This window comes from Bos mutus, chromosome 2 (genome assembly GCF_027580195.1).
Source record: "Bos mutus isolate GX-2022 chromosome 2, NWIPB_WYAK_1.1, whole genome shotgun sequence".
NCBI classification, from domain to species: Eukaryota; Metazoa; Chordata; class Mammalia; order Artiodactyla; family Bovidae; genus Bos; species Bos mutus.
Window position 1 is genome coordinate 7,256,011 of NC_091618.1, and position 61,604 is coordinate 7,317,614.

Below are 61,604 nucleotides of genomic sequence, written 5' to 3' on the forward strand. Positions count from 1 at the left end.
GAGGCGGGGGACCCTAACCAAGGAGACTTGACAAAGAAAAAATTGTCCATATGCCGCACAGCAGGGACCAACTCCTGCTCCCAAATTGGCTCGTCACCAAATCAAGGAGCTCCCAACATTTCCTGTCTAACGATGCACTGCTTCTGAGCTGCTTCTTAGACTGCAAAGCCCACACCCCACCAACAGGGGGCGATCATACCATGTTTCAATCAGGGCCAACCGGAAGGTGCTCCTGTGGCAAGAACACGACAAATTGCTGTGGACACTTATAATGCCTCCTGCTTCCCCGTGGAGAAAATTTTTACCGTTCTGGACAGTGGGGCCAAGAAGCCACCTCCATTTATACACCTGTTCACTGATCTGCTCACTCAGCACTTCGGCGGTTCTCAGGGGTTTAGTGAGAACCACAGCAAGAGTTCACCTCTGGGCTCCCGACTCTGTGTTAAGGTGAAAGTGAAAGTTACCCAGTCATGTGCGAGTCTTTGCGATCCCATGGACTATACAGTCCATGGAATTCTCCAGGCCAGAATACTGGAGTGGGTAGCCTTTCCCTTCTCCAGGGGATCTTCCCAACTCAGGGATCGAACCCAGGTCTCCTGCATTACAGGCGATTCTTTAGCAGCTAAGCCACTCTTTGCGACCCCATGGACAGTAGCCTGTACCACGCTCCTCCGTCCATGGGATTTTCTAGGCAAGAGGATTTTCTAGGCAAGAGTACTGGAGTGGGTTTGCCCTTTCCTTCTCCAGGGAATCTTCCCTACCCAGGGATCGAACCCAGCTCTCCCGCATTGTAGACAAAGGCTTTACCTTCTGAGCTACCAGGGAAGTCCATAAGCCACAAGGGAAGCCCCTGGACTCTGTGTAGCCCTCTGCACGTGTAGCAGAGCAGAATGTCCTCCAAACCAGGACCCAGGGACTCTGGTTCTTGTCCTAACTCTGCCATGCACCACTTTGGTTCTCAACTGTCATGTCCGTAAAAATGGGGCCAATGATGATGTTCCATTGGATCTGATAAACACTGAGACACGAGAATGCTTCATAACCTTCCACGTGCTGTGCCTGTGAGATTTATTGTCGCCATTGCAGCGTCTGCCTGCCTGCCTCCCTGTGTTGGGGCGATGATCATATGAAGGAGAAGAGGAGGTGCTCTGTGTGAAGACGAAGAACCTATGTAAGCATATGTCAGGCCCCTCTGGTTTCAGGAATAAAGTGCATGGATTCTGTGCTTCCCAATTTCTTTGAAATTTGAAACATTTTTCATGGACAAATGAAAGAAGCCGAGTCTCTCCTCTGAGATTCCAAGTATGAGACTGGGAGAGTGAATGAGGGCAGGACCTTTTTCTTCATCCCATCGTTGTAAGAAGAGAAAAGCAAAGGAGAACCAGGTTCTGGGAAATAATCAAAATCTTAGCGCGGCTGAAAGAGCTTTCAAAAATGATCTTTCAGATTTGTTTTATGGATGAAAAATCAAGGCCCAGAGAAAGGGGGGAAAAATGGTCAAGATCACACAGAAAGATCTTGGCTTCAAGCCTGGCTGTGTTTGCCTCCAAGACCCTCTCAATTCTCCATATTGATTTCCAGCCAGGCATGGCAGGACCCCGGCCCCTTGCCCCCCACCACCATCACTGAACACCTGGCCTGAACTGCACCTGTAGCTGCTGGGGGTATAAGCTTCCCATCATGCCTTGATGCGCGTGTGGGTGGTAAATGCAGGAGTGATTCATTTTATCTTTAAATTCAGAAATCATTTCAGCAATCAGAGGTGGGTGTTATGTTCTGGTATTGAGAGTGTAGATGAGTTTTATTTTTCTCCTTCATCATTTTCAAGGTTATCCAAAATTTTACAACAAACATCTCTAACTTTATAAATGCCCTCCCCTCCCCATCTGATTTTAAACAAGGAGACCGGAGTGTGGTGAAATGCCCAGCTCTGTTCTGAGGTCGGGAAGCAAGGCCAACCAGTATGTGTCCTGCCAGGCAGAGGCCCTGAGCTGGGAGTCCTGAAGGTCTGAACTCTGCAACATGGTGTCCCAGGCCGCCTGGGTGGTATCACCTCCACGCCTCACCTTTGCTCTCACCAGCCCCTGCTCCCGAAATCTCCTCCCATGACCATCACCAAATCCCACTCATTTTTTAGGACCTAACAACCCATTCCGCTAGTTCCAGGAAGGTGTTTTAAAGCTCACCTTCCCTAGTTGGGACGAACACCTGCCTCCCTCCTCTGACCACCAGTGGGACTTTATCCGGACCTTTTAGAATTCCGATCATCTGACTTGTCCTGGAGTCATCTGCACCCAGGTCTGTCTCTTCTCCTGGGCTGAGGTGCCCTTGAGGGTGGGGCCTACATATTATGCATCTTTGTGCTCCCAGTGCCATCCACAAGCCTGGCATATGCTAGACTTCAAATGAATGTTTGCTGAACTTCATCGAAAATACAGTATCCTCGAAGAGGAGTATTGTGATACATCCATTTGTGGCTGGGCTCACCAGCCTCAGCACGGTTGTCATTTAAGGTTGAATTCTATGTGGCAGGGAGCTATTATATTTAGCAGCATTCCTGACTTCTATCTACCAGATGCCAGTGGACACCCCCAGTTGTGACAACCCCAAATTTGGACACTGCTGACTGTTTCCTAGGGGACAAAATTGCCTCCCATTGAGAACCAATGATACACGATTTCATAGAGTTTTCATAAAGAATCCCTAGGAGTAGGAATTCCCATTTGATAGATGAAAAAGGCAAGGCTCACGGAGAGTTTAGGGTTGAAACAGTTCAGCACGTAAATCCTCCAGTCCAAGTCCAGTCCTGATTCTGCAGTCCTGGAGGCCTCCCAGCACCCCATCTTTGCTCCTCCACTTGGGTGTGTCCACTCCACCCACTCCCATGCCCTGGGTTCTGCCCTGTTCCCTCCCCTCCAGTCTCATCCCTGTGGTGGGTTCTGCCTGTTCCCTCCCCTCCAGTCTCATCCCCGTGGCCTGTGCCAGGCTGTGACCCCCTGGTTGACCCTCCTAGTCCACACAGACTAGACCTCAGGCTGCGGTTGAATCCGACCGTCACATCTTCAGCACCTTTTCCTCCTCCCCATGCTTGAACACGCTGATGGTGACCTGGCCTGTCTCAGACCCGTACTTGTTCTTGACGAAGACACCGTAGCGCCCGCTGTCCTCACTGTTGACCCTCTCAATGGTGATGGTGACCTCTGTCCCCTTCACATCCATGTGGTAGCGGTCCAGGAAGGTGACAGGCTGGTCATTCTTCAGCCAATAGATTTCAGGGGCAGGATCTCCTGAGACGACGCAGGTCAGGCACAGGGTCTGTTTGAAAGGACAGGAAAGGAACAGTCAGTCTCACCCTCTGGGACTAACCCTTGGCATCACCTTCAGGCTCCCAGGGAGCTCCCAGTACAAGTTGCTCCTTGTGATAAGTTAATTATGTGTGCTTTATTGTAACCCATAAAGTAATAACACGAAAGGGAGACATTTTACTGCAGCCCCACATCCTCCATTCTCAACTTTATTCTAGAGCAATGCTTGCTAGAATTTCAGATCTTTATTACTTGAGCAGTGACCTGCCCTAGAGTGGCCTAGACTTTGCTTTATTGCTTTCTGTTGTACACTTCATTATCATTTTACCAGGCAAATAAGCCCGGATTGCTTTAACATAAAGATTTTAAGAACTGAGTTTGAAAATTCTCAGGAGAGCAGTTCTCAGTGCAGAGAACTGTAGGGTAAGGGGCAGATGCCCAGAGTGTGGAGCTGGGCTGTCTGGGTGTGACTCCCAGCTCTGTTCCTTTAAACCGTGTGACCTTAGGTACGTCTCTTAACCTCTCTGGGCCTCCGTTCCCTCAGCTGTAAACGGTGAAGTAATAACACACTGTTCCATGTGGTTGCCTCCATGGTTAGAAAAACGGAACAGTGCCTGATACAAGGTGAGCACCATGAAGACGTTAGCTGTTCTTTTCTAGAATAGTAGACTTGCATAATTTCAGTCCGGAAAAGGCTTTTTTGGGCTCATCGAGTCGAACTCCTGCGGAAACTGAAGTTCAGAGAGAGAAGCCCGTGACATCCAGGGCCCCCTGGAGAGATGGGGTGAAGCTGGGGACGGCACTCCCCCCAGGCCACACAGCATACGTGTGACCAACGAGGGGCGGCCGCTAAGCCGGACTCTGGCGGAACGAGCCCCTCCGGCTCTGGGATCCACAGCGCTCTGTGGTTTTGTGCTCTTTGATGGATGCGGGAGGGAGCCCAGGGTGGGACTGCTGGCTGTGGGCCGGGGGCCGTCGGTACCTTATCTTCCATGATTGTGGCCACGTCTGGGAGCCCCCTCACCACCTTGGCACGATCTGGAAGGGAAAAAAACGAGAGCCCCGCCCAGTGATGAACATTTACCTGGAGTTGTGGTTTATTTTTTAGCAATGCTTCTTTTCCTATTGGCATTGTTTGGGGTGGACATCTTTAAACTTGTATTACGTATTTCCTTGCCTTTACAAACAGAAGATAGAGGGCATAATGTTTCTGTCATTGCCTTGAGGTTAGTATCATGGTCGGTGGTACCTGGAGGCAACAGTGAGGTGCCCTTCCCCTTGAGAACTGGGAGAAGGTGAATAAGATTGCTCTGAGCCCTAAACTGGCAAAGTGCACACAGCAGGTGTGCCGATCCAGCTAAGGGAGGGAACAGGAAGGAAGCTTTTGGGACACTGATTCTGGTCAAGGGAGGGGACCTGGTGGCCCCGGGGGTTGGGCAGGAAGACAGAGTGGCTGTAAATCACTAAGCAGAAAGCCAACATATCCCTTATGCTGAAATCGAGGCTGTGGGAATGGCCCCTGGATCACGATCAGGGGTATGCAAAGAGCCTTGAAGCAGTTGGTGTCCGCAATGGATGTAGGTGAGAAGGACTCTGGATCAGGGTTGGGGGGAGGGGAGAGATGGACCTTCATGTGGGCTTAATGTTCACCAGGCGACAATCCACCACCCTAGACTCGACTTCACAAGTCCCGGCGACCACAAATGGTGAGTGCAGGCTCCTGCTGTTAGGGTCCTGGGGTGGGTGTTCTGTCCTGCGACTCGGAGTCCCAGGATGGGATGTGGGACGGAAGTAATTAGACAGAGATGTGATGGACTTAGTCGGGTCTTCAGCCTCTGGTCCTCTCACCAAGGTGGGCCGCCCCCTGTGAAGGCTCCTCACTGCCCTTAGACCTCAGATGACCGACCCCCTTCCAGATTTCAGTTACAAACAGCCTGCACTTCCTGCCAAGTGAGGACATTTGGGAACAAGAAGCCATATAGGGTTAATCCGTCCTCCTACACATGACCGCAAATGGTCGGTTTCCTTTCTCAGATTGTTCCGAGCTGCTTTGCTCTGCTGCCTGAAGTCTTTCCCTCTTGAAAAGTCCCATAGTGACTGCTGGGTCAGTGGGACCAGTAAGCCAGCCTCCTGGAACGGGGTGATTTAGCACTGGCTGTGGGGACCTGGTGAAGCTCCAGCGCATGGACTTGGTGGTGCCCCTGGGCAGCTCAGAGGCTGTGTCCTGGATTAGCTGAGACCCTAGTGCCCTGAGAGCTTTAAAGTCGTCCCCTCCCAGACCTTGATCAGAAAGACCAGCGCAGCCTCGGTCCTATCCACCCCTGCCTTCGGAGTCCCTCTGACATCAGCCGAGTGGATGCTGGGTGCATCCACGGTCTCAGGTATCCTCGGACTCCTTATCCACCTGTCTTCATGCTGCGGCTGCCACCCAGGTCTCCTGGCAGCTCTGTGACAGCCCAGAGCCACGCAGCCACACAGCCGGGCAACTGGGGCTCCAGCTGCCTTGCCAGGAGCTGTGAGCGGCTGGGAAGTCACCCCCAACTCAGAAAAGGAAACTGGGGAATATGGCTGGACTTACTCTTCTCGATGATGGCCAAGGCTCTGGAAAACAGAAAAGGGAAAAGGGCTTGGGGTTCCATCTATTAAAGGACAGTCCTGCCCGTGGCTGGGGGAGGGGTGGTAGGGGAAGGGCGGATCCAGCCAGCTGCACCTCCCAGGAAGGGTCCTGTGTGCCTGCACCCCAGGGACTTTGATCACGCTGGGAACTTACTTCAGTCTCTGGTGCTCAGCCATGGCATCCTCAAAAGCTATGAGAAGGAAAAGGGGAACAGCTGCGTCAGAGCGTCCCCCTCCCACCCCTCCACTCCATCCCCCTGACCTTTGCAACCCACAGGTGCAGAGCGCAGCTGTGACTGTTCCTCCTCTCTGTTCCAGCATTCTCTTGGGGGCAGTGCTAGGATTGGGTGGGAGATGGGAGTACCCCTCCCACCCCGCCACCAAAGACTATGGGGTTTTCTAAACAGGTTTCCCCCAAGGACAGACGGCTGGAGAGATCACCTTGCCCGGAGAGATCAGCCGAGAGCTGCCGGACTTCCTTCCCAGCCGTGATCTCCAGGATGTATTTGCCCTTGTCTGAGTCCTTGGGGTCCAGGATATGGAGCCAGATCTCATCCAGGGTGGTACCAGCCCTCACCCGATCGCCACTCTCCAGGCGTTTCTCTCTGAACGTGAGGGCAAGGCAATGGTTAACAGGGCTGTGCCCAGGACAGGATGGCTGCCTGCCCAGCTGTAGGCACCCCTGCCCCAGACTCCTCTCCTGGGATTTTGTTTCCCGACGTGTGGGCTGACCATCCATGAGACATTTGATAAGTATCTACCCACTCATCCATTCATCATTCATCAAAGCTTGTGCCCGAGCTGAGTCTCTATTTGCAACACGTCCTGCAGGCTGGGACCTTGAGAAAATGGTGCTCCAGGATCAGTGGCCACCTCCCCCTACCACACCCATGGGAGCCACTTCCTCACTTCATCCTTCTCATCTTAAAAAACCTCCCAGGAGCTCTTCCCACAATAACTGGCCCCAAGCTCTTACAAACTGTATACACTCCCTTCCTTCTTTACTTAAATTTCATACCTAAAGACACCTGGCCCATGCCCCCAGTGTCGTGCTGCAAAATGACACTTGTGGGCTTAGTCACGGGGCTCAGAGACTCTGGAGAAGGAGCTTTGCTGTTCTGAAATTCAACTTGGCCTCACATGACAAGTGTGAGTCAGTCAGTCTAGCCTCCTCCCTAGAATGGGTGCAATAATGTGTGCTCCACGAGGCTGAGGTGTGCCCGTAAGAAGCGCTGGGAAAACTCTGCTCCCAGACTCTGTGGGCTCACTTAGCTCCGGCTGAGTCCCTGATGCCTGATCCTGCCTTCAAGGCCTGGCCCTAAGTTAGCTGTCAGCCCCCAGGTCCCTCTGCCTGCCTGTCTCCCCTCAGCCTGGCTGCCTGAGTGTGCTAAGGCTGCGGAGACCCACAAAGGCACCATGACCCACGTGACCACCTGGTTTTCCTTCCTTCCTGAGTCCTTCCCTCCCTCAGTTCCCAGGTGCTGCTCTAAGACAATGGTCCTCCCGTGGCCATGGAGACACTGGGAAAATGTTCCCAGCACCAGGATGCCCACCTTCCCTGGGGAGCCTCCCTTCTGTGCCTCTGACAGCTGTTCCCTTCTCGGGCTCCCTCTGTGGACCGGGGGTGGGGGTGTGGGGGTGTGGTCTCTGCCAAACCCTTGGGACTGGGCTCGGGGCGGGTTCTGGCCCCCTCCCTCCTGGGACTCCAGGGCAAGGTCAACCTACTTGTGGAACCAGGTGGTCTTCATGTACTTCACGTTGTAGTACTTAACCTTGCTGAAGAGCCGGATCCCTTCCTCCGTCCCCTGGATTTTCAGTGGGGTTGCAGAGAGAGCTGGGGGTGGGGGGGTGGGGCAGAAGAGAAGGCTGAGTCTTCCCCAAGGCCCTTTGGGCCTCACATCTCGGGGGCAGCCAGCTCGCCCCTGCTCTGGGGTGCGGTGGGGGAAGGCAAGTGTGGTCATGAAGCAGGAACGCCCCCTCCCTCACACCCCGCGCCCAACAGTCTCTGAGGTTGGAGTCTAAACCCACCCCACCCTCACAGCCAAGGATGGCTGGAGGCCCCCCGGAGGCTCTGTGGCATCAGGACTGCTGCTGCTGCTAAGTCGCTTCAGTCGTGTCCTACTCTGTGTGACCCCATGGACTGCAGCCTACCAGGCTTCTCCATCCATGGGATTCTCCAGGCAAGAACCCTGGAGTGGGTTGCCATTTCCTTCTCCAGTGGCGTCAGGACAGGGCTGGGCAAAAGTGGGTGGGACTTGCTTACCACCGATCCTGCCCAGCTCAGTGAAGATGGCATCCAGGGCTGGAGGGAGAAGAGGGAACAGTCAGCTGATATGGGGGACTCCCCGAGGGACGTACCAGTGTGGGCTCTGCCTTGGAAAAGGCTGGTGGAGCTTATGAGCAGCTCTGAGGATGCAGGCGTAGGCGCAAGGAAGGGACCCAGGGCACTCCGTGATGGATGGGGTGGGGCCACGCAGATGGAGGACAGATGGGCTGACCTGATGATTTTCCTGCAGGCTGAGCCCGCCGGCCTGGTGAGGACCCTGGGGCCCATGTGGGGCAGAGCAGAGAACCCAGACTCCACATCACGAAGCCTGGGCTCACTGTGGGGCAGGGCAGTGAGCGTGGGCTCCAGCATCACACAGGCCGGGCCCGCCCTGGCCCTGACCTGCTGTGCAGCCATGGGTAGGTCACTTAACCCCCCTGGGCCTCAGTTGCCCCCAGTGACACGGGGATCACAGACTGTATCTCTTGGTTCAGCAAGAGACCCTCCTGGCTCGTCTCTGACATCGCCAGCTCCTACCTTCATCTCTGAGGTCCAGGATGGTATCGTCCTCCCCTCGATCGTCAGAAACCTGTGCTCTGTAAACGCCCTGGTCCTCTTTGGACAGCTGGAAGGAAGGAGGAGAGAAGGCGGTATTGGCATGGGTTCCAGAAAGAGCGATGGATAGCAAATCAGGAGGCCTGGGCTCCAGGCCTGCCCCTAACTCTCCTCCCTGGGCTCAGTTTAGCCCCCTGTGATGGGCCATCTCTGGCTCCTTCCAGCTCCAGAGCCCTTTGATTCCAAGCTCTCGGTTTGTCTGGGCCTGGAGGTGGGGCAGGGAGGCGGACCTGAGGGCAGAAACAGGTGCCCACTTCCCTTCTCCCCTCCCCCAGGGGGATTCTGAGTCAGCTGCTTTGAGCAAAGCAGAGCGTCCTCCTTGCAGAGCTGGGCTGAGCTGGGGGCACCCTCCACCAGAGCTGCCCTGCTTCTGGGGGGCCTGGGATGGAGGGGTCTCTCTGCATCTCTCAGAAGAGGTGTGCTTTCTTTTGCTCAGGACAAGTGGGTCCTTATTGGCACATGCTTGTCAATCTGGAGAAGCCTGGGTCAACACTCAGCAAAGCAAGAACTTGGGCTGTTCTTTGAAAGCAAGGTCAGAGGTCAACTGTGCCCTCTCATTACACATCATCTCCTCCAAGGGCTGGGTTAGGGGCAGGGGGCGGGACGATATCTGCCTCCCTGACCCGTCAAAGGGCCCCTTGCACCCATCTCCACATAGTGTGCTTTGAAGCAGGATCTGAGGCAGACACATTTCTCTAAAAAAAAATTATTTCTTTTTAGGTGGAGGACAGTTGCTTTACAATATTGTATTGGTTTCTGCCATACATCAACATGAATCAGCCACCGGTATACATACGCCCTCTTTCTCGTGAACCTCCCACCCATCCCAGCCCACTCCTCAAGAAGCATCTCTTAACCCGGAGATCAAAGGACTGAAAACCCAACAGTCCTCCCCTATGTTCCCTCCCTGCTCCTTCAGTGAAGGCTCCAAAGCCCCAGCCACATTCTGTGGAGGGTGTTTGGAGAGACTTTTGGGTCCACTCTTCAGCCTTGCATCTTGGTACTTAAACTCCCTGAGTCTCAGTTTACTCATCTGTAAAATGGTGGCATAAACATTGCCCTGACCACATGCTACAGTTTCCGATCAAGGGAGATAACTTTTCAGAAGCCAGAGAGTTCTCGCACCAACAGGCCAGACGATTATGACAAGACTCAGTAGCAATTAAGCCCCTCCTTGACGCCAAAGCCCAGTGGAAGGGCCTGCACTGTGATGACAAAGGCCAACTGGTCATTATTTTGGCTGAGATTTGGGCGAGGACCCTGAAATCATTAGTTCTTTCCTTGTCAGCAAACCTGCGTTTGCGCTGTGCTCCTTGGCACACGGGCCACAGAAATCAGTGGCAGGGCAGAAAAACATTGAATATTTAAGAACGAGCTTTCTATTTCTATCTTAACCAGGTCACACTCCTTTGAGGGCCCTGGGGAGGAAGTGGGTGGGAGAGGTGAGCTCCAGGCCTGCTTTGCTCTGCCCAGAACTGCCTCCCATGGAGACAGTCTTCCTGCCCCAATCTCAGGCCGCAGCAGCAGGAAGGAATCTCTGAGACAGCATCCTGCCTGACCCTCTCAGGTTACAGGTGAAAATTGAGGTCAGAGAGGGACAGTGACAAGCCCAAGGCCACACGGTTGGGGGCAGGGCCAGGACTGGAATTCAACAAAAAGGAAAAATCAGTATGACTGTGCCTGTCTTTATTTACAATTTTGGTATTGCTTTCCCCCATGGTCTTTTATTTTGGCATTAATTTGATTCTTACTATTGCCTAAAAAGGGCTTCCCTGGTGGCTCAGGCAGTAAAGCGTCTGCCTGCAATGCCGGAGACCTGAGTTGGATTCCCTGGGTCAGGAAGATCCCCTGGAGAAGGAAATGGCAACCCACTCCAGTACTCTTGCCTGGAAAATCCCATGGACAGAGGAGCCTAGTAGGCTACCGTCACGGGGTTGCAAAGAGTCGAACACGATTGAGCAACTTTATTTACTTACTTATTGCCTAAAATATTATTTATCTTGATTACTAAGCTTTTTTAGTGCCCCCTTAAAGTGCGTGCATGAAGTTAGTGCCTCACTCGCCTCGTCTTGGTCCTGACTCCCTGCCCAGTGCTCCTGGCACCGCAACTCCATGAGCTCTCAGGTCAGGGCTGCACTTACCTCTTCGATGCAGAGAAGCCCTGCTCCAGTCTGTGGGTCGTACTGACCAGCTGGGAACTCTCTCTTCTGGAAGAACCACTGGAAGCGGGTTTCTTTCTTGGTGTTGGTCACCTGAGGAAGGTCAGGAATGAGGAGACTCCTTCAGGCTTCCTCTTTTAAGTGAAGACCCAGTTCATCTGAACTTTCTTTTACAAAAATGACTTCCCCCTCCCCCGCTCCCACCTTGCTCTCCCCCTAAATCTCAGCCAACTCCTTCCTCACACAGTATGTCTTCTCTGATGGCTTCTGGACTTTGGACTTTTGCTAATGACGTTCCCTCTGCTTCTTGATCCCTTTCCTACCTTATTTTTCTTTGTAAATAGCTGTGTTACCTCCTCCAGGAAGCCTTCCTTTCTGCGCCCCAGAGTGTCCCCTATCATGAATAGTAAATTTCATGCATGTCTCCATCACAACACCAGGCATGCTGTTTGCACAGGCTCTTGCTTTGGACTGTGGGATGCTGGAGGCCTCAGGAGACCACCTCTTCGTTCTTGTAGGCCCAGGGCTTGCAGAGTGCTTAAGTTTGCTGAATGGATGCCCTTCTGGGATGCGCTGTCCCCTAGTTATCTAAAAGGCTGCAGGGTGCTGAGAAACAGCAGCACCAGCTCTGGAGTCAGACTTGGTTAAACCCCGGCTCCAGGCTCTGCCTCTTTCTCTGTGGTCTTGAGCTACTTCTCCACTTGTTTTTTCATCCTAAAGTGGGGATGCTAACGCCTCTCTCACAGATGGTTGTGAAGTAGATGAGATCAAATGATGCTATAAAACGCTGGGCACAGTGTCTGGCGGGACACAGGGACTCCCCCTTAATCTACAGCGAGCTCTCTTTCTTCCAGACTCCTGGCCTCCGGACTCTCCCCCAGGGCAGCTAGGAGACCTAGCTCAAGGCTGACCCAGCGCACTATAATTCACTCCAACTCTGTCTGTGTCTTGGGCTTTTGTTTTCTCGGTTAAAGGCAAAATGCCTGGGGCTACTTCCCCTGCTTGGGATCAGACTTAGCGCAGAGTATGGAGTTTCCGGGGAGTGGGGCAAGACCGACTCTTTGCGACCCCATGGACTGCAGCACGCCAGGCTTCCCTGTCCATCACCAACTCCCGAGTTTACTCAAACTCAGTGTCCATCGAGTCGGTGATGCCATCCAACCATCTCATCCTCTGTCGTCCCCTTCTCCTCCCGCCTTCAATCTTAAGACAGCCACTGGGCTTGGGGGAAACCACTGGTCTGGGCCCACGTGGCCCGGGGGCAGGGCTGGAGGCGGGGGCGAGGCTTTGCCTTGCAGGTCAGCAGCACTTGGCAGTCGTCCGTGACCTTCCACTGCAAAGGCTCCACGAAATACGGACCTGCAAGGGCACAACGACACGCCCGGCGGTCAGAGCGCCAGGATCGGCTCGCGCGCCACCTGGTGGCGAGACGGGGGAAGGCACCTGGGGCGGGGCGCCTGATGCCCAAAGGCCCCTCGGATTCCGGAATCCCGCCCCTACGCAGGAGGGGCCTGGGGTGAGGCGAGGGAGGCCCCTGGGGTGCAGAATTTAAGGAGGCGCTCACTCTAGGGGTTGGGCACGTTTTGGCACGAGGACGCCACTGGCTCAAACGGCAGTGGCCCTCCCTCGGGGCCCCAGCAGGACGGAGGCATCTATTAACCCACTTGTCTGGCGGTTCCCCAACGCTAGTGGCGAGGGCTTTGGACTTCGTCCCAGCAGCTCTTACCCTGTTTTCTCTTCCAGTCTCTTCTCTTAGCATCTGCCGCCCTTAGAAGTTTGTCGAACTCTGTGAACACAGGGGGTGGGGAGGAACTGGCGTGAGCCAGGAGGAGCGCAGGTCCGGGAGTGGACTAGGGGGGCGTCTGGATGGACCAGGAAGGACCCCAGGGCTGAGAGCTGAGGTCGGGGACCGGGGCACGGCTGACCGTCGTCCACCAGCGCCAGGGTGATCTGGTTCTTGGCTTTTCCGTCTTGGAGCTGGGCAGTGTACGACCCTTTGTCGTCCTCGGTCAAGTGCTGGATGATAACTTCCACCAGGCCCTTCTCTCGGACAAAATTGATTTTGCGGTTCTGGGGAGAACAAAACACGAGAGTCTGTTCTGGTTTCTTCCAATTATAGGGAATTTGTGTTGTGGTGGTGCAAATCGGGGTGTAGTTGGACTTGGGGTGGTAAAGTTAGAAGACTTCAGGTTTGGGGAAGGGGTCCTGGGTACCTCTCTTCATGTGTATAGACACACCCAGCTCCTGAGAACACCCTGGAGCCCAGCGGCCCAGGAGAGTCTTGTGTCCCTTTCAGTTCATAATAATCCCCCAATCTCCTACTGCGCCATACTTTTTTGGTTATTTTCTGCCACTTTTTTTTTTTTTTTTGCAGTTTAATAGGCAAAAGTTCCCCATAAAATTATAAAGGGTACTATAAAAATCCTGTGTGTCTGCTACCCAGAGTTAATACTTCTTTATATTTTGTCACATTCTAACAATTTTCAAAACGTTTTGTTTTCCACATTTAGGATCCTTTCCCCTCTGGCTTCACTTGTACTATGATTTGAGGGAACTCCTAGTTTTGTTTTGTATTTCTATAGTCTCAGTGCTGTGTGCTGAGTCCAGACTTTGTTACACTTCCTCTATCATGAGCCAAAGTCATGCAGGCTTCATCTTTATGCAAAACTTTCTCTATTTTCTCAGTTGTTCCTCCTGATCCTGGGGCAACCAACCCCATTGTACGGATGCAGAAACTGAGGCACAGAGAGGTGAAGAGACCCGTCCAGGGGCACGCGGCCCACAGGAGATGAACATGAACCTTCTGACATTTAGCCTCGAGTTCTTTTCTCCTCTGTCAGAACCAGCTCCTCTCTTGATAACACATATGTAATGACGGCCACTTGGCCATCTGGAGATGGAATTCACAAATAAGATCATTTTATGATTAAATCTCTTATGAGATTGAAATTGGCATCTTTGTAAGTAAAAACAGTTGAGTATGGGCAACTTACATGGTTCAATTAATACAACTTGCTGCACACAAAGATTTTAAAAAAGCAATGTAACACCACAACTATAATAGGAAGAGGAAATAAAAGTAATGCTTTTCAATACACAGATGCTCATATCACTCACTGGTGCTTCATGACTTACAGTGAATTCGTTTTAACTAAAGAGAAGTTAGGAAAGAAAACTATTCTGTATGGGGGAATTCCCTGGTGGTCTAGTGGCCCAGATTCAATCCCTGGTCAGGGAACTGAGATCTTGCAAGTCAAAGCAAACAAAAACTATTCTGTACAAGAACAGGAAAATGAATAAAAGAGCACAGGTAATGTGGCTAATAGAATAAGACTATCAGTGTATGTTAACATTGCAAAAAAGTTAAAAAAATTGTGTTTGTGTCTCAGAGTTAGGGTCTACGCTTGGATACTTACAAGCATGAATGTAGGTTTTTCATCTTACGGATGTTTGTCAGGATACTCAAAAATTGTGGGGGGCATGGGAAATTCTTTGTGGGAGTGTCCCTTGCATTGGCAAATGTCTAGCATCCCTGCCCCCCATCCCCCAGGTACTAAAATCCAGGTGTCCCCACCCCGACTCCTTCACTGTGACAGCTGAAGCAGGTGGCTATTTCTGAAATGTCTGCTAGGGGGAGGTTCTGGCTGGTAAAGACCACTGCCAGCGAGGCCACCTCCTGGGCCAGGGACCTCATTTAGGGATTCTGAGCCCCCAGTTACCGGTGAGCTGAAGATTTCCTTCTCATTGAAGATTAGATGCAGCTCAGCCGCCGGAGACAACTTTTCCACTTCCAGCCAAAGCCGCACCTCTCCTTGCTCGAGGATTTCAACGTTCCAGCCAGAGATCAGCTTGATCACTGGGAGGCAGAGGACAGGAAGGGGTGGGCAGGGCACCCTTCTCCCCTCCCCACTCCCGACAGCCCCACCTTGAGCACTGCATGGACATGCCATGTGCAAAGTGCTTCAGAGTCTGGTGGAGACATAACTAGGGTGAGGGTCTGGGGAGGGTTTCCCACATTCAGTCACCCTAGATAGAATTCATCTCAGGTCATTCACCCTCCTCCTATGGCTTTGAGGCTGTGCTTCTCACCCTGGCTGAACACCAGAAACATAAAGACTTTTAAAAAACATGTAATTTCATTTATTTCTCTTCATTTAGAAATCATTTGACTTGCAAAATGTTGCAAAACAGACAGAAAATTCCAGTATCCTGAACTTTCCCAAATCACTGTATGTATTTTTTAAACCAGGAAATGAATATTGATACTATTCTACAGATGTTGTTCAAATTTTGGCACTATTTACTAAGACGATTTTTTTTTTTTTTTCCTGGTGTGGGATTCAATACAGGATCCCACATTGCATCCATGAACTTTCAAAACACCAATATCTGGCTCCAGTTCCAGAGATTCTGACTTATCTGGGGCATGGCCTGGACGTTTGGATTTTGAAAAGCTCCCGGGGTGATTCCAGTATACACCCAAGTTTGTGACCCCTGCCACAGGGACTACAAATGCTACCCCTGGCCAGTGGAGGAAAGGAGGGGTTTAGATGACCCACAATCCAAGAGGAAGAAGAAATCATCCACTCTGCCCTCCCTTGCACCCCACGTGCTCCCTGCTGGCCACTCTTTTCCCTTTATGGACTGAGCACTCTCTGGGTGTCTGACCGTCCAGCCCCAAGATGACCCCATCCTCCCCTACCCCCTATCAGCCTAGTGTCTGGCTCTTGGCTGACTCAGCTCTGCTCAGGACACCCCAGTGGGCCTGGCATGACTGCTCAAGTCTGGCAGCTTGGACCGCTTACCTGGGTTTCTGATCTCATGGCTCAACTTCTTCAGCTTGTTCAGCTCTGGGACAGGGAGGAGCAAGGAAGAAACCAAAGAGAATGAGATACCTGGGCTAGTGGGGGTCATGGGAACCATTCTAGCATCCGCACTGGGTGAAAGTCCTGAGAGACTCAGCTCGGGGTCACTTGGTTACCAAGGAGGTTAATGATGACGATTGCGAGCCTTGGCTCTGGGGCACCGAGGGGCCTTCAGGGGTTGCTGTAGGCCCCCCTGAAATTGCTTATTCTCCTCGTCCTTCAAGGCCTGATCAAGTGCCACTTCCCCAGAGGAGCACCTACTGTCTGCCAATCTCTGCATGATCTCAGTGATCCTCACACCATGCTGTGGGGGGTGAGCATTACTGTCTGCCTCCTGAGCCCCCTTGTTAATCCACTGTGACATGCTGTCCTAGAATCTGAGGGCCTGGCCCCTTCAATGAGTACTTCAGGCAACACGTGTCGGGGGCAGGTTGGCACAGTGCTGTCTCACCGCTAACTGCTTCCTCGTGTTAGGTTTGTCTCTCCTGCTTAGCTGAACTCTGGACCTACATGGGTGTCTGGCACACAGCAGGTGCTTGGTAAATATATGTTGCATGAATGAACTGGCAGAGGCAGAGCCCATATCTCATTGTCCCTTGTAAGGTTAGAGTCCAGAGTATGATGAGTCTGCACACACGGCAAGCATCATATTCCAAACCAAAAAACGACACCCACTGCTTTTGTGGATGGTTTTATGCTTTTGTGGTTGGCTTTAGCTTGCATGGAGTCACGTAAGGGTGTCTGCATAACAACATTGTTTCACTTGGGGTATCAGGGGTTATTACCCTCCTTTTACAGGTGAGAAAACTGAGGCCCAGAGAGGGATCATGACTTGCCCAAGGTCAAGCAGCCAGGAAATTGTGGAACTGGAATAGAAATCTGGACCCGCCTGGCCACTGTGTCTTAACAAAATCAAAGGGCCCCCTGTGCATTCAGCAGGGAGGACCATGGCTGTCCCAGTTGCTATGGAGACAGCAGAGGGTGAGTCTCCTGGACAACGGCTTTAGGCCCAGCCTCCCCTCTCTGGTGGCCACGGCCCCCACTGCTCCCTGTGGCCATCCTCACCCCTTAGACTAACTGCCTTTGGCAGTTTATCACTCTACTTACACTGTTGTTTTTTTCGGCTATGGAAGGAAGTGAAATAATTCACTGGTACCTTTGCTTTTACCAATAGTAGAAAATGGAAAGAGAGAGAATAGTATGAGCTCCATCAGGCAGGGGTTTTTGCCAGCGGGCTTCACTGATGTAATTCAGTGCCTGGGACGCCTCTGGCATGTGGTCAGTGCTCAACTGATACTTATTCATGGACCGGCTGACTGAGTGGGTGGCAGAGGACCTACTTCTCTTGAAATCTCTGCTTTACTCATTTTTGTGGCTTCCTGCTGGCCCCTGGGGTATTTGTGTTTGGCACTCTGGGCCTGTGTCTCTGGGTGGTGGCAGCGGAGAGGGACCTCACCATCCTCCGTCAGCGTGTGGCTTGCTGAGATGTCTTCGTCAGCATCTGTGACCACCACCGAGTAGGTGCCCAAATCCTCGAGGCCGGGATCTTTCAGGATGATCTTGGATCTGCAGAGACAGCAGAGCAGAGGCTCTGAGAGGGGACTCGTGCCCTGGAAGCCTGGGAGCTGGGGAGTCTAGGTCGGCCTTGGAAGCCCTGCATCCCAGACCCAGACCCTGGCCCAGCAGGGGCGTCTGCCTCCTTCCACGTTCCCAGAGTCCCCTCCCCAGAGCCAGTCTGGCCTGCCGCCCTCAATGGCTCTTGCTAGCCAGGCTCTCTGAAACTGTCTTCATACTGGCCACATCCCCCAGGCCTGACTCTCCTTGGGCTCAAGTCATTAGCTTTGTCTCCTGCCGGACGGGGCCAAAGCCAGAGCTGCTACAGATGGAGGAGCAAGATCTGGAGGCCCTTGACATCCTAACCCCTCTTTTACTGATGAGGAAGCTGAGCCCAGAGAACTTCCAAGAGCAAGTTGCTGGTACCCAGGTTAGAAACCAAATCCTGAGCGTCTCCTTGGAAGCAGCCACATAGAGACACACTTCTTGCAGAAAAAGGATCTCTAGATGAGTATCACCATTTCAGCCCGTCTGTTGCCCTCTCCCTCACTTCTCCCTGAGGTGGCAGTCAGCATCCTTCATGGGAGACCACGCAGCCCCCTCAAACTCATCATCGGGGGTCCTGCCAGGTGGTCTCACCTGCAAGCTTTTGCCCACTCATCTGATAACAGCCGGGACCCGTGCTCTAGGTGTGTTGCCCTCCCCTCACTTACTTGTTAGCCTCCTCCTCGACCTTCCTGCGAGCCTTTGCCCACTCATCTGATAACAGCCGGGACCCGTGCTCTAGGTGTGTTGCCCCCCTCACTTACTTGTTAGCCTCCTCCTCGACCTTCCTGCGAGCCTTTGCCCACTCATCTGATAACAGCCGGGACCCGTGCTCTAGGTGTGTTGCCCCCTCACTTACTTGTTAGCCTCCTCCTCGACCTTCCTGCGAGCCTTTGCCCACTCATCTGATAACAGCCGGGACCTGTGCTCTAGGAGTGTTGCCCCCCCTCACTTACTTGTTAGCCTCCTCCTCGACCTTCCTGCGAGCCTTTGCCCACTCATCTGATAACAGCCGGGACCCGTGCTCTAGGAGTGTTGCCCCCTCACTTACTTGTTAGCCTCCTCCTCGACCTTCCTGCGAGCCTTTGCCCACTCATCTGATAACAGCCGGGACCCGTGCTCTAGGAGTGTGCCCCCCTACTTACTTGTTAGCCTCCTCCTCGACCTTCCTGCGAGCCTTTGCCCACTCATCTGATAACAGCCGGGACCCGTGCTCTAGGTGTGTTGCCCCCTCACTTACTTGTTAGCCTCCTCCTCGACCTTCCTGCGAGCCTTTGCCCACTCATCTGGTAACAGCCGGGACCCGTGCTCTAGGAGTGTTGCCCCCTCACTTACTTGTTAGCCTCCTCCTCGACCTTGACCCTCTCTGGGTCCGGTGGGCCCTTGTAGTCCTTGGACCACTGAAACTCGGCCGAGTCGGGGGCCTCTGGGGCTTCAAAAGCCATGTAGATAAAGCCCTCGTCATCCACACCAACCTCGATCTCCCGGGCATCTGAGGGCAGGATTCAATGGAGGGTACCAGACATTTAGAAATAATAAACCAGGTAAGGCCCGTTCCCTGCTTAAAGCCTCCAATAGCTGCCCATTGCACTTGAAGAAAATAATAAACTCTAGACTCTTGTGGCCTCCAGGGGTTGCATGACCAGGCTCTTTCTCAGCTCAAATGTCACCTCCTCCGAGAGGCCCTTCTTGACTACTCTGGCTAAAGTAATGCCTACCCCACCCTATCACCCTGTTTCATTTCCTTTATTGCCCTCATCACTGACTTTTTCAGCATTTACTTGTTTACTGTCCATCCGTCCCCACCCCTGTTACTAGAGCGGGAACCTTGCTGTCTCATCACTGCCTCGTCCCCAGGGCAACGTGGGTGTCATCAGATACTTGCTGAATGAATAATTAAAAGAATGGAAAAGAACACACTTTATAATGAGAAGAACTGAGCGAGTCCGGCATACATGAGCTGTGTGGCTTGGTCATTTAACTTCTCCGAGCTACAACAAAATCAGTTCTTAAGTGGGGACAGCGAGGGCGTCCCTGGTGGTCCAGGGGTTAAGAATCCGCCTGCCAATACGGGGGGCACGGGTTTGATCCCTGGCCCAGGGAGATCCCACACGCTGTGAGGCAACTAAGCCCATGTGGCACAACTAAGCAGCTGGAGAGCAGTCCCTGCTCGCTGCAACTAGAGAAAGCCCTCAAGCAGCAACGAAGACCCAGTGCAGCCAAAAATAGTAAATAAATAAAAATTAAAAGTGGGGACAAGGACAGCTCTCTCAAGGGCTTGTTGGGAGGGTCAGACAGTGTAAGGGCCCGACATAGCGTCTGGCCTGTGTGGTAGGAGGGGACCCCGGGAGGGAGCTGTGACTGCAAGGCAGGCAAAGCCACACGGCGTATCTGAAATGCAGCTGGCTATTATTTTAAGTATCCACGAAGAGTTGTAAGAGTTTAGGAACGTGGCATATCAAGGATGGAGGACCCATCTTGTAGAAAGAGACCGTGTGTTCAGATTTCAGGATCCATCTCAGGATCCCACAGAAATAAAGGAGAGTGGGGGCTGGGAGAGAAATGGGCAGGAAGGGGTATAGAGGGGAGGGGAGGCCCAGCCAGTCCATCTTCCTGCTGCGGATCCTCCCCTCCCCCTCCCCCTACCTGGCTTGTCCTCCAGGAGTACCGGGTCGGTGGGCATGGATGGCTGCCCTGGGCCCGCTGAATTTACAGCCTGTACTTGGAACATGTAGGTCTTCCCCGGCTGCAAATCAGAAATCTGGAAGAAAGGAGGGGGTAAGAGTGAGCCCTGAGGAGGGCAGAGGCCCGCCCTTCCTGCAGCTCTGGCCACGGCTGCAGGGGATTGACTGATCACCATCCACCCCAGGGGGGCAGGGGGAGCAGGCTGCCCGGAGGAAGGGACAGGTTGGGGGCATGTTGCCTTCCTGAGCTCCAGCTTCAGACAGGCATCTCCACTGAGATTACCTCCCATGCCTGTGACACCTGGAACTCCATCTGCTTGGGGCTTAGCTTGCCATCAGCTTCCTCACAAGAAAACTCTTTCTCCTCCTGGGTCCCCCGCCTCTCCTCCATCCATCACCCCGGAAACAAGCTTGGGGATCATCTTTGACGTCTTTTTCTTGAGCCCTAAACCTCTCATCACCAAAGTTCCCATTTTATTTCCCTAACGTTTCTTTTTTTTTTAATTTATTGATTGATTTTTGGATGTGCTGGGTCTTTGTTGCTGCACATGGGCTTTCTCTACTGGCAGCGAGCACAGCTTGCTCTCCAGGTGCAGTGCACAGGCTTCTCACTGAGGTGGGGTCTCTTGTTGTGGAGCAAGGCTCTGGACCGTGCAGACTCAGTAGCTGTGGTACATGGGCTTAGTTGCTCCATGGCATGTGGAATCTTTCCGGACCTGGGGTTGAACCCATGTCCCCTGCATTTGCAAGTGGATTCTTATCCACTGTACCGCCAGGGAAGTCCGTCTAACGTTTCCTGAATGTGACCTCTCTGTGTCCCAGCCATGCCTTGATTAAAGTGTTTTTTCTCTCACCGGGATTAGTGCAACAGTTTCCTAGATGGCACCTCTGTCTCTAGACCCATCTTCTCGGTCTATAGTTCCCTCTACCAATCTTTCCAAGATGCCAGTCTGATTACACTTAACTCTTTCAGTGGCCTTCAGGGTGAACTTCAGATTTTGGGCTTCGTACCAAAGTCTTCCTCATCCAACCATCTTCAGCCTTCTGTCTTCTTCCTCCGCTCTGTGCCCCTTCACTCCCTGACTCCTCAGGGTCCCCCATGCGTCACATTGCTTCATGCCTCCCTGCCTTAGCCCTCGCAGAGCCCTCTGTCTGGAATGCCCTCCCCTCCTCTTGGTCTAGCAACTCCAACTCATCCTCAGCCACTCAGCGTGGCAGATGGGACGAGTCCAGGAAGGATCTCTTACCTTCCTGCTTGGAGCGCCCAGAATTCCCTGAACCTGCCTCGATTGTATGACACACAGTATTGTAATTGCCGGTTCCCCAAGGCCTGTGACTTGAGCCTTGAGCTTTTTACATCCAGGATCTAGTTCCCGGTCTGGCACTAAGGAGGTGTCCAGAAGTGTTGAGTGAATGCCAGCCAATCATCCACACGCAGAAATGCTGCCAAGTCACTGAAGCTCCCCGACCCTGGAGAGCAGAGGGACCAGCCATCTCCTGTGGCTCTCGAGGGTCAGCTGTCCAGCACTGGCTGACTCTACCGCAGGGAGCCGGCTTCCATGGGGGCAGCAGCTGCAGAATCTCAGAGCATCCCATGGGCTCTCATCCCTCTGTGATTCAGTTAAGACTTAATATTATTGTTTCAAAATGAAATATTTTTACTCTTTTCTGACTATGAAAGAAATGCATGCTTGTTGGGGGAAATATCAAAGCAATAGAAAAGAATATAAAGTGAAGGCTCCCCTGGTATTCCCATCTCTAGAGATGACCAAAATTGCCAATATTGTAAAAATCCATTAGTACTTGTATTAAATGCGTGTAAACCATGTTGAGGGCTTCCCTGGTGGCGCTAGTGGTAAAGAACCCTCTTGCCAATGTAGGAGGCGTAAGAGATGCAGGTTTGATCCCTGGGTAGGGAAGATCCGCTGGAAGAGGGCATAGCAACCCACTCCAGTATTCTTGCCTGGGAAATCCCATGGACAGAGGAGACTGATGGGCTACAGTTCATGGGGTCCCAAAAATTCGGACATGACTGAAGCGACTTAGCACTCAGACCACATTGAAATGTGACACGCACCATAGTCTGCTTGTTAGCATCTTCTTTCCACATTGTTTTGGGTCTCTTGAGCATGCTTTTCTTTCCTCTTGGTGCTAACAGAGTGTTCACCTGTGGTGTTGAAACCCACACACCCTCCTGCCTGCTGGTGAGAGATGCCTCAGGAAAATGAGTTGGAGAAAATATTCCCTCTCTCCTTAGAGCTGCAGAAGATAAAATTGAGTACATCTCATGGAACTTTCCTTAAACCAAGGAGGCCTGTGAGACATGTTGTCTTCAGAGACAGATACTACCATCTGGAAGTCTGTGATCCGATGGACTGTTTGTTAGTAATTTGTGTCTGTTAAGAATGCTACGGGCTTCCATTGTAGCTCAGGTGTTAAAGAATCTGCCTACAATGCAGGGGACCTGGGTTCGATCCCTGGGTTGGGAAGATCCCCTGGAGCAGGGCAAGGCAACCCACTCCAGTATTCTTGTCTAGAGAATCCCATGGACAGAGGGGCCTGGCGGGCTACAGTCCATTGGGTCCCAGGAGTTGGACACGACTTAGCGACTAAATCACCACCAAGAATGCTTCAGTGGACACCTTTGTTTTCGCACAAGACAAATCTGCGTGAGTTGTCTTTGTAATGCCAGAAAAGCATTGTTTGTGTTTTCCCTTCTACACATGTGGAAGTGAAAGCAACCACCACAGGTGCATAAAACCAGTGATTTTGCTAGATTTATCATTTGTCCAAAGAGTTTAGAATTTGCTTCTCATCGAAATTAAGAAACATGTGTATGCATATATGGTCATTAATATACAATGTGATATACATATATTACATGTTGCGTGCTCAGTTGCTCAGTTGTGTCTGCCTCTTTTGTGAACCCATGGTCTGTAGCCTGCCAGGCTCCTCTGTCCATGGGATTTTTCCAGGCAAAAATGCTGGAGTGGGTTGCTATTTCCTCCTCCAGGGGATCTCCCCAACCCAGGGATCAAACCTGCGTCTCTTGTACTGCAGGTGGGTTCTTTACCCATGAACCACCAGGGAAACCCCTATTAAATGTTATCTAACATAAGGAAGCAACTGGACATGGAACAACAGACTGGTTCCAGATAGGAAAAGGAGTACGTTAAGGCTGTATATTGTCACCCTGCTTATTTAACTTAAATGCAGAGTACATCATGAGAAACACTGGGCTGGAAGAAGCACAAACTGGAATCAAGATTGCCAGGAGGAATGTCAATAACTTCAGATATGCAGATGACACCACCCTTATGGCAGAAAGTGAAGAGGAACTAAGAAGTCTCTTGATGAAAGTGAAAGAGGAAAGTGAATAAATTGGCTTAAAGCTCAACATTCAGAAAACTGAGATCATGGCATCTGGTCCCATCACTTCATGGGAAATAGATGGGGAAACAGTGGAAACAGTGTCAGACTTTATTTTTTGGGGGCTCCAAAATCATAGCAGATGGTGATTGCAGCCATGAAATTAAAAGATGCTTACTCCTTGGAAGGAAAGTTATGACCAATCTAGATAGCATATTCAAAAGCAGAGACATTACTTTGCCAACAAAGGTCCATATAGTCAAGGCTATGGTTTTTCCTGTGGTCATGTATGGATGTGAGAGTTGGATTGTGAAGAAGACTGAGTGCTGAAGAATTGATACTTTTGAACTGTGGTGTTGGAGAAGACTCTTGCAAGTCCCTTGGACTGCAAGGAGATCCAACCAGTCCATCCTAAAGGAGACCAACCAATCCTGGGTGTTCATTGGAAGGACTGATGCTGAGGCTGAAACTCCAATACTTTGGCCACCTCATGCAAAGAGTTGACTCATTGGAAAAGACCCTGATTCTGGGAGGGATTGGGGGCAGGAGGAGAAGGGGACAACAGAGGATGAGATGGCTGGATGGCATCACCGATTCGATGGACGTGCATTTGAGTGAACCTCGGGAGTTGGTGATGGACAGGGAGGCCTGGCGTGCTGCGATTCACGGGGTTGCAACGAGTCGGACACAACTGAGCGACTGAACTGAACTGAACATATAAATATCCTGCTGTGTATTGTGCATTTTTTTAGCCACACATGATGGATATATTTTTGTGTCAAAACTTACATGTAGCTCTACCTTGTTGTATGTACTATTGCTGCTCCTTAAACTCCCACAGTCTTTACACTCCCTGGCACTGAGTTCGCATCAAGGATACACTGTGATCTATTTAAACAAATGTTTAAATGGACGTTTAAGCTGTTTCCAGCTTTTGCCTTCAAAAACAACACTCCAATGAGCATCACTGTCCTGAGGTCTTTGTGCATTTGACTAATTGCTCCTCTTCAGTTCAGTCCTAGAAGCAGAACTTCTAGCTTAAGGGATGTGCATATCAAGGACTTCCCTGGCAGTACAATGGATAGGAATGCACCCAGCAAAGGAGGGGACATGGGTTCAATCCCTGGTCCGGGAAGATTCCACATGCCACAGAGCCACTAAGCTCCGTGCGCCACAACTGCTGAAGCCCACATGCCCTAGAGCCTGTGCTTTGCAAGGAGAGAAGCCACTGCAATCAGAACCCAGGGCACCACAGCTAGAGAGTAGCCCCTGCTCTCTGCAACAAGAGAAAACCCCCTCTCAGCAGCAAAGACCCAGCACAGCCAAAAGCAAAGAATAAATAAGTGTTTTAAAGAGGGATATGCACACCCAAATGCTGCTACACCTTGCTGATCACAAGTGAGGTTTTCAGGAGGAGTCTACTCAGCACAGAGCAAGTTAAGGCCAACCTGCCAGCCGGACCTACTGCCAACTTGCTTTGTGACCCTGGCTAAGCCACACCCCCTTTCTGATCCTCTGCTAGTAAGTGAGGGCAGTGATGTCCTGGAATCCTGCCATATCCTGTGGCAGGGCGGGGACTCACCCTCAGGTGGGTGTCAGAGATGAGGTCTGGAGTGACTGGCTTCCACTGCTCAGAGCCTTCCTCCTGGATGCTGATGCGGTAGCCTGTGACAGGTCCAGCCCCTCGGTAGAGAGGGGGCTCCCACGCCAGCATCAGGGAGGTGGCCCGCACCTCAGACACCCGCAGATCGTATGGGGGCCCTGTGGGAAGATGGGTGAGAGAAGGAGAAGGGCAGCCAGGCACCCAGCCAGGCAGCCAAATGCCAGCCACACAGTCAGGAGGCAAGCGGGTGGTAAGTCAGCAAGCTTGTCCATCTTCCGGTCCCTCCCAGGCCTGGAAGTGCCTGCTCAGGGCCTGGTGGAGACCTGACCCTCCTTGGCTTCATGGCAAAGCTTGGTCTGGCTCAGAAATAGAGTTAACTCTTCAGAGTGTATCCAGTAGCACTTCCTCTGGGAAACATCCCTGATCCTCCTCATTCCCAGCCCCCACACGGCATTCATCTGTTTGATCTCTTTGGCATTTCAGTGTTTAATGTAGAAGTTCAGGGTGTGGGGTTCAGGTCCCAGCTCCACCCTTTCAGGCCATGCGGACTCTGGGAAGTTACTTCACCTCTATGTTCTTGACTCTCATCTGTAAAATGGGGATAATAATAGTTCTTATAGAAGAGTGCTGCTGTGAGCATTAATGACAGAATTGATGGGAGGTGTCAATACACCTTATTGTTAGGACCCAGTAAGTATCAGTTGTTTATAACGTTGTCTCAGGCCTCACACAGAGTGACTATCTGCCATTCAGGTAAAAGGTTTGTGCAGAAAACAGAACTGAGCTAAACAGAAAGGTGGGAGGCTGGCATCCTCCCTTCCTAAGTGGGAGGTGAAGGGCTACCTTGTGAGAACGCTCATGTGGCACTTTGTCCAGGACTGGAACACGGGACTTTTGATGATAATTCAGGGAACGTGCTGGGCAAACTGGAATGAGCTGGTCACCTAGCCGTGTGCCTTTGGGGTTTGGGATTGGCCTGTGGCGAGAATCAGAGCTCTGATGGAGTGCTGAGCTAGAGAGTTAATTTGGACGGGGGTGCAGGGCCAGTCAATGGCCAAGGTCAGGGCTCTTGACTTGCCTGGGTTACGATCATCTGTGGATAAGATTACGGGCCCATTGGTGGAAGGGGACAGGGGAAAGAGAGCAGGGCGGTGATGTTCATCTTCACTGGTTAGCTTTGGGGAGGGAGGCAAGGACTGGTACTGGGCTTCGGCTCCTCCTGGCTGCTCACCTGGTTGGGGCATCGTCCACTCTTTACACTCAAACAGCTTGCTGGGTGCCGACAGCTCCCCAACACCTGCCCAGTTTACGGCCCGGGCACGGAACTCATAGAAGTGACCTTCATGGAGGTTGCTGACCTTGAAGAGCAGAAACACAGACTGTGAAGGCCGAGGCTGGGGAGACAGAGGATCGAGCTGACAGCAGGAGGTCTGTGGGGACTTTCGGTGAGATTGGTCTGCCCTTGACAATCAGCTGGATCGTGCAGACCGAGGGGCCTGAGGTCTCTCAGCCTCAGAACCTCCAGCCCCGACCTCTGGTCTCTGCCTGCGTAAGTCAGGACCGCAGGCCAGTGGCCGCCTTCCAGCCTCACCTTGCAAATCTGGGTGGGGACGGGCTGCTGGTTGACCTCGTGCCAGTCCAGTTCCTCGGAGTCGTGCTGGTCCAGGAAGTAACCCAAGATCTTGCCCCCTCCACGCCGCTTCGGGGGTTTCCATCCAATGACCATTTCATTTTTCCCGCAGTTCAGGAGGGCGAAGTCATATGGTGCAGATGGTGTTGCTACAGGGAGGAAAGGGGGTGAGGGTCACTGCTCCCAGGGCATGGCCAGACTGGGCAGTGGGGCCCGAGGGAGGTAGAGAGCCTCCCCTGGTGGGTGCCCACCCTGCTCTGGGGGCGCTGACTTAGCTGGCGGTGTCCCTTGATAACTCTGACTCTGCTACATGGAGGACACCTGAGCCTCCACGCTGGTCTCAGGCCACTGTTACTCTCTCCTCAAAGGATCGGGTGGTCAGGGGGGCTTCTGCCCTGTGGCCTCCGGATTGGACCCTCCAAGAGATGGTCAGTGAGCCCCCAGCTCTCTCCCAGGCCACGGCCGCCCACCCTCAAGGCTTGCAGGCTGCACCTGCCCTGTGGACTCACCCAGAGCCTGCTTGACCCTGATGGGTTCGGTGACGGCTGAGCTCTCCCCGACTCCGGCCTCGCTGACGGACCTGATACAAAACTCATACTCCTTCCCCGTCCTTAGCCCGGGAATTGTAAACCTGGGAGAGACATGTGCTGCCTTCAGGGAAGGCCAAACAGTTCGGAGACATCCCTGAAACTTCTAGAACAACCCTGAGCGGGCTAAGTGGCCCCCAGCGTGGCAGGATTGGAGGGCCTCAGTTCTCACCTAAAGACCTTGCCCCTGCCCCCAAAGTGATGCCTGCATCCTGGAGGGTGAGGTCCTTAAGATTTTAAAGGCTGTGACTTCTAGAGCCTGTCATTAAAGTGCAAACATGCTGGGGACTCCCCTGGTGGCCCAGTGGTTAAGAATCTGCCTTGCAATGCAGGAGACACAGGTTCGATCCCTGGTTGGGGAACTAAGATCCCACATACCACAGGGCAACTAAGCCTGAGAGCCACAATTACAGAGAAGCCTGTGCACCATGGCAGTAAAATTAAAAAAAAAAAAAGCAAATACCTTGGGAAAGGTACCATTTGAAGGCCCAGGGAGCCAACCCCTGAACCAAGCTATCTAGTAGATCGCCAGGACTTTGGGCCCCATCCTGGGAACACGAGTGGTCTTTTCATCTGTACAAATGCTGTAACTCCAAAATAGAGTCCCTTTAAAGACCCCCAAAGAGAATCATCAGCCAGAGACATACAAGGATACTCTGGCTTAGAGAAAAATGTCCTCCCATCCTGTCCCTTCTCAGTAAGACCCAGACTGTGAACCCTTCTCCACTTAGCAACATTTTCCTGGAGCAAATCTTGTTCTATAGGGAGCCTCTCTTGGTCAGTTGACCTTAAGGAGTTGAATGTTGGAAGGCTGGAGAGGCCCCTATGGATCAAACCAGTGTCTTCATTTTACAGGCAGGGAAGGTCTTCTGCAGGAGGAATGAGGGGAGCCAAGAGCACACAGCCCACTAGGAATGGGCTGCAGCCCAGGCCTCCTGAATCCCAGCGCAGTGCCTGCCCGTTCATTATTCATTCACTCAAGTCTTTTTTGAGCATCTCCTGTGAGCCAGCTTCTGAGGAGGTCGTGGCACGGTGGTGAACCAGGCCCTGCCTTCCAGCCGAGCTCGCTTTAGGCACCACCTCAGGCAACACTCCCGGGCAGCTGTGTTAAACCTCTTTCCAGCCCCGACACACGTAACCGATGAGATACACACGTGTGATGAGCTCTCTGGATGGTCACTCCCACGTGTGACACATTCTTCCGACACGCCACTCTTGTCATGTGACTCTCGCTCAGCCCCCGCTCCCCCCCAGCCCAGGGATGCCCACCTGGATGCAAGTCCTTGGGGAGATGTCATTCTAAGGATAACTTGGACTCTCATTTGTCTCAAACCCAAACTTTAGCGGTGACAAAGCGTGAGTGACTGCGAGGCACCGTGAGCCAGTGGGGCGCCAGGTCCTGTCTCTTTCTTTGGGTGAAATGATCTTGCAGCCCAGGGTGAGGGGAACCCGCAGATGTGCTCAGGGCCTGGTCAGTCATCGGATGGAATGGGGGGTATGTGCCATTGACTGAGTCCCTGATCCCACAGGGCCTCAAAATGGAGAGAAGTCATGAGTGCAGAAGCCTGAGGCTTCTGCCTGCAAGGATGAGGCCACTGAGTGAGGAGGGAGGCTCAGAGGGGAGTGGGGTGGACAGGCAGGCTGAGCTGAGGGTCAGAGAGGGCGAGTCTCTGTGCCAAGGTCCCTGGTGAATGAGGGTGGGTGAGGAGCCTAAACCCTGGCCTCCCGGCCTGTACGCTCTGCTTCTCTGTCTCTAAGCTTCCGGAAGGACGAGACCTAGCCAGTCCCTGCTATCTCCAAACAGCGTGCCCTTAGAGAGTGTTTGCCAGAAAAGAGGCCGTCCGGGGCAAGTCCTGGTTCCTCCACTCACTAGTTAAGGAAGTTTGGCAAGCTACTTATCTGTGCTGTGCCTCAGTTTCTTCTTCTGTGCAACGACAATAAAAATAGTAATCCTGGGACTTCCCTGGTAGTCCAGCGGTAAAGAATCTGCCTAACACTGCAGCGGACTCGGGTTTGATCCTTGGTTGGGGAACTAAGATCCCACGTGCTATGAGGCAGCTAAGCCTGTGAACCACAACTAGAAAAGCCTGTGTACCACAATGAAGACCCAGAACAGCCACACAAAGAAGCAGAAAAGTAGCCCTAAGTTCTTAGGATTGCAGGTAGAACTGATTGATCTAACATATGAAAAGAGCTTAGAACGGTGCCCTGTGCCCAACCGTGTCTTGGAAGGCAGGCTTCCTCATTATTACTGTTATTATTATTTCTGAGACAGGAAGGGTGGGCGCAAACTCACCTGCTGCCCTGGATGGGTTTGTTGTTCACTGTTCGCCACTCAGATGATCCTGCCTCCCGGGAGTAGATGTAATAACCCAGGAGCTCTGGGCTGTCTTTCACTGGATCCCAGGTCAGGGAGACAGAGGTCTGTGTGTCTCGGAAAGCTTGAACTTGCGTTGGAGGCGGGAGAGTGGCTAAAACACAGAAATATGGGCTGAGTGAAGATGCTGTCCCATGGCTGGGAAGGGGGAGAGGTGTGGGAGAGGCAGAGAGGGGTGCACACAGCATGGGGGGTGGGGGTGGCTGGGGGTGGCCACAAGCACTTCAGACATGCCCTGGGGCTTTGGGCAGCTCTTTCCCAGTTCCAGAGATGCGGTCCAGGCTCTTGTATTCTGAAAGTCCTCTCTCACCTCCAAACATTTCCACTTCCTCATTAAAATTCTTTTATCAATCCTTACTGTCACTTTCTCTCCTAGAAGTTACCGGATCTGACAATTTTCCTCAGCCCTTATCTTCAAGCTCTAGGAAACGTAGTTTGTTTCCCTTTGAAACACTATCTTTCATGGCTTTCTCAGACAATGTTCCTTGAGGTGGGTCTGCCATGATTTTTTAAATGAAGAGATCTCTGGATGGATGGATGGGAGAATGGATGGAGGGATAGATGGATGAATGGATGGAAAGATGGACGGACGGACGGATGGATGGATGGACAGAGGGATGGATGGATGATGGATGGATGTCAGATACAGGAACTTCCTAGTACTCTTTGTATTTCTCAAACTCCTTACATATCTGTTTATGTTTTCCCCTCTTCCCTTTGTCCCTAAATTTGAGACTCCTCCAAGCCTCAGTTCCTTGGCTTGCTCTGTTTTTCTTGAACTCTTTTCAAGAAAGGCATGGAGGGTCCACTATGCCCATGGCTTCAATCCTCACTTCTCTGCAGGTGAATCCCCAGGCTTTACCGCCAGCCCTGCTCTCTCTCCTGAATTCTAGAGCCTCATCTTCCATTTCCCCTGGACACTTCTCCTTATGTTCCAGTGGTCCTTTGAAGTCAAAAGGCAAAGGCTGAACTCAGCATCCATACAACAGAAACCCAGTATCTCCTGAATGCCTACTCTGCGCCAGGCTCTGTACCTGGCCCAGGGGAGGTGCTGAGATGTAGACTTGGGGTCCTGGGCTCAGGAAGGTCCCATCACAAATTTCAGTCTCAGGTTGAAGGCAGAGTGGCAGTGGATGGAGGCTGGGTGGTGGGACAGGCTTGAAGGTCAGGCATGGCCATCCACGAGACCTGACTCTACCAGTGGGCAAGAACTGGAGCTGAGGGTGTCCATGTATGGAGTCCTCCTCACATGCTAAAACCTTGATTTCAAGGAGGATGTCAAGACCTGAGGGTATGTTTGTGATATAACGTTAATTTAAAAAAGTAGAATGCAAAGCTCTACATACGGCTTGATTGGACTTTCAAGAAGAGGCACTGGTAGGCATGTGATCGAAAGACCAGAAGCCCAGGTACCTGGATTCTCACAGTGGTTACCCTGTCAGTGGAATTTTGGGGGGTGGGGTGTTCTTGCCCCTCCTTCCCTCCTTCCTTCCCTCCCTCGCTTCCATTCTCTCCTTCTCTCTTGCTCCTTTTGTATTTTCCTACTTTTGTGCAATACTTTTTCTTTCATGCTGCTGCTGCTGTTGCTGCTAAGTCGCTTCAGTCGTGTCTGACTCTGTGCGACCCCATAGACGGCAGCCCACCAGGCTCCCCTGTCCCTGGGATTCTCCAGGCAAGAATACTGGAGTAGGTTGCCATTTCCTTCTCCAATTGCTTTCATAATACAAGTCAATTCCTTTTCTTTTTCCTCTCCTCCCCTCCTCTCTTTTCTTTTCCTCTCCTTTCCTTCTCTGAAGTGTACCAGAACCTTGCCCTAAGGCTACCTTGTGGTCCAGAGACTGCCCACATCCAATCACAAACCACTCACTGGCTGGAACCCTGAATCAAGCTTAATTGTTAACCAGACTAGAATGAAAGAAAAACTCCATCTGCCCACCAACCTATTTATACTTACGATGAATATGTACATGCATTCATGTGAGCTAAGTCGCGTCAGTTGTGTCTGACTCTTTGCAACCCCATGGACAGAGGAGCCTCTGGGCAAGAATACTGGGGTGGGTTGCCATGCCCCTCCTCCAGGGGATCTTCCCAACCCAGGGATAGAACCTGCGTCTCTTACATCTCCTGCATTGGCAGGCAGGTTCTTTACCACTAGCACCATCTGGGAAGCCTGAATATATGCATATATATATATATATATATTATTTTTTTCCTACATTATTGAGCACTACAAATCTAGGACTTGGCAATCTTCCCCACACAGGCCTTGCAGCACATCAGGCTCTTCTCAGATGGGCTGTGCTGCAGTTGGTTCCTTAAAAGACTCGTTGGTGATGGCAGCTCCAGGGACCCGTCTGGTCTTATCAAAGAGAGAAAGACCCCACAATCCAGAGGCCTCAGAGGAGAGAGGGAACCCTGGCAAGTCAGGACTAGCATGAAGCTGCCGCTGGGAGGCTCAGGAAGGAGCCAGAGGGAGGGGTGATAACCAGACCTTCAGAACAGTATGTTTGGCAGGTGAGGACATCAAGGTTTGCAGCTCAGAAATGACCTGCCCAGGTCCATGCTGTGCTGCTATTGAGAGGGGTTGCATCCCACAAGGGCTTCCCTGGTGGCTCAGAGGTTAAAGAGTCTGCCTCCAATGCGGGAGACCTGGGTTCGATCCCTGGGTGGGGAAGATCCCCTGGAGAAGGAAATGGTAACCCACTCCAGTACTCTTGCCTGGAGAATCCCATGGATGGAGAAGCCTGGTAGGCTACAGTCCATGGGGTTGCAAAGAGTTGGACACGACTGAGCGACTTCACTTTCACTTTCACTTTCTTTCCACCTGATGAGGCAGGGCTGGGGGATGGGACCAAGGAGAGGGCGGGAGGCCTGCCCAGGGGCTCAATCCTGGCTGCAGGAGGGGGATCAGGCTCTAGTTGGAGACCTTTAGCCCTGAGGGGCATTGGTCACAGACAGCTCCTGTCTGGACCCAGCTGGATTCTGCAACTCACGAATTGTTGATCTGGAAAAAAAAATGCCTGTACTTCCAAGAGCCTCTTGCCCAGAGAAATGTAATTCTTGATGGTCTGAAGCTTTACAGGCCTGTAATCATGTTGCTTCTCGGCTTTGTGATAGGTAGAGTGGTCAGGAGCAGAAAAATGTGTGTGGCTCTGTCCCTGCAGCCACCGGGGGCCCGAGGCTTCGGTGCTGACAGCCTGGCTTGGCCTGCGCCCGTCTCCTGCATCCCAGGTACCTGGCTTCCCCCTCAAGGCGATGGGCTCGCTGGGCTCCGAGGGATCGCTCATGCCGTACTGGTTTATCGCCCGCACTCTGAAGACGTATGACTTCCCTTTCTCCAGATCCAAGAGGGCGAATCTTGGGGATTTCACAGGAGCTTCCGAGTTGATGGCCTCCCAGGTGCCACTACCTATGACCGACTGAGACAAAGGAGAGAAACTTGGTGTTGGTTAAGTGGGAGGGCACTTCCCACACGTGCTCTCATTAACCTCTCTCCCCACCCCAGGATGCCCCTCAATATCTGAGCTTTGGATTCACCTGCCTCTGTGATGTCTCTACCTGGATGCCCGTTGAGCATCTCACATTCCGTGGAGCTGACCCTGAACTTGCCTCCACGCCAGTGCTGCCCACATCTAGTCAAAGGCACCCATCCTTCCAGCTGCTCAGGTCAGAGTCCAGGAAGCCTTCTTGGATTCTTTCTCTCATTTCTCACCCTCAAATACGCTCCATCAGTGAATTCAGTTGGGGGAATTCCCTGGCGGTCCAGTGGTTAGGCTTGGGGCTTTCACTGCCAGGACCCAGGTTTGATCCCTGATTGGGGCACTAAGATCCTACAAGCTGCACAGTGCGGCCAAAAAATAAAACAAAACAACCAACCAAAAAATACCCCCAAATCCCAAATCCAGCTGGCTGGTTCTACCTTGAAAATTTATCCAGAATCTAACCATGGTTAACCTCTCTCATGCTTCCTTCCAGAACCTTGATCCAGAGCCACTGTCGTCTCTCACCATCTGAGTTATCTCAGTAGCCTCTGATCTGGTCTGCCTGTTTCTAACTTTAACTCCCTTCAATCTTTTCTCCAAATGACAGGCAGAGAAATGCTTTTACAGCACAAGTCAAATCCCATCTGTGTCTGCTCAGAACCCTCCCAAGCCCTGAGTCTCCCCAGAGTAAAAGCTGCTTCGTGGTCTGACTCCTGCCATCTGTCTGGTCATGTTCCATGTTCCACTTTGTCGGCCCACCAGGCTCCGTGGCCCCCTGCTGCTCCTCAGTGGTGCCAGGCTCCACCCCTGCCTCTGGGTCTTTGTACTTGCTGGTCTTTTTTCCTGGGATGTTCTTCCCCCAGAGATCTCTGGCTGGCCCCTCACTTCCTTTAGTGCTGTGCTTAGCCGCTCAGTCGTGTCCGACTCTTGCAATCCCATCGACTGTAGCCTGCCAGGCTCCTCTGCCCATGGGATTCTCCAGGCAACAATACTGGAGTGGGTTGCCATTTCCTTCTCCAGGGGATCTTCCTGACTCAGGCATTGAACCGGGGTCTCCTGCATTGCAGATAGATTCATTACTGACTGAGCTTTGAGGGAAGCATCATTTCCTTTAGGCTTTTACTCAAAACTCACCTTCTCAGGGAGACCTCTCCGGTTCCTCCATCTAAATGTCAGTAGCCCCTTTGCCTCAACACTTCAAATCCCTTCCAGAGCTGGAGATAACCTCAAAAGGTCATTTAATCCACCCCCCTGCCTCTGTGTAGGGCTATGTTCAGGACTTTCAGACAGGAAATTCTCATCAGGGTTCCCCAGGGGACGCCTCTGGGGTCTCTCAGCGCCTCCCTGGACCTCCACTCCCCCTCACATCCTGGTCCCACAGTGTTTCTATTTCTCTGGCTGGTCTGGGGGTGGGGCCCTAGGGGTCTCCATACCTTCTCCAGGAAGTATGTCAGCGGGGCTTTGCCCCGGGGTCTCGGCTCCTCCCAGGCCAGAACCACGTAGGCCTCACGGATCTCGCTGCCATGGACGTTAGTCGGGGTGAGGGGATGGTCACAAAGTCTGGAACCAGAGTCGCCCAGGGGCTGAGATGTGTGGGCCCTTAGAGACCCCAGCTCTCAGCCCCCCACTTCATAGAGGACAGGGCCAGGGCCCAGAAAAGAGGCAGGAACTTGCTTCAGTCACCCAGCAAGGCTGGGCAGGGCAGGGCTGGAACCAGAGCCCAGGTCTCCCCACGTCCTGCTGGAGACTTTCCCCAATGTCTGCTTCCCCCAGGAGGGGCGCAGTCACCCACCCGAGAGCCTGGCCCCCCACCCGGATCTCTGCCCACGCTCACCACCCCACCCATGCCCGCAGACAACTTCTGCCTCGGGTCAGTTTGTGTCCCAGCTTCCAGACCACAAGGGGGCAGTGCTGGAGTCTTAAAGCCAAGTGTCAGGGGGTTCACACATACCGTCAAAGTCATCTGTGCTGACCGTGATGGTTTTTCCCATATCAAAGGGAATCTCTAGGGTGGAGAATGGAACCCATTAGTGGAGAACTAAGGGCTGCAGGGTGTGTGGCTGGGTCAGAAAGGGACAGGGCAGGGCCTGCCCCGCCCTGGGGGCAAATTCCTCCCCCTTCTCCTGGTCCTGACCTCTCGGCCCCTCTCTGTGTGTCCTCGGCAGGTGGCATTCTCAGACCCCAGAGGTGCTCTGCCCGCTGGGGGCAAAGGGGCACAGAAAGGAGGAGCAATGGGGTCGGATTCCAAGGGCACAGCACACCCATGTCAGGGTGACTCCTCGGGGCTGAGAGGGCTGTGTCCCCCACTCTCTGCCTCCCCACCTCCACCCTCCAGGCTGGGAGCTTCTGAGTCAGGGCAGTTTCCCTCCTGCAGGTTAAGGGCATCTGAAGAAGGTGCTGTGGTTTCACCCCAGATTAGCATCTGGTGCTAAGATTTGTGTTTCTTTCATCAGACAAGCTCTACCTCCCCCTCAGGCTAGGGGCTGCTAAGGACAGCACCGTGTCTCCTCCATCAGACTAGGGGTCCCTGAGGCTGTGTCAAAGCTATGGTTTTTCCAGTAGTCATGTTTGGATGTGAGAGTTGGACTATAAAGAAAGCTGAGCGCTGAAGAATTGATGCTTTTGAACTGTGGTGTTGGAAAAGACTCTTGAGAGTCCCTTGGACTGCAAGGAGATCCAATCAGTCCATCCTAAAGGAGATCTGTCCTGGGTGTTCGTTGGAAGGACAGATGTTGAAGCTGAAGCTCCAATACTTTGGCCACCTGATGTGGAGAATTTACTGCTTAGAAAAGACCCTGATTCTGGGAGGGATTGGGGGCAGGAGGAGAAGGGGACGACAGAGGATGCGATGGTTGGATGGCATCACTGACTCAATGGACATGAGTCTGGGTAAACTCCGGGAGTTGGTGATGGACAGGGAAGACTGGTGGGCTGCGGTCCATGGGGTCGCAAAGAGTCGGACATGACTGAGCGACTGAACTGAACTGAACTGAGGCTGTGTCTCCTCCATCAGACTGGGGGTTCCTGAGGGCTGGGCTGCGTCTCGTCTCCTGGACCAGGGCTGAGAATGGGGGCCGTTCGCCTGTCTCCTGTGTGAGGCAGTCCTGGGTGTGCACTGACAGATGCTCTAGCATGTCCTTCAGGGCCTCTGTGCCCACCTGTCTTCCTCTGAGCTTCGTCGCGGTCGCCCATGACAACCGGCTCAGAAGCCTTGGAGGGGACGCTGCTGCCCGCTCTGTTGATAGCTCTCACCCGGAACCGGTAGCTCTGGCCTTCGATGAGGCCTTGGATTGGGCACCGACAGGTCCCGCCGGGAGCCTGGTGGCATGGCACCCATTCCTCGGACTCTCCCTGGCACCTGTGGGAGAGAAGCCCCGGCTTCAGCCCCTGCCCGTGACTCACACCCTCCCAGTCTGAGCCTCTACCAGGACATTCCCCTACCCTGGGCTGTCCGCCCAGCTCGTCTCGGCCAGGGAAACACCTGCTCTCCATTTAAAAGCCTGGCTCCAGCCTTGGGTCCGCAGGAGGCCTTCTCACCAACCAGGATGCTAATCGAAAGAGCTAGTGCCTTTCATGGAACTCTCCTGTGGGCTGGAGCTGTGCTGTGCCCATCACATCCATCATCTTGTTTAATCCTGAAGGTCCTTGAGGTTAGGTGTGATTACTTTCACTCTACCAATGGGATCTGAGTTTAAAGAGTGAGATGACTTGCCCAAGTCACATGGCTCATGAGTGGGTGACTTAGTATTTCCCCAGAGGACTGTCCACTCCCCTGTTGGTGTGTGTTCTAGGGTGACCCTCAGAGTCTGGGATCTCTACACCCTCTGGGTACCGCCATTCCTCGCACTGGCTGGATGGGGCAGTGTACCTCAGTTTCCTCATCTGTAGAATGGAGCACGAGAGCATCCCCTACCCCCTCAGATAGGGATTGTTGTAAGCATTCAAGTGGTTGGATTAGGCCTTACCTCCAGCTAGGGCCTCGGAGCTGGCGGGTGGAGGAGGCGGCGCGTCCAGGCCCTCCCCTTCCTGGAAAGCCCCTCCCTCCAGGCTCAGTGCTCCTGGGTCTCTGTCACTCAGGGAGGCGAGTAGCCACCGAAGCCTCGTGTGCTCAGGCTTCAAGCACTGATGTTTGCCCCTGCCAGGGTCAGCTTGTGCCGTAAAGGGCCCAGGGGCAGCGGCTGCCTCCAGAGGTGGACACCCTTCTGTTGCCCCTAAATAACACACCTACCTCCTGCCCTGTCCCCAGGAGAGGCATGCGGTCCCTGTTTCCTGTGGCCCCGCCCTTGTTCTCACAGAACCATCTCCCCCCGCGGGCTCTGCCACTCAAGAGACCCACTCACAGCTCTATGGAGTAGCCAGTGATGGGGTTGCCCCGGGTGTCGCTGGGCGGGGTCCAGGTCAGGATGAGGCAGTCTCTGTTCACATTCAGGCATCGAACGTTCAAGGGGGAGCCGGGGACCCCTGGCTTCTCAGCCGCAGCATCTGAAACCCGGGATGGTGAGGGGCGTGGGAAGAGAGTAGGGGCGGCTCTTCTAGTCAATGTCCACTCGGCAACCAACCCCCTCCCATTCCCACCCAGCACCTTCTTCTCACGAACCCCCCAGGGGTGCAGTTGATCTTGAAGACCAAGACCTGAATGACAGCCTGTTCTTTTAAACAGCAGCATCTAGGGGTGGGTGGGTGGGAGTCCAGTTTATTAGGGGCCCATTCTACACCATCTGCCTGAGCAATTGGCACAATTCATCTTTGAGTCCCAGAGCAACTCTCTGTTTTGCAGGTGGGAATACTGAATCTCCTAGAGGAAAAGCCAATCGCCCAAGGTCATCCAGCCAGTGAGGCGGCAAAACCCGGAAGCAGAAATCAAGCAGGACTAGAAGGATGCCAGCCCACGCTCAGCCCTCCTCTCCAGCTAGCTCCAAGCCTGAGAATCTCAGGCTGGGTCCCTTTGGAGGGTCATGGGCAGTCTTAGAAAGACTCTGCCTCAACACCCGCATTCACTATATAGCTGGGACACCGAGGCCCCAAGGAGCTGGGGGCTCGCCCACGTGTCCCACGGCAAGTCGGTCAAGGCAGAGTCCTGGTCCCTGGGCTCTGGCTGGGCGCCCTCCTCCAGCCACCCCTTACCTCTCACAAACACGTAGGCGCTCTGCTCCCGGAGCCCAAAGGGCGAAGGCACCTGGACTGTGTAGAGGCCTTCATCCTCCTTGTAGGCGCAGGCCACCTTCAGGACTGCCTGGCGGTCAGCGTAGAGGATCTGCCGGCGGCCGGAGGACCTCAGCAGCCTCCCTGTGGGGAGAGGGGTTCCAGGGTGAGCTCCTGGGGGATCTGGAGCTCAGCCGGGAACCCATAGGTGCTTCGGGGTTCACAGGCAGAGATTCGGTTGGCCAGGCTAGAGCCTGAGGCTCTGCTGGGGAGTTGGGGAAGGGAGTAGTGACCTTCAGGACTCTGCCAAGGTGGTCTCTGAACTCTCCTCTGTAGCAGGCTTGGTGGGGGTGGGGGTGGGGGGTGGGGAGCACCTGGGGAAGGGGCCGGGGGCTGCTGGCTCGGTGAGGAGTTGGAGGTTCTCTGAGAAAGTGGAAACAAGAGCAGTGGGGACCTGGTGTGAGAGGCAGAGGCTCTTTGGGAGGCTGGGGGCTCAAGGAAGGAGATAGGGCTTGGTGGGTGGGGGTTGTGAGCTCAAGGAAGGGAGGGGGCTTGTTCAGGGGATGGGGACTCAGGAAAGGGGGAGAGGACTTACTGAGAGGGTTGGGGTGTTGGTGAGGAGGGTCAGGGTCGGGGAGGAGGGTGGGAGGTTGGCAGCTGGGACCTTAGGGAGAGGGCTGGGGACTCAGGGAAGGGGCCAGGGGCTCCAGGCCTCACCCGAGGTCCTGCTGTGCACCATGCTGCTCCTTGTCCCTGCAAAGGCCCCTCCTGCCTGTCAGCACCTCTGTTCCCAAGGATCTACGGGTCTGGGGGACATCTCGGCCTGTTATCACAGCTGTTTCTCAGGGCTCGTGGCTTCTCTACGCCTCTGCCCCCAGCCCCCAGGGGGCACCTCCCTAGGCTCAAGCTGCTGAGGGTGCTGCACTCCTGGCCCTTCGGCTGCTGGCTTGGTCATGAATAGGGCAGGAGGTCCAGCCGTCTGCCTCCTCCCTGGCTGGTCCGTCTCTTCCTGCCTGAGCTGACTGGGCCTTCCCCAGCCCTGGCCTGTGATCCCCCAGAGGTCTTCCAGCTCACGAGTAGCAGTTCTTGCCTGCACCCACAAACTGACTCTGAAAAGCCCGAGGCAAGTGCCCTGACCCTCCGTAGGCTGACCTGCCTCCTGTGCTTGCCTCTGTTCCTGTTGCTTCACACGTCCTCACCCGAGGGTGCTGATGGCGATCACGTGTGCATAAAGGGCTCTCAACCAGAGGCTCTAGAGGGGCAGAGGCTGCAGTTGTGTTTTGGCTTCCTGCCCTCTCTCGGATGGAGGGCCCCCTGACTTAACGGCGTGTCTGTGCCTCCCCCTGGCCTGGCACCCAGTGCAGGCTTGGCACTGTGAGTACTCAGTGACCCTTGGCAGGGTGATTTGATCTGAGCCCACCTGGCTTGTTCAGCTTCCCTCTGCCTCGTCCACGCTCATCACTCGGCTTGTACGGGTTAGGGGAGAGGCATAGCTGAGTTCCTCTCTCCACCAGGGGTCTATCTCTGCCTCTGCAGGCTGGGGGCTGGGACCGGGGTTCCTCACCATCTCGGAACCACTGGATGTTCTGCTCGGCGTCCAACACATCTTCTGAAAATAGGCACTTCAGGGAGAAGGTTTCCTTCTCACGGGCGAAGACCGGCTTCAGCACTGATGTGAAGTCCACGCTGGGGCCAAACATCAGTCCTGGTGGTAACAGAAATTTAGGACAGAAGTTTTCTGAGGCTGTGTCAGCTTAGCCTGGGGCTTAGATGGGAGTGAGGAGGACCTTCTGGGGTGTCCCCACTCCTTTGGGTCAAGATTCACAGTTCTCCAGGTGGTCTTAACGAGAAGAGCCTGATGCTGGGGGCTGCGGGTGGGGAAGAGATGTCTTTAGGTGGTACTACGTGAACTGAAATGGTAAATATCCATTTGTCTGCTTGGCTTTGCCTTTTTCTCATTCAGCTTTGGCCACTGGACAGCCCAGTGGCCAGGGGCAGCTCTGAGGTGCCTAGGGGCCCCCAGAAGCCAGTCCACAAGTATTAACAGTTTATAGGCAATCCCCACGTGGACATCCCTTTGTGGGGAATGGACAGTTATATTCTAAAGGGACCCCAGATACCTCCTCCCTGAAAGCCCGTCCCTCCCCAGCCTCCTTACTTTTAAACATCTCCGAATCGAAGCCAGCATCCTTCCCCAGGTAAGCTGAAACCCAGAGCAAATGGGAGTTAGAGAAGGCTCAGCACCCTCACTCCTACTGGGTTTTGGGGGCATGGCCTCTGGGTGTGCGTTCAACTCCTGGTCTAGCAGGGCCTCCCTTTAAGGCTCGGAGAACGTTCCCTGGCCTATCTGTGCCTTGGTTCCTTCCTGAGTCCTACCTGTTGGGGGTGGAGGTGGGTTCTGAATACCTGAGTTCACATGAACAAAGCCCTTAGCAGGACCCTGGCATATAGTTGGTGCTCAATAAATGGTGTTTTCCTTCCCAAGAGCTTCCCTGGTAGCTCAGCTGGTAAAGCTGGTAAAGCTGGTAAAGAGCTGCCTGCATTGCAGGAGACCCCAGGTTCGATTCCTGGGTCAGGAAAATCCCTGGAAAAGGGATAGGCTACTGACTCCAGTGTTCTTGGGCTTCGCTGGTGGCTCAGATGGTAAAGAATCCACCTGCAATGTGGGAGACCTGGGTTTGATCCTTGGGTTGGGGAGATCCCCTGGAGGAGGGCATGGCAACCCACTCCAGTATTCTTGCCTGGAAAATCGCCATGGACAAAACCCACCCACTACTAGGGTCACAGAGTCCTAGAGGTGGAGCATGGTCAGACTGGGATTTCTGGTAGGTTCAGGGCAGCACTAGGAAAAACTCCTGGTGGCTTCAGGGTGAAGTCCAAGGTGGTGTGGACACAGATCACCAGGGGACAGTGAGAACAGTTTTTGTTCACATAGCACGCACCACGTGCTGCTTTTTAAGGCATTTAATCCTCACAGCAGCCTTGTCTGTAGGTGACATCATTATCCTCTAATACAGATGGGGAAACAGGCATGATCACCCAGCGAGCACCCCAAGAGCCTGAAACCACTGCATGACACTGGTCCCTGGGAAGGCTCTGATGGAGGGAGGGATGGGGATTCAGAGGAGGTGATGGAAAGGAGAGGCGGACAGAGGGAGGCAGGGTTGGAGGGCCTGATGCCTGACCTTGCACTCGACTTTGGACGGCTCAGATTCCACCCAGAGAGCCTGGCCCAGCAGCGGGGACAACTGCCTCTCAAGAGCTATTTGGGGAATAGGGAAGAGGGGTGGAAAGGCTGTGAAGGACAGTTTAACAAGGAATGATGAGAGCTGGGGGGGTGGGGCTGGACTCCAGCCTGCCTGCCACCCAGTATGTGTGTGAGTGTGTGTGTGTGTGTGTGTGAGTGAGTGTGTGTTTGAATTTGCATACATGAAGTTTCTCTTTCTGGGTCCTTAGGGCAAGGCCTTGGGCTAACCAGTCCATCCTAAAGGAAATCAGTCCTGAATATTCATTGAAAGGACTGATGTTGAAGCTGAAACTCCAATACTTTGGCCACCTGATGTGAAGAGCTGACTCATTTGAAAAGACCCTGATGCTGGGAAAGACTGAGGGCGGGAGGAGAAGGGGACGACAGAGGATGAGATGGTTGGATGGCATCGCCGACTCAACGGACATGGGTTTGAATAAACTCCGGGAGTTGGACGGGGAGGCCTGGAGTGCTGCAGTCCATGGGATCACAAAGAGTCGGACACGACTGAGCGACTGAACTGAACTGAACTTAGGCTCAAAGCTGTGGCCTTCTTGGCTAGACTGCCTGGGCCATGGGCTGATAGGGTGGGGAGGAGGATTATCTTTCCCCAAGAGCTTGCTGCAGCCAAGCTCTACCTAAACCATCTCATTTAACCCACGGGAGCATCTGAGGTGGCAGGAGGGCTCCCCGTTGCAGGTGGGGAGGTCAGGGAAGCGAGGTGGCACCCAGGCTCACACGGCCCATCAGCATCAGAGGAAGCTTGTGGTCTAGGGTCTGGTGGACTCAAGGGTCTCTTCTGTTTTGGGCTCTGATCAATGCCCAAGAGGAGCCTGAGCTAAATGGGAAATACGCACCAGAAGCTAAAAAGGGCAGTGAGAGTCAGCAGGGGAGGTGGTAGGACTCGGCCTTTGCCCCTGCTGGGGACCAGGCCGCCTTCCCAGAGGTCCTGGGATCTGGACCCAAGCCCAACCTGGTGGGACAAGCCTGCTCTCGAACAGGCACTGAATTGGGATACAGGTTGTATAGCCTGAGGGTGGAGAATCTCACTTGCTTTGAAGGCCTTGGGGAAGCAGGAGTCCCAGTGGCTGCTCTGATTACTCAATCCCAGGACAAATACCCCTGCCGCGCCCCGTGTCTGGCGCACACCCGCGTCCTCATCTGCCTGTCCAGGGTTTGCTGTGGGCTGCCTGGCCTGTTGGGCACGGGAGGACTCACTGCGGACAAGGACTTTGGCAAAGGAGGAGGCCTGGCCGTAGGCGTTCTTGACCTTCACTGTGTAGGTGGCTGCGTCCTCAATGGTACATCTGAAAAGGAGGAGGGAGATGTTTCCCCGAGGCTACTGGGCTCCACGGAAAACTCAAGTCCCGAGAGCAGGGTGAGTGGGGAAGGGGGTGGTTATGGGAGGCTCTAGGTCAGGGCCTGCCCCTGAGAAGCTGGGTGACTTTGGGCTGCCCCCGTCCCTCTCTACACCTCCAGGCCCTCCTTTGAAAAACGGGGAAAACAACACCGCAGCTTAAGGTGAAAGTGCTTTGAAAATACAATTGTTAGGATATCATTTGAGCTAAGTGACTGGTCCAGAGTCACAGAACAACTGGAATTCAACCCCACTTCAAGGGGACAAGCCCGCTCTCAGGCACGGCCTCCCTGCTCTGTCAACACCTCCTGGGCAGAACTCTGGAGCAGGAGATGCCCGGGCACACCGCCAGCCTGTGCCAGACCTGGGCCAGTTGCCCAGGTGTTCTCAAGCCCAGGCCTGGGGCTCACCACCAGCCAGACCAACCCTGTTCCTTGTGGAGCCTGGGGCTGGCTCCATCCAAGGGCCACCGTGGCAGCAGGGCGTATCTGGCCCCATCGGCAAGCAGAGAGGCCCCTTGGGGCCCCCTCTTCTCCCCTACTTGCGGGTCAGTTCCACCTGCTCCCCAAGGCTGCCCCGGCCCTGCGTGCTGTCCCCGACGGTGCGGTCCATGGGGCACCTCCCTGTGGAGCCTTGGAGGGTCTGGTATTTATGTCCACGCAGCCCCACTTGGCTTCTGGAGCCTCCTGTTTATATTCGTGTCTCCCAGAGCCCCAGTGGGTTGAGGTGGAGGGTTTGGTGTATTGGAAAGAACCCAGGTGAAAAGAGTTGACTCAACCCCAGGCCCTGCCCTGTACAAGTTGTGCAAGAGCCTTAATCTTTCAGAGCCTCAGTTTTCTCATCTGTTACATGGATGCAACAATGCTTCCTTGAGAGAATGAGGGTGGGCTTTGACAACTATGTTCGGAAAGCAGCGAGCACAGGGCTTGGCACCTGCAGGAGCTCAGCGCCTGGCAGTTCATATGAACAGTGCGTACTTTGGGGAATATTGTGCTCATTTTCTCCAAGCACGCTGCCTCTTCCTTAAACACAGTGCTTAAGACTCACTGCCTCCTGAAAGGCCTACCTAACTCTCTCTTCTGCTTCCCCTTGCACGCACGGGTGTGTGTATGTGTGTGTGTTCTCGCCCCCAGCAAGGAACTCTCCCCACATGCCTAGCTGCTAGCCAAGTCCAGATTTCTCACTGTGTATTCTAAGACATTGGAATCACATGGGGGTGTCTGTTAAATACCAATTCCTGGGCCCCACTTCAGACCTATTTGATCTGACTTTATAGGAATTAAAGGAGGGTCCATCCCACATTTACTATTTTGAGGCTGACGTGGTTCCTAGCTCTGAGGAGGGGTTGGACCTGCTCCGGCCTTGGTAGCGCCGGGGCTTGGGACCGTGCGCCTCTCTGGGGCTCGTGGTCTCACCTCCTGATCTCCAGTGTCAGCAGTCCATAGTTGTTGGTGATTCGATACTTGCCGGCAGGAAAGAGGCGGGGGTCAATTCTCACGTCATTTTTGTACCTGCGGAGACACAGTGGAGTGTGGGAGGCAACGTGGTTCTGAGCAGGAAGGATCCTGAGCCTCTTAGACCTGGATTCCAACCTCAGTTTTGTGCTGCTTATTCATCTGTGTGACTCAGGGCAGCTCCAAACCTCAGTTTTCTCATCTGTGAAATGGGAATAATAACTGCGCTAATCTTGCAGTGTTGTTGTGATGATTAAATGGGATAAGATATGTAAAGTTTGAAGGCTATGGATGCTCAAGTGTTTATTCCCTTCTGGAGGGCAGAGAAGAGGGAGCCATAATTAGGGGTATCTGCCCCTTCCCTTACCAGGGGTGCCCCCAAGGACCAGGCTCCAGCTTTTCCTTCCTCTCTGAAGGGGTACCAAGGAAAGTTCTCCATCCCTTCCTTTTGTCAACCCTCAGGACAACAGTTCTTAATCTCAGTTCTTGTTAAAATCACCAGTTCAGTTCAGTCACTTAGTCATGTCCGACTCTTTGCGGCCCCATGGACTGCAGCACGCCAGGCCTCCCTGTCCATCACCAACTCCTGGAGTTTACCCAAACTCATGTCCATTGAGTTGGTGATGCCATCCAACCATCTCATTTAAAAATCTCCATGCTCAGAGTCTGAATGGAAGCCTTTGAGAATTTGCATCAGAATCTGCTCATTGCAGGGACTTCCCTGGTGGGCCAGTGGTTAAGAATCCACCTTCCAGTGCAGGGGATGTGGGTTTGATCCCTGGTTGGGAACTAAGATCCCTCATGCCACAGGACAGCGAGGCCCTTACACTGCAACTAGAGAAAAGCTGCAACTAAGACCCAGTGCGGCCAAACATAAATTAAATAAATATTAAAACATAAACTTCTCGTTGTTCTCCACCAGCCATTCTCCTCTTATTCTAAAGTAGATCTAACATGTCTCCTAGTCTCTGCTTCTGCTAGGTGTGACCACGTGACTAAACTAAGTCTTGTCAACAGAAATAAGTCCAAGTGTCACGTGGCTGCTTCTGACGACACTCTGCCCGTTTTCACATCATCTTTCCTTCCAATCTTGAGGCAAGAATACGGCCATAAATACGGCTGCCATCTTGAACCAGGAAGACCCGAGGTCTCCAGCAGTGCATGGGAACAGGCCTGAGTCCCTAAGCTGAGGGGTGGAGTTGCCATTGCAGCCCCTCCCTGTCTACATCAGACATTTACACGAAAGGGGGAAAAATATCTATCTTCTTTAAGTCATTAAAAAAACTCCATGCCCAGGCTTTAGCCTGGATCCATGAAATCAGAATTTCTGGGTGTAGAATCTGGGCATCAGTTATTTGGAAACTTGCCAGGTGACTCCCAACCATGGCCCCACCCCACTGTACCCTGGATACTTCCTTTTGTTTTCTGTGAAGTTTTGTTCCCTCTGCTGCAAGCCCTGGACAGCCAGGCGTCCTTGCGTCTGCCCACAGCCCACTGGGGTATGTTCTGGAGATCTGATGAGTGAATGTCTGTGAAAGTTAGGAGGCCTGGGTTCCTGACACTGTTTGCTGTGTGACTTAGGGCCAATCACTCCCCCTCTCTGGGCCTCTGTGTCCATGAACCCTTTATGTGAAGAGTCAGCCCCAGAGGTGTGTGTGTGAGCATGGTCAGTCGCTTCAGTCATGTCTGACACTTGGCGACCCTATGGGGTGGAGCCCGCTGGGCTCTGTCCATGATATTCTCCAAGCAAGAATACTGAAGTAGATTGCCATGCCCTCCTCCAGGGGAATCTTCCCAACCCAGGGATTGAACCCAAGTCTCCTGCATTGCAGGAGGATTCTTTACCATCTGAGCAACCAGGGAAGCCCAAGAATGCTGGGGTGGGTAGCCTATTCCTTCTCCAGGGCATCTTCCCAACCCAGGAATCGAACTGGTGTTTCCTGCATTGCAGGCGGATTCTTTACCAGCTGAGCCACCAGGGAAGCCCAGCCTCAGTGGTGGTTGAGGTCAAAGAGGAGGCCTTGGCCAAAAGAGGGCGCCCCAGCCTCAGTATATCACCTTCCTTGGATCCGCCCACCACCCATGCCCTGTTTGTCTCCACGGCAACCAAACAGTGCTGTGCTCACACTCCACCTTATGGCCGTCAGGCCGTGCCCTCTTCTGAAAGGAGCCCAGTTAAATCTTCTGTGGGGAGGGTGGTGCCTAATCTGGATGCCCAATCTTTCCACCTCTCCCAGGCCTGGGGGGCCAAGGTCAGCCCCCCCATCCCCCAGCTGTCAGGAACATTCCAGACACCTCAGCCTGGGCCAGCCTCTGCCTTTCCCAGAAAAAGCAGCAGCTGCAGCTCTGGGCATGACCTGGACAGCCCAGGACCTCAGCTCTCTTTTTGCCCCACTCTGGGCGCCAGTCTCCTGCTGGTTCCTCAGGCCCTTGAAGGCTTGGCTGTGTGGATGAGGCTGAATGGCAGCCAATCATTAAACAGCATTAAACGAGAAAACTGAGGCAGGCGCCCAACCCAAAGCCTGGCTCAGCGAGGCCTACATAAAAGAGTGAGATTTTTTTTATTATTTATCTAAATTTATTTTCCCTTACATATTCTGGTGGGTATTTTTCCTCCTGCCACCCTCAACCTCTTTTATAAAATGAAAAAAATTTTTGACTGCGTGGCTCGTGGGATCTTAGTTCCCTGACCAGAGATCACACCTGCACTCCTGGCAGTAAGAGAACTGAGTCCTAACTACTGGATGGCCAGGGAATTTGCCATATTTTGGTGTCCGCTTTACTTTTGCAGGCAGCTTGACCTGGGAGAGTGGTTCTGATGTTCATGAACGGTGGCCAGGACCCACTTCCGCAGAGTAAACACAGCCAGCCTGGACCTTGTCTGATGTGCCCTCTTGTTGCCCCTGCATTCAGGAAGTGCTCAATAATTGCTGAATGAATGGACTCTCCTGACAAGCCTGTGGAGCCATGATCGTCCTGCTGACTTGGGCTGGGTCTCTACCAGGGTCTGGGTGAAGCTCTGGAGGCCAATCCAGGATGAGCTGGCCCTGCCAGAGGTGCCTGATGATAGGAAACCAGATCCCCAAAGCCTGGAGCCCCCAGGGTCCCCTGAGTCCCTCCGGTTGGAGGTGGGCCTGGCCTTGGCCTCCACCACTTGCTCAGCTCCTTGTTGTGGCAACCTTGCTGGCAGGGGTGGAAACAAGCCTCCCTCCCAAGAGGCTCCCATGGAATGCCTTAGATGTGGGCCTTGGTGCCAGGGCAGGGCAGGGCTTGGCCGCCAGGCTGACTGCCACTTAGCTCAGGTCTTCCTCCCGACTGCCTTGGTCCCCACAGAATTTGAATGAATGCCATCTGGCAGTGACCAGCAATGACACTTCCCTCAGGACATTTTTCTGGATTGCTCCTGGCCTAAGTTCTTTCCCTTTCTCTCACTTCAGAGGCATTATAGATGCTTTAAAGAAAAACAAAACCAAAAAACAACTGTAATGATCACTTTCCTACTCTCTTGGCCAGTAGAGATCTGGGCTGGGAGGCAAGAGACCTGAATTTGAATCTGGGCTCGCACTAGCTGTGTGACCTTAGACCAGTCACACTATCTCTCTGAGCCTCGATATCCTCACCTGTGAAATGGGGATATAGTCCTAACCTCATGAATGGCCCAGAGGCTCAAACGAGAGGAAAAGTGCTGGGTCAGTGTGAGGAAGGTTCAAGTGTAAGATGTTGCTTTTTCCTTTGTGACCTCAGTTATTTGTGTGCTTACCTTCTCTCTCCTACCAAAACCTTGGTCTGTTCACCCTTGAGATCGGGCTTATATGTCACCTCGTCTGAGAAGCCTTCCTGGATTCTCCAGGTGGAGGCAGCTACAGTCCTTCTTCACCTCCACTCTTTTACCTCAAATATCGCCTTTGGATATATTTTTCATTGCGTTGACATTTCTCTTCTGGGTTGAGAGTTCCTTGAGGTGAGATGTGTCTGGGTCATTTCTATGCCTCACTGCCCAAGCCAGGGCCTGGGACAGATTATGTTCCTGGTAAATATTTGTTGAAATTTCTTCCTTGTCTCCCAGCATACCTGACAATGGGCCTTAGACCCTGGGGAGCTCAGGATAGACTGAACTCAGCTGTGTGAATGACACATTTCCCTCTTGGGTGAAGTGATACCCCAGATGCTGCCATGCCCACCTCCCGAGGTCCTTTCAGAAGACTCCTGCCTCCGCTCCCCTATGCCAGCAAGGCCTCAACTCCATGGTTCTTTTATGAGTACATTCCCAGGAATGGGACCTCCTGCTTTCCCAGCAGCTTTCAAGTTCTGAGGGCTTCCACATTGTTGTGGTATTAAATCCTTAACACAGGCAAGCTGGACAGGAGGTCTTCAACCCCTTTCACAGATCAGGAAACTGAGGCAGGATCAGAGTGGTTGAACCATAGCTGAGACCACACACAGAATTAGCAGAGAGAGCAAGCCGTGGAGAGAGTAAGCTCTCCTTCTCACTGAGAGCCCCCACCCTCCCTGCCTCCTCTCCTGCCCTGACCCTGGGCCTGTCTCCGCCATCTTCCTGCAACCCTGGAGATGCTCAGCTCGGGGCAGCTGCCTTCTCATGCCACCAGAATCATATTTTCACAAGTGCTGGCTCCCCGGGTGGCCCAGACCTCTAGCCCCAGGCTGGCTGGGAGGCAGCTAAGAATAACCCCTCCTGAGCTTCCCCAGCAGCTGCTGCTCTGTTTGGGGGTGGGCAGAGCTCAGGGCTGTGGGTCTGTGGCTTTTCTAAGGCAGCAGGAACTTCTGGGGAAGGGACTGGGCCCCCTGGAGGGGAGCTGTTGGGTGTAAGGAAGTCACATTCAAGGGATCCCTGAGGCCCAGAGCCTGAAGGCAGGGCAAGGACCCCTTGTCTCTTGCCCCGGGGGCTTACCAGGTGACCTGGGGTGGAGGCGAACCCTGGACGGTACAGGTCAGCAGGACCGTGGTGTGCTCCCAGACCGCGTGAGAGCGCAGAGGGATCCAGAACCAGGGCCCACGGCCGGAACACAGCTCCCGCAGCTCCTTGGCCTCCCGGACCTTCTCCTCTGTCTGGAGGCAGGAAGGGTCTGTGAGTCCCAGGAGCCGGGGCACCACCTCCGCCATCTTTGCTGTTACCTTTCCCCTGACACCAGGCTGGACTCTCCTTGCCAGTGGCTGAGAGGCAGCATGGCACAGGGGGCAGGGCATGGGGCTTTGGGACTTGACCTGGAATCAAGGCCAAACTCTGCCACTTACGGGCTATGAGACCAACCACAGGCCAGGCCTCTGTTTCCTCATCTGTAAAATGGGGATGATAATCATATTGCCCCACCCTCCTGTGGGATTGTAGGGAGGATTACTTAGGTCACTACGTGAAAAACATGGGCAGTGACAACAACCATGTAAGTATTTACAGCTGTTCCTGTCCTGCCCAGGGATGGGGTACGGAGGTGGCTTCAGATCCCTGACATTTCCCGAGCGTCTTCTGTGTTCTAGGAAAGTGGTTTTATAAGCGTGTTCTTATTTACTTCCCATGTCGACGCTCAGTAGTGGACCACATACGTCCATTTTACAGATGAGAAAACTGAGGCTCGGTTAGAGTCATTGCTTTGCCCAAGGTCATGCAGCTGGAAGGTGGGGGCCCTGGGAGGCCCAGCTTTTCTGGAGAAGGGGGTAGGGTCGGGGCGGGCAGCACGAGAAGGGCTGCAGGTCCCAGGGCCCCGGAAGCCCCCGCCCACCCCTCTCACCCGCCGTCTCAGCGCCTTCCGGTCTCGTCTCTGGCGCAGCAGCCACTGGGTCCGTAGGAAGGCGATCTCTGTCCTCTCCCAGTCATTGCCGAAGCCCACCCGCTTCTGCCCCCGCTCCTCCAGCTCCACGGTGCTGGTCTGGCGCCTCAGCTGGGCCTCCCTGCGGTGACAGAGGCCGTCAGAGGCGGAGAGCCCTTGGGGGCGCACCCTGGCTCTGCCTCTCCTATGCCCGGCTTTGCCGGCCACGCTTGAAGCTTCTTGAGGACAGGGCAACTTTAATCCTTTCTGCCTCCAACATCCCCTGAATGGGTCTGGGTTTTAGAAGGTGGAGCAGGGCATGGCAACCCACTCCAATATTCTTGCTTGGAGAATCCCATGGACAGAGGAGCCTGGCGGGTTACAGTCCATGGGGTCACAAAGAATTGGACACAACTGAATGACTAACAATATTATCGATACAGTTCACAAGGGTCTTTCACAAGCCATGGTTCCTCTTGTTTTCACTACAACCAAGCGGACAGGCTTAGTCTCCCCATTTGACTGGGTAGAGATTTGCTTTATAGGCTGAGTGACTTGCTCTGGGCCAGCTAGGAGCAGGACATAGGCCTAAGGACGCTCCCAGGCTTGGAGGCCATCCTATCTCAGAGCTTGTGTTCGACATGTGGGCTGGTTTACTTGCTTCTCCTAGCTCTACCCCTAGACGCCTTCCCCGCCATGGAAGCCGGGTGGTGAAGCGCGGACCCCAGTCCTCTCCCCTAGGGACGGTCCCTCACTACTGCCTGTGGGCCCATCAGAGGGTGGTGCAGTGGGCTTTGACGTCAGTCAGCCCTGGGCTTTAACCTCTGACTAGTCACCCACTCTAGGTGTGTAATTTCGGCACTTTTTTTTTAAGCCGAGTGTGGGTGCCCAGCAGGGAGGCAGGGGACTGGACAAGATGACCTCTTCCCAGCCCAGGGCTCTCTGGAAAGGTCACTCGACTTACCATGTTGTCTCTGAGGAGGCTGTCAGAGCCAAGGCTGCCGCAAGGGCGTAGTCTGCAGCGCTGAACTGGTACTCTTCCTCGCTGCCCCGGGGAAAAGAGAGATCATGGCTCCTGCAGATTTGGCTGGGGGTCTGGCTGGGGGCTCCGTCTACCCACCGCAAGGTACTAGCAGGCACAACTGTGGTGCCCTCCTCAAACCGTGGTCTCAGAACAGGGCCATGCCTCCTCTCTTAGACTGGGAGCTCCGCAAAACAGAGCTGTGCTTCCCATCTCAGACTGGGTTCTCCAAAAAGAAGGGTCATTCCTCCCCTTTCAACAGGAATCTCCCAAGGTCAGGGCTGGGCCTCCCTCCTTGGACTGGAGGCCTTCAGAAAGTGGGGCTGTGCCTCCCCCCTCAGGCTAGAGTATGCAGAGTTCAAGGAGTGAGCCTATGCCTCCCTGCTTAGATTGGAGTATGAATAGGTCAGGATGTGACCCCCTTTAGGCTGGAGGCTCCAGAGAGCAGGACTGTGGCCCCTCCCTCAGACTGGAGTATGCAGAGGTCAAGGTTGTGCTTCCTCCCTCAGACTGGAGACTCCAGAGAGCAGGACTGTGCCTCCTGCCTTGGACTGGAGTATGCAGAAGTCAGGCTGTGCCTCCCTGCTCAAACTGGGGGTCCTGGGGGAAGGGCAGTGGCTGGGTGGGGGCGTTCCTGATGCCCCACCTGCTGCGGAAGGTCCGTTTCCTCATCGAGGAGTCCATCTGCAGGCTGTGCTGCCGCTCCTCCTTCTGCTCCTCCTCCCGACGATGCTCCCGCCGGTGCACTTGCATGGCCTGGGGGGGCCGGGGCTCCCCCACACCTCCCGGGCTGTGAGGCAGAGTCATGGCTGCGAGAGTGACAACCTGCAGAGCCGAAGTGCACAGTTACTCCACCTGGTGTCCACCTGCCCCTTCCCCCTGGGGTCCACCAGCATCTCTCCGGAGGTCTGCTGGTGGCAGGGGTGGGGGGTGTCTCTCTATGGTGGGCAGGCAGGCGATCTCAAGATGCAACAGGGAGCCTGGCTCGCCCACCACCCTATGGGCTGCCCCCCATTGAGGAGCAGGCCCTGGCTTCCAGCTGCACTCTGTCCTTGCCCCTCCACGTGGTCTGAGCAAGGCCTTCCCTTCTCTGGCCTCAGCTTCCGACATGTGAGTGACTGAGCACTGTGATGTCCAGGGCAAGGAGAAGTGGTCAGGAGAGTGGGGGCCCCAAGCTAGCTGGTTCTGAGTTTTTGCGGTACATTCTTTCCCGGATCTGGGGTACAATGATATCCCCGGGCCTCTGAGGACCTTCTGATGCTGAAACCCTAGGGTGCTTCTTGGTGGAACCCCTGGAATTGGCTTCCACGCTCCTCCAGGTGGGAATTTGGGATAGGCCTCTTACCTGGAAAGGTCCTTACTGGGTTTGGCCCTGATGTAGACCCTGGGCACGAAGGAGGAGACAGAAGGGGAGAGCTGCACCTTAGCCCTCTCCTGCCTGCTTCTAGGCTCTGCCCTGTCCCCGCCTCTCCTGCGGGGCCTGCTGGCCAAGCTAGAGTGAGTGTGTGTGTGTGTGTGTTGTGTTCTGACCTGAACACGCCTGTGGAGGGCCATGTCTCTAAGTCCATGATGTGGGAGGTGGGCATGCTGGCCTCATCAGAGATCCTTGACCCGGAAAGGCCTATTCTAGGGTGTCAGAGGGCTCAGGCTGCCAAGGGTCAGTCTTAATGGGAATTTATTTCTTCTGGTTCCTTAAAGTTTGCTCCATTTGGGCATCCAGAAAAGAACCCCCAGGAGAGCCTGGGCACTGCAGAGTGTTAGCTGGGATCAAGGACTGCCCGTGAGGCTTCCTGCAATGCCCTCGCTGAACACAACAGGACATCATCCCTCGGGCTTCCTATCCAGCACCCCCACACCCTCGAGGAAGAGGCTGTCTGCACCCAGACAATGCCTGGCCTGCTCTTTCTGTGCCTTCCTCCGCTCAGCCCAGAAGAGAGCCGCTGGGTGCCAGCGAGGGAGGCCCCGGCTCGGCCCTGGCCCCAGCAGCGGAGGGTTAACGTTCCCTGGCCTCAGCTGCTGGCTGCTTTCCCCGGATGCTCTGTTCCTGACGGGCACAGCGGGGTGGGCCTGGCGCTCATCCTTGACCTCCTGGGCCGCCCGCAACCAGACCCCTGGCTTTAGGGATGAGCCATCGGTTCTTTTTAAAGCGCTGACTGAGGCTTGGGATTAGGTCGTGAGCAGATTGCAGCTTTCCAGCCCTCTCTCTCCAGAAGGCGGTGTGTGTCTGCTGGGGAGGGGTCAGCGATGCGTGGCGGGTCAGGAGGGGACCTCGGCCCCCACTGCCCTCCCCTGAGGGTGCAAAGCCACCAGGGGTCCTGCCTTGTAGCCTTCCCCACCCACTCTATTCTCTCCACCTTCCTCCCAAGCCTCAGTCTGGCCACTGCCCTGTCTGCAATGCCCCCCCACCATCCCCCCAGCTCTCGGACCGCGTCTCCCAGTGAGAAGGGTCAAGGAGGTCTCTCCAATTCCTCAGGTTGGGAAGAGAAGCATATGAGCCAGAGAGACTCTGAGCCCTGACGGCAGAAAGCTGGGTCCTGCGGGCAGGAGTGGAGACACAGCCTACCCAGGGGTCTGGGCAGGCGGGGACGTGCTCTTAATACTCCCCACCAGTTTCTGAGGCGGGAGTGCTGGCCCGGGTTTGGTGCCAGTGAGTCCAGGCTGGATGAGCGCCCTCCCAGCCCTGCGATGTGGGCCCCACGGCCTTGCTCTCATCCCCTGCCTGCTGGCCGGGCCAAGCAGGGCTCCGCCAGGACAGCTCTAGGTTGGCCAGACCTGCCAGCCCACCCGGGTCCCTGCTGATCCCTGATGCCTGCAGGAAAGCCTCCACTTCCCAGGGCATCGCCAAGGGATCTGGGCGGGGGGTGGGGTGGTGTTGTAGCTTTCATGTCACAGAAGGCTCAGCTCGGAAGACCCAGGGCCACACAGAACAGTGAGGCGGGGCAGGGATTTCTTTTCTAGAATCCCTTCTCATTTCCATGGCTGAGCACAAGTCTGCCTCTTCTTTCCCGATCTCACAGGATCCTTCCCCCGCAACCCCCCACACCCCTACCGCACTTCCAAATGAAAAGCTGAGGGTCTCACTATCTGGAGGTCTCTCTCCTCTCCCCTGATCTCTGGAGGTGACTCACAGAAGAAGCTGTGCCCACTCAGGTGGCTCTGGGGGGACGATTCCAGAGGATGAGAGGGTCCTTGGTTTCTTCTTGCCCCGACTCAGCAGGGACCGGGAGAAGAATGTGATCCTGGAGCTTGCACGGGCCTTAAATATAGCAGTATGATGACAATGGATGAGAACTGTAGGGGGGGGGGTGACGGGGAGGGGCCATTCCCTGGGTCCGGCATTGCTGGGCCGCGGCGACAGGTGGAGCTGTCCCCACACCCCCCACCCACCTCCCGCAGACAGCTCCTCCCCTGGGTTCCATCCCTTCCCCAACCCTCGCCCCTGCTGCAGTGGAAAGAAGCTCATAGCTCAGGCCTGGGTGTATGGAAAATGGATCAGGGACAGCTTTCTCAGCTGCTGGGAGTTCTGCTCTGAATTCCTCCCCCGGCTCCCCCCAGTGACAGGTGCTTTGGGGAAGACACGCAGCTTCTCAGATCTGATTCCCCTTCTGAAAGTGGAGACAGCAAGGCTGGGCCCCCAGACATCAGGAAGACACGATGTGTGACTGGAAAAATGACTCTTTAGTGCTCATAAGTTATCACTGCTAAAATAGAAGTGGGTTTCTTCTCATCTCTATGACCCCACTCCCCACACAGCAGCTACTGACTGGCCCTGCTCGCCTATGGTGAGGTGTGTGAGGGTGTGAGTGTGTGTGTTTGTGTGCAGGTATGTGTGTGTGTGTGTGAGAGTGTATGTGAGGGTGTGTGGGGGTGTGTGGGGTGTGTGTGAGGGTATGAGGTGTGTGTGGGTGTGCATAAAGGTGTGCAGTTGTGTGTGAGTGTGTGTGTGGCTGTGTGGGGTGTGTGTGAGGGTATGAGGAGATGTGTGTGTGTGGGGGTGTGTGTGTGAGGGTATGAGGTGTCTGTGGAATGTGTGTGAGTGTGTGTGGTGTGTGTGAGGGTATGAGGTATGTGAGGAATGTATGTATGATTGTGTATGGTGTATGTGTGAGGGTATGAGGTGTGTGTGGAGTGTGTGTGGGAGTGTGTGGGGTGTGTGTGGAATGGGTGTGAGAGTGTGTGGGGTGTGTGTGAGAGTATGAGGTGTGTGTGGAATGTGTGTGAGACTGTGTGGGGTGTGTGTGTGAGGGTATGAGATTTGTGTGGGTGTGCATAAGGGTGTGCAGTTGTGTGTGAGGGTGTGTGTCAGGGTGTGTGTGCTGAGTGTGAGGGTATGAGGGTGTGGGATGGTGTGTATGGGGTGGGGTTAGGGTATGAGGTGTGTGTGGAGTGTGTGTGGGTGTGTGTGCTGAGTGTGAGGGTATGAGGGTGTGGGATGGTGTGTATGGGGTGGGGTTAGGGTATGAGGTGTGCGTGAGCTGTGTGTGAGGGTGTGTGGGCTGAGTGTGAGGGTATGAAGGTGTGTGATGCTGTGTGTGGGGTGGCGTGAGGGTGTGTGGGCAGTGTGTGAGGGTATGAGGTGTGTGTGGAGTGTGTGTGAGGGTGTGTGAGCTAAGTGTGAGGGCATGAGGTGTGTGTGGAGGGTGTGTGGGCTGAGTGTGAGGGTGTGAGGGTGTGTGATGGTGTGTATGGGGTGGTGTGAGGGTGTGTGTGCTGTGTGTGAGGGTACGAGTGTGTGTGAGGTGGCGTGAGGGTGTGTGGGCAGTGTGGGGTGTGTGGGCAGTGTGGGGGATGTGGCACAAGCAGCAGAGGAGGGCAAGTCATTTCCTCCTTCCGCATCCAAAGTTCCCGGCTTCCGGAGTGGCCACTGGGAACTTTCTTCCGGACCTTTGCTCCTCCTCCCCGTCTCAATCCTCTCCCCTCACGGACATTCATACCTAGGCCTGCAGGGCACTGGGGAAGTAGAGGAGGAGAGAGCAGATGCTGGCCATTACGATACAAGTCTCATCTAGGTGGGGAGACAGGCAATTACAGTGGAGGGGATCAGGAGGGGGGACCTGAGCCAGTCTCAGCGGATGAGCAGGTTTGGGGAAGGCGGTGCTGGCTCCACTCCAGAGACACAGCTCCCCTCCTGGCCTCTTCCCGGGGCCTCAGGGGCCCAGCAACACTGAGTCTGTCATTCTCCCTAGTGCCCTGGGGACTCCTCAGGGAGAGAGACAAACAGACAGACAGACAGAACATACAAGTGAGTGCTTCAGCCAAAATCTCAGTCTCCTAAAAGGGAACTCTCATATATTTCTCTCAGGAATGTAAATCGGTGCAGCCCCTATGGAAAATAGCATGAAGGTTTCTCAAAAAAATTAAATAGAACTACTATATGATCCAGCAATTCCACTCCTGGCTACATATTTTAAAAATGAAAAGATTAATTAAAAATATGCATGAACCTCAATGTTCATAGCAGCATTATTTACAATTGCCAAGATACGGAAGCAACCTAAGTGTCCATCAGGAGACGAATGGATAAAGAAGATGTGCTAAGTATATACGATGGATACTACTCAGCCAGAACAAAGAATGAAGTTCTGCTACTTGCAACAACATAGATGGATTTGGAGGATGTTATGCTAAGTGAAATAAGTCAGAAAGAGACAGACAAATACTGTATGATCAGTTCAGTTCAGTCGCTCAGTTGTGTCCGACTCTTTGTGACCCCATGGACTGCAGCATGCCAGGCTTTCCTGTCCATCACCAACTCCCAGAGCTTGCTCAAACTCACGTCTATCGAGTCGGTGATGCCATCCAACCATCTCATCCTCTGTTGTCCCCTTCTCCTCCCGCCTTCAACATTTGCCAGCATCAGGGTCTTTTCTAATGAGTCAGTGCTTTGCATCAGGTGGCCAAAGTATTGGAGCTTCAGCTTCAGCATCAGTCCTTCCAATCATACTGTATGATATATTATCACTTATATAGGAAATCTAAAAGATGAAATAAATGAGTGGACATAACAAAAAAGAAACGACTCACAGATAGAGAGAACTAGTGGTTACCACTGAGGAGAGAGAAAAGGGGAGGGGGAAGATGAAGGTAGGGTATTAAGAGGTAAAAACTATAGTATATAAAATAAATAATGTACAAGGGCATATTGTACAACACAGAGAATATACAATATTTTATAATAATTATAAATGGAATATAACCTTTAAAAATTGTGAATCACTAATGTCATACACCTGAAACTTATGTAATATTGTATACATAAACTATACCCCAACAAAAACATTAATATTAAAATAAAAAATCTTAGTCTCCTGATCTTTTTGAAAACTCTTTCCTCAGCATTCTCCCTTCATCCCTGACTGCAGTGTTAAGAGCCTCTTTGGGGGGAGATCATTTGGCTGCTCTCTCCCATCTTATACTGATCCAACTTAAGAAGGGATTTCCACATTTATGCGTTCACTGTAAAGAGTGAGTGTGAACCTGTACAAAAAACCAAGAGGTGTGAGTTTCCAATCCAGCAGGAGACAGTCATTTAAACTGGTTCTATAAACCCCTTGCCCCAAAGCAGCCTGGTGGAGGAGCTACTGATCACTATGATCTTGAACAAATTCTATGATCTTGAATAACTGCTAAGTTCTATGATCTTGAACAAGTCACTAAGCCATTTGGGTTTTATCACCTGTACAATGGGATCAGTGATGCCTGCCTTGCAGTCTGCTTGGAAAGATTAAATTAGGAAACGTGAAGCCTGTTGCACAATGCTACTGCCAATAGCATTAAATGAGAGCTCCACCAATAGCTTCGAGACTAAGAAAACAGAGAGCTTTCTCTACCTTCCTTTGGGTGTGGTGTTCCCATGTAACCCTTTGCAGACCAAATCCCAGTGAGGCCCTCACTCTTCCTGGGGTGCCTTAATGTGAGCACAACCAAGCCTCAGGTCGGGAGGTAGAGCAGAGGTCAGACTTGGTGCTTTATGAACCTTGGTTTAAATACCAACCTCTGGCAGCTGTACTTACTGATGGGGTGAACTTGGCCTCCTTTCTGGGCTGCTTCTTTATCTGCAAATTGTATGCAAGCTCTGAGACAACAGGGAATTGCCTGCCCGTCTTGTTCATTGTATCCCCAGCCCCAAGAACTGCGCTGGCATATAACCCGGTCTTTGATATATGCTTGTTAAAAATGAATGAATGAGTACCTGTCTTGAAGAATGTTTATGAGATTCAAATCAGGTTAAAATGCATGAAGTGCCTGGTATAATACTTAACTCATGGCTTGTTATTGTTGTTTAATCGCTAAGTTGTGTCCAACTCTTTGTGGCCTCATGGATTATAGCCTGTCAGGCTCCTTTGTCCATGGGATTTCCCAGGCAATAATACTGGAGTGGGTGTCCACTTACTTCTCCAGAGGACCTTCCAGACCCAGGGATTGAACCTGTATCTCCTGCATTGCAAGCGGATTCTTTAGCTCTGAAGCACCGGGGAAGCCCTCGCCCTCTGGGAAGTTCTAACCCACAGGTAGTTCTTGCTAAATACTTCATTCTTTCTGCCCTTCCTTTTCCTTTTCATTGCCATCTTTGGATTTATGAATATTAAGGATACTCATCTGAACCTTATTTTTTTTTGTAAATTAATTAATTTATTTTAACTGGAGGCTAATTACTTTACAATATTGTAGTGGTTTTGGCCATACTTTCATATGAATCAGCCATGGGGCACATGTGTCCCCCATCCTGAACCCCGTCCCACCTCCTATTTTACCTACCGGCCACCCTGAACTGCCACGAGGCTTTCTGGGACAGCAATCAAACTGTCTTTGGCTGATCGTTCCACCTGGTGGCCAAGGGGAGAACTGTCTGGTCCAAAGCTTTCTCCTACTACCTCCTTTCGTCCTGCGTCAGTCGTCTCCCTTCCCTCCTCTGTTGCTCTCACACTTCAGTTAATTCCCATTACGGTTCGTCTCATACTAACAGGTCAAAACGCATCTTCCTCATGCCCCTTCCTCATTAGAGTGGGAAGGGAAAGCTGGCTCAAGCAACTGAAGGGCTGAGTGGGGGTGGGGGTGGGAGGGTGGGGGATGGGGCTGGGGTCTCAGACCTGTGTCCCTCTGTCCAGGCTGACACTCAGACTGGGGAGGGGCACAGAGGGATCCAGCCTTGCCCTATGGGACCCTGGAGGAACCCTCATCCCCAAAGGCCCTGTTCTCTGGGTGGAAACTCAGGCAAACCATGTGCATTCCTAGGGTGAGGGGTTTGGGAGGCCAGGAGTCTTCAGATACCCCAGATTGAAATACCCCCGCTCCCCATCCCACTTTCTTTCAGCTCCTTACCCCCATCTAGGGCGTTAGATGGGGGTGGCTCTAGGGGGATATTTGAGACCAATGGATAGGAGAACTATTGATATAATAGCATGGGTTCCTCCACTTGCCTAAGAGGAATCACTAAAGGACTTTATTAAAAGCCTGATTCCCTAGGAGCTGTGGACCCAGCAGGTCTGGGCTGGGGCCGAGGAAGATGTATCTTTTGTAAGCTTCTCGAGGGCTTTTCATTGTGAGGCAAGTTTAGGAAACCTCACCTAAACCCCGGAGAAGGCAATGGCACCCTGCTCCAGTACTCTTGCCTGGAAAATCCCATAGATGGAGGAGCCTGGTAGGCTGCAGTCCATGGGATCGCTAAGAGTCGGACACGACTAAGTAACTTCACTTTCATGCATTGGAGAAGGAAATGGCAACCCACTCCAGTGTTCTTGCCTGGAGAATCCCAGGGACAGCGGAGCCTGGTGGGCTGCCATCTATGGGGTTGCACAGAGTTGGACACAACTGAAGCGACATAGCAGCAGCAGCAGCACCTAAACCCTCTGAGCCACGTTTTCCTCCTTTGCAGAATATCAGTGATGCAGCCTATCATGGCAGGTTAATGGAAGAATGAGTCACCAAGAGCAGGAACTTCCCAACAGCGAGACTGAGTCCCTCCTCCTCTTACTACTCCTTGTCGGGCTCTGCTGGACTCTTACTCATTTGCTTCTGGGTTGGGCCCTGCGTGACTTGGAGGCTGGTGACACCAGACTCACCTTTCTCTGGACTGGGTGGGGCCCGGCTGCAGTGCGGTCAAGGTCTAGGACGCTCAGGAATGCCAGTGCCCCAGCCCAGCTCCGGGGCCTCGGACACGCTGCCCCCTAGCCGGTTCCAGCTGTATCTGTAGCCTGAGTTTCCTGCCTGGCAGGCTGGAGACCTGAGAGGGGACAAAGCCTAGTAGACGCAAGGCCAGGCTGAGGAGGGTCACAGGACTCAGAGACTCATGGACTGTGGGAACAACAGTTACCCCAGGGAGCTTAGAGAGCTTTGTGGCCTTGTGAATTGGAAGAGATGCTTACAGCTTTTAATTAAAAAGTCTCTGACACCCTGACCCACTCACCTGGTGAGAAGAGTCCAGCTGGTAAGTTGATTTTCATGACTAAATCAGGTGAGACCGTCAACCTTTGACCAAGTTCACCCCGAATGACAGGAAGCAGGCTTGTTTGCAGTGTCGCGGCAGGGAGCAATCATCAGGGCCAATGTAGCAGCTGCCGGGAGGAGAATGGGCTGGCCCACCCTCTGCCAGGGAGATACTGGGTCTAGACCAGTGACCCTGAAGAGATGTTAAATATTAATTACAGATAAGGACAGTGCTGCCTGGCGCTGTGTTGCAGGGAGGGGAGGGGTGAGGAACAGGAGGGGGGACGTGCTGGGTGTGGTGAAGGGAGGGCATTGCCCACCGGAAAGGGTCTCACCAGGGCAGCTGCACTTTGACCCTGTTGCTCAGCTATGTTCAGACAGGGCTTTGGGATGTTCAGAGGGGGATGGGGGCGCTGGCCCCTCAGGGTCCCCATGGGGCCCTCCCCTCCTTATGTCCCTGGAGTCTCATCCTGCAAAGAACCCAAACTGCTGTGGGAAGTTCCTTCTCTTGATGAAGACAAAACATACTAGGTTGGGGGACTTCCCCTGGTGGCCCAGTGGTTAAAACTTCCCCCTTCAATGCACGGGGTATGGGTTCAATCCCTGTCCAGGGAGCTCAGATCCCACATGCCTCGTTGCCAAAACACCAAAACATAAAACCAAAGCAATATTGTAACAGATTCAATAAAGAATTTAAAAGAATGGTCTGCATACAATTTTTTTTTTTTTAGAAAAAGCACTAATTTTAAACTCCAATTGTGTCGTGGCCTCAGCGGGGGCCCAGTGGGGGAGCCCCCTTCTTCTCCTTGGGCCTCTGTTTCCTCATCACAAAGATCACAGGAGATGCAGTGATACAAAGGATGTGACTGCATGCTGAAAGCTCTGATGAGAACCTGCTTTTATGGAGGAGCAGAGGCAGGGGAAGAACGGTGGGGGGGCCCTGCCCTGCCTCTGGGACTGGGGGTGCTGGGGAGACAGGTCCTCTGAGAAGGCTGCTGCCACCCCCAAAATAGCTTCCACCTAAGAGCTCAAGGCAGA

General features: G+C 53.4%; 1 protein-coding gene across 1 annotated transcript; it reads right to left on the minus strand.

The window, feature by feature from the left end:
- Nucleotides 1-1,769: 1,769 nt before the first annotated feature.
- On the minus strand, nt 1,770-54,403 carry MYOM3 (myomesin 3). The gene is given in 38 exon segments (XM_005900721.3): nt 1,770-3,315; nt 4,288-4,343; nt 5,884-5,906; nt 6,076-6,112; nt 6,363-6,526; nt 7,647-7,755; nt 8,185-8,223; nt 8,725-8,812; nt 10,944-11,054; nt 12,253-12,320; nt 12,688-12,747; nt 12,887-13,031; nt 14,681-14,817; nt 15,767-15,811; nt 17,283-17,392; nt 18,761-18,917; nt 20,072-20,186; nt 25,061-25,239; nt 26,313-26,439; nt 26,673-26,860; nt 27,221-27,342; nt 29,595-29,769; nt 32,911-33,094; nt 34,591-34,697; nt 34,700-34,717; nt 35,109-35,162; nt 36,316-36,515; nt 37,498-37,639; nt 38,282-38,443; nt 39,864-40,004; nt 40,458-40,502; nt 42,765-42,853; nt 44,319-44,414; nt 49,267-49,424; nt 50,102-50,261; nt 51,084-51,164; nt 51,787-51,965; nt 54,269-54,403. Coding segments are annotated over 37 exon segments (4,314 nt in total). The 5' UTR covers nt 51,948-51,965; nt 54,269-54,403; the 3' UTR covers nt 1,770-3,054.
- Nucleotides 54,404-61,604: the final 7,201 nt, after the last annotated feature.